The 70,580-nt window shown below is 31.8% G+C and overlaps 9 protein-coding genes across 19 annotated transcripts in view; 6 read left to right on the forward strand and 3 right to left on the reverse strand.

The window, feature by feature from the left end:
• The first annotated feature begins 10,977 nt into the window (after window positions 1-10,977).
• LOC101211093 (probable indole-3-acetic acid-amido synthetase GH3.1) lies at window positions 10,978-13,424 on the forward strand. The gene is made up of 3 exons (XM_004141845.3): window positions 10,978-11,371; window positions 11,470-11,571; window positions 11,670-13,424. The coding sequence occupies exons 1-3, from the start codon at window positions 11,046-11,048 to the stop codon at window positions 13,063-13,065; spliced, it is 1,824 nt and encodes a 607-aa protein (XP_004141893.1). The 5' UTR covers window positions 10,978-11,045; the 3' UTR covers window positions 13,066-13,424.
• Window positions 13,425-20,389: 6,965 nt separating this feature from the next.
• Window positions 20,390-23,730, forward strand: LOC101214725 (U-box domain-containing protein 4). 2 transcript variants are annotated; one of them, XM_004141945.3, is made up of 4 exons: window positions 20,390-20,809; window positions 21,197-21,282; window positions 21,454-23,161; window positions 23,242-23,730. In XM_004141945.3, exons 3-4 carry the CDS (start codon window positions 21,605-21,607, stop codon window positions 23,299-23,301), a joined length of 1,617 nt encoding a protein of 538 aa, XP_004141993.1. In that variant the 5' UTR covers window positions 20,390-20,809; window positions 21,197-21,282; window positions 21,454-21,604; the 3' UTR covers window positions 23,302-23,730. The 2 variants fall into 2 exon arrangements, with proteins under 2 accessions (XP_004141993.1, XP_031743633.1); XM_031887773.1 differs by lacking the exons at window positions 20,390-20,809; window positions 21,197-21,282 and having other exon boundaries at window positions 21,294-23,161.
• A 2,242-nt stretch (window positions 23,731-25,972) lies between these two features.
• LOC101210843 (U-box domain-containing protein 4) lies at window positions 25,973-29,916 on the forward strand. 7 transcript variants are annotated; one of them, XR_004217321.1, is made up of 6 exons: window positions 25,973-26,266; window positions 27,153-28,236; window positions 28,319-28,402; window positions 28,587-28,668; window positions 29,137-29,333; window positions 29,408-29,916. XR_004217321.1 is itself a non-coding variant. In XM_031886926.1 (4 exons), the coding sequence occupies exons 2-3, from the start codon at window positions 27,325-27,327 to the stop codon at window positions 28,370-28,372; spliced, it is 966 nt and encodes a 321-aa protein (XP_031742786.1). In that variant the 5' UTR covers window positions 25,973-26,266; window positions 27,153-27,324; the 3' UTR covers window positions 28,373-28,402; window positions 29,408-29,916. The 7 variants fall into 7 exon arrangements, 1 of the variants encoding a protein (XP_031742786.1); XR_004217320.1 differs by lacking the exon at window positions 29,137-29,333; XR_004217322.1 differs by lacking the exon at window positions 28,587-28,668.
• Window positions 28,911-29,522, reverse strand: LOC116404472 (peamaclein-like). 2 transcript variants are annotated; one of them, XM_031886928.1, is made up of 2 exons: window positions 29,397-29,522; window positions 28,911-29,248 (listed from the first exon to the last, which is right to left on the reverse strand). In XM_031886928.1, exons 1-2 carry the CDS (start codon window positions 29,494-29,496, stop codon window positions 29,064-29,066), a joined length of 285 nt encoding a protein of 94 aa, XP_031742788.1. In that variant the 5' UTR covers window positions 29,497-29,522; the 3' UTR covers window positions 28,911-29,063. The 2 variants fall into 2 exon arrangements, with proteins under 2 accessions (XP_031742788.1, XP_031742787.1); XM_031886927.1 differs by having other exon boundaries at window positions 28,911-29,251.
• Window positions 29,917-33,105: 3,189 nt separating the features above from the next.
• LOC101210435 (arabinogalactan protein) lies at window positions 33,106-34,561 on the reverse strand. The gene is made up of 2 exons (NM_001280683.1): window positions 33,891-34,561; window positions 33,106-33,342 (listed from the first exon to the last, which is right to left on the reverse strand). Exons 1-2 carry the CDS (start codon window positions 34,539-34,541, stop codon window positions 33,262-33,264), a joined length of 732 nt encoding a protein of 243 aa, NP_001267612.1. The 5' UTR covers window positions 34,542-34,561; the 3' UTR covers window positions 33,106-33,261.
• An 8,871-nt stretch (window positions 34,562-43,432) lies between these two features.
• Window positions 43,433-45,676, forward strand: LOC101214245 (hypothetical protein). Its single transcript, XM_004141943.3, has one exon. The coding sequence runs from the start codon at window positions 43,598-43,600 to the stop codon at window positions 45,383-45,385; it is 1,788 nt and encodes a 595-aa protein (XP_004141991.2). The 5' UTR covers window positions 43,433-43,597; the 3' UTR covers window positions 45,386-45,676.
• Window positions 45,677-47,391: 1,715 nt separating this feature from the next.
• LOC101214002 (suppressor of RPS4-RLD 1) lies at window positions 47,392-65,103 on the reverse strand. The gene is made up of 24 exons (XM_004141942.3): window positions 64,768-65,103; window positions 64,538-64,647; window positions 63,184-63,848; window positions 63,051-63,095; window positions 62,805-62,906; window positions 62,650-62,730; window positions 60,893-60,959; window positions 60,690-60,790; window positions 60,473-60,580; window positions 59,524-59,594; window positions 59,324-59,380; window positions 57,151-57,259; window positions 56,987-57,067; window positions 56,374-56,460; window positions 54,096-54,302; window positions 53,021-53,352; window positions 52,764-52,850; window positions 52,596-52,695; window positions 51,512-51,603; window positions 51,354-51,392; window positions 51,169-51,259; window positions 48,895-48,992; window positions 48,508-48,818; window positions 47,392-47,745 (listed from the first exon to the last, which is right to left on the reverse strand). The coding sequence occupies exons 1-23, from the start codon at window positions 64,887-64,889 to the stop codon at window positions 48,530-48,532; spliced, it is 3,141 nt and encodes a 1,046-aa protein (XP_004141990.1). The 5' UTR covers window positions 64,890-65,103; the 3' UTR covers window positions 47,392-47,745; window positions 48,508-48,529.
• A 1,476-nt stretch (window positions 65,104-66,579) lies between these two features.
• LOC101210185 (probable esterase D14L) lies at window positions 66,580-68,568 on the forward strand. The gene is made up of 2 exons (XM_004141841.3): window positions 66,580-66,978; window positions 67,795-68,568. The coding sequence occupies exons 1-2, from the start codon at window positions 66,611-66,613 to the stop codon at window positions 68,237-68,239; spliced, it is 813 nt and encodes a 270-aa protein (XP_004141889.1). The 5' UTR covers window positions 66,580-66,610; the 3' UTR covers window positions 68,240-68,568.
• A 1,956-nt stretch (window positions 68,569-70,524) lies between these two features.
• LOC101209935 overlaps window positions 70,525-70,580 on the forward strand; it is a 2,303-nt gene continuing 2,247 nt past the window's right edge. For all 3 annotated transcript variants that reach the window (XR_004217752.1, XM_031888050.1, XM_031888049.1), the window contains exon 1: window positions 70,525-70,580. This exon is cut by the window's right edge and continues 412 nt beyond it. The gene's annotated coding sequence lies outside the window, so the exon portion shown is untranslated.

The following is a 70,580-nucleotide window of genomic DNA, read 5'->3' on the forward strand; positions in this document are numbered from 1 at the left end:
CAATGGTTCAAAAAAAGGAAAATTGAAACACAAAGGGATAAAGATTAGAATCCAAAGAGAGTGGGTTTCTTTTGATAGGATGATTAAACTTTGATTTCACATTGAAAATTAATCTCAACTAGTTTTTTCTCCATCGATATCCTTTCCCTAACATATATTTATATTTGGATTGACAATTATGGATGTTGGTCTGATTCAATGCATGGTCCTAAAAGTTTTGGAACTTGCCTCATTTTAGCCAAGCAAAAATGCTATCCACAATCCAATCTATTTCTCCAAATTCTTTTGTGGTGGGTGAGCACTTTATCATTTTTTTTGAAGTATGATTTATTTTAATCAATCCTTTGATCCCTTTACCTAATTGGATGAGTCAATAAAATCCTAACAAAATAATTGATACCAAAAAACACATAAATACATCCTAAACATGTGTCCAACACAATTACAAAAACTAAACGTTTGTATAAAGAGTCTCCCTCAATCTAAAAGTTGTTTGTGCCTAGCCACAAATCTCCAAAAGATATAATCATTGTGGTACAACACTATAGAATATGTCATTCCATATCAAATTTAAGCATAGTAATTTAGTTAGATAAGACTAGAGATGTTTCACCCGTGAAATGGAGCTGGAGATGACTTTTGCGTTCTTGTCCATGTCCTTGTTTCGTTCTCCATCTTCTTGAGATTTTTTAATTAATTTTCGTTGATTTAGTGCTCAACCCAAAATTCAATTTATATATACTAGGATTAACCTTTTTCAATAATATAGTTAATTTTTGTGGAAAAATTATTTAAATGAGATTAATTCCATATGAAAAATTTTTAAATTAAAGAGACATTAATTAAATTTTTGTAGTATAATAACAACCATAGTTATAATAATAAATTACAAAATTATAGAAGGCAAACAAACCTATGATGTCTAATTCAATGGGAATCTCCACTCAATTAATTAAAGCCAAATTTTTACAATTTCTATCCTTGATCAACTAGTTAATGGTAAAAAGTTAAAAATTCAATTTAACTCAATCCAACTTAATTTTAGCCACAAACAATCATTTGTCGTACAATTACTTCTTCCATATTAAAAGTTAAATCCTACATCTTTACTAAAAATAAAATGAAATATTGTTTTTTTAGGGTAGGGGAGTATTAATTAATAATTATAAATGAATATATATAATTTGATTTTGGACCCACCGATTGACAAAGTGTTCCACATCCACGATTACGAGAGAGATCATCGCATTAATATCAAATCCCAAGCTAAGAAAGGCACGTGAAAAGGTATTTTTATTAATTAGTTCAAATATTTTCATAATAATTAAGCTAAGCTCACGAGTGTTCGATTTATCTTTCATTTAATTTATCAAAACATTATTTTTTTTATTATTTCAATTTATAGTAATGTTTGCCTAAAGAAGGGTACTTTGTTTTATTTTTGTGCCGACTCACACATGCGTGAACTTAAAAGTGCGTTCTTTAAAATCATAACATTTACATTAATTAACTTTATACTATTACTGTTGTTGTTGTTATTATATATACGTTCTTGGTTGCAAAAATGAATAGAGAGATGGGAAAATATGAGGTATTATAATAACAACACCAAATAAAATTTTACATGAAAATTAACGGAAGACTGTCATTTCTTTTTAATTAAAAATTTTTATCCAACTGTGAGATGACAAGTATAGTCAATCTAACTATTTAGGTAGTTCAAAATATATATATATATATATATATATATATATATATATATGTCATAATTATTATTCCTTATTTTTGTAGTTGAAAATTTAATTTTGCACTTTTAATTTGTAATTAATGGTCACTTTGAAAATAAAATCACCTAAACAAGGGTAAGATAAAACCTATAGGTACAAAACCCTATACATGCTACCAATACCAACCACATGCCCAAAAGTGAATAAAATTAGACTTATTATTGCTTCAATCAACCCTAATAGAGAGGTAGCTAGTATATAATACATATTTATACTTTAGACAAAAAAAAAAAAAAAGAATCTTTCAAAATTTGTGGATGTGTGTGACATGTAAGAGTAAATGTTAGTTCGACGAGATTGTATAGTTTATCGTCATATATGACTTTACAATGCTATAGATTACAACCTAACCAATGAACAAACATACGTAGGGAATTTTTTCACACAAAGGCATGGAAAGCACCATCTAAGGAAGAAAAGTTGTGCAAGTCATATCATATAAGATTCTTAGATGAGAAAAACAATATATATATTATATGATGGTGTAATGAATGAATATAACATGGGTGCCTTACTTTTGTAGGGCAAAAGGAAAAGAAAACAAAATATCTTTCTCAAATATATGGTCATTTTCAGAATATATACATATAACAAGTTTAAAAGAGTTTGTAGTTTTGTGAGGTAAGAGTTAAATACAAGTGCATGCATATGTCTTGTCTGGTTTTATTTTGATTATTGCTTGTCCCAATTGTCACTCTAAAATATATTGTTGTCGTTGACTCAATTAAAATCCTAAGCTTCAAACATCATTTTCTATCCACTCCACAGCCAGCTCTCTTCTACCTCTTTTTTCATCCCATCTTCTTCCTCGTATACGTGTGTTTCTTTCCCACTTATATTATCAACACGTGTGTGTCTGTGCTCCCAACCCATGCATCTAAATTCAACTCAACCTTTTTGCAACTTTAAAGTCCCAAAATACATATAATACATAGAGATATTTATAATAAATTCTAATATTTAGTTGGAGGTTTCCATGCATCTTCTAATCGATCTTTTTTAGTATATTTCTCAAATAATTGTTTCCAATCCAACAATTTGTTTCCAATTCTCTTTTTAAAATTTCATTATCTTCTCATTAATCCATGGTTAATTGTATGATATACTCCGTTCAAATAATTTTTAGAAAAATCTTCGACCGACTCGCATTTGAGAGATTGTTATAAGCACGATATGTTTAAGATTTTTGTAATTATATAAAACTTCTTTAATTTCTTGGACATTTGTTTAGCCTGTCCACTGTTTTCATTAATGATAGTCTGAAGTATCGTTAAAAAAAAAAAAAAGTGTGTGGGAGAAACATATGGAAAAGCTACAGGAGAGTGTAGCAAAATCTAGGGCTATAGAAGAAGGGCTGTAATTTGTAAAAAGTTGGTAGTGAATATCTTTGACTGATTTAGATGGTACACCAAACTAAGTTCGTAACCTAAATTGTAGAATTTACCCCAAATGTCTCTCAAATCAAATAATTAATACAGTATTGTACTAACAATTTTTTTAATTTAACAAATTATACAGAAGACATCAAACCATCCATCTTTAAAATAAAAATTGAAGTCTTTATTTACTAAATTATGTTTGAATTGACCTTAATTAATATTAATACTCAAAACATACTTTTTGCCCAAATAGTTTGGGAAAGGTCAATTTGTAAATTCAACTTATTTGTTTTTATTTTTGTAGTTTAGTAGTACGTCCTACCCTTATCATGCGTGATTGAAGGATTTTTTTAATTTAATTGTTAAAAAAGAAAAGAAAACTATATCTCTCACTGATTAATTTCTCTATCTCTTTTGAGGTCCAAAAGGGTTGCTTTCTGAACGCCATATTCGTATCAAAACAAAAATTTCTTTACCCCTTACCTAATTTTATCAACTAATTCGGTAGAAACTGAGACTTGAACCTAAGTTTAGAAAGATTTAAGAAACTAATTTATCTTTAAGATCAATTAATAATTTAATATAAAATTAATTTATATATATATAACGAATTCAAAGTTGAGGGAGTTCGGATGGTAATAACTTTATTATAAATATAATATATATGTTATGAACACAATCCTTCCCTTATCACAAGATTTGTTTTTCTTTTCTTTTTATAAATTGACCTGAGTATGATTGTGAGAATGACCATACCCTTTGAACAATATAATGTACAAATATAGGTATTAGTATAGTACACGTAATGTATTCTCTATGTTTTATTATTTTTATATTAATTAAAATAGGGACAGTTTTGGTGTTTATTGAGGGCAGTAGGGAAGGAGGATCTAGTTTAGGAGATTTTATGTTTGCATGTGAACCTCAACAGTGTTACTAACTTGTTATTCTTACATTTATGAATTTGAATAAGTACAAGTAATTTCTCTTTAACTTTTAATTCAATGTTTTGACTTTATGTAGCGTAAAATTCTTATTTATTTCAAAATTTTCTATAAAAATAAAATACTTATGCTCAATTTCGAAATAAACCCGTACGTTTACCAAGAGAAATTCACTTAAAATAGAAGTGTTCTTGAGGAATAGTTTAGCAAAAAAAAAAAAAAAAAATTATATTTCTAAAAAATATGTTGGCTTTCAGATTGATGAGTGATTTTAAGGTAGCCTCAAAATTGATTGTTCAGTGTTTAAATCTATACAATATCATTCTTGCATTGATATTTATTTTTCACATAGTAAGTATTCAACAAATTTTTATGTCATACAAATCAGGAAGAAAACATCATGATATAATTAAATTTTACCATTATCTATCAATTTGATTATTATTATTAAAAAAGAAACGCTTTTGAGTTTATTAATATGAGTTAACAAGAAAGAGATAGGGTTGGTTAGATATATACTGTGGTTCAAAATTACTTTTAAAATTAATTATTATGTAGTAGCTATAAACAAACATAAAACTAAAATATGGTTAAAAGTTATGTACGGTTCGTTTCATGCTTCATGTTCTTATCTATTCCATTTCAAATTCATTTTTTAAAATATTTTATTCCATCTCTGTTCTTTCATTTATGGATCATAATATAATCTTCATTATACACTTCATATTTTTCTATGAATGATTTTTGTGATTTTAATTTAAAGTGCACCTTCATAAGTATATTAATACTATAACCATCAATTAGGTTGCCGTTGGTTTTTCAATTTTTTGTCAAATTGTTTAATCTCAGTTTTGTCAAGAATCTTTTCCAGTCTTTAAAAAAAATTTAGCCAGGCTCAATAAAAGAAAAGAAAAACAGTTTCTTCTATCCAAACACAATGAATTTTGAATGCAGTGATTAGTGTCAAAATATGGGGTAGAAATGAAATTTTAAAAATAAAATGTCTAATTTAAATTCAAAAACTAAATATAAATTAAATTTTAGTGACTAACAAGAGTTTAACTTAACTAGATAAAGAGATTCGAGTTAAAGTATAAAGGATGTACTTCATCCATGTATATTGGAAAACATAAAATTGAGTAAATTAGTGGATAGAACGTGTGGACAAGTTTTTGACAAACTCCTTCCAACCTAACTGTGTGTTCTGAATGTAATAATATGAGAAAATTTGGTAAGAATAAAGAACCATAATTTGTCTCAATGTTTGACCATTTTTTTGCATTCTTTACAATTTAAAAAACCCAGCTTCCTTCAAAACCATATTATTCTAATGGCACTTCCTTCCTCACATTACATAAAACTATGTTATTTTCTCCAAATCATTCCCATCAAAGAAGATCTTGGTCTCCAAATCATTTTTATTCTTTTTATTTCTTTCCTCCCCCAAAAAATGATCATAATAATGCCATTTAATTAGGTTATTTTAGTACTTCTATTAATTATCTATACATTGTTACAAATAAATCATTCAGTAAATAAGAGAAACAATTTAGGAGAAAAGAAAAAGGCAAAGAGGCAGAAAGTTATATATATAAAAAAAAAAGTGGAGGAAATTAAGAATAATAATTGATCTCAACAATAATAATAATGCATGTGTATGGTTCTGACTTTGAATACCGGATTACTCGCACGCTTCATAACTCATTAATTAATGAAGTTTGTGAAAGTCATGATATGAGAGGTTTTAAATATGAAGCAAACGTGTGTGTTTCTTTTTTCTCTTAAAAAGTTTTTAAAAAGGAAAAAATCAAAGTCAATGGCGACACACAAACATAATTTGCTCTTACTACAAAACTTTGATTTTTCAAACCCTAATTCCTTTGACCATCCGAATGTTTTATGGTAACTTAACAAGAAACCCCCTATAATCCTAATCACTTTAATTTTCCCAATTTTCAAAGCTAAATTCATACATTTTCACTAATTCTTCTTTTAAAATATAAAAATCTTCTTAACTCTTTGTTCCTTTGTTGCTAGACAAACAGGTCGGCCCACTGGATTCTTTGACTCGGAATCATCTAATTATAATTTTCAACGCCCATATATCTCTCTTTCTTTTAAACGTTTTTCTTACGCAAACAACCCCTAATATTTTTTCTTATACTTTACATTTAATCCTCACCTATCTCTCTCTCTCTCTTATTGCTTCTGTTTTCAAAGATGGAAATAAAAAAAATATATCTAAGCTTTTAATAAAATATTGATGATCTTGACCTTCCAAACGTTTTTTTTTCTCTCTTATATGTTGTTCATAATGTTACATTTCATATGAGTACAAAGGAGGATTCAAATTTGTTAACTGTTGAAAGAAATGAGGATATATCTTAGTTATTGACTTGGTTTTTGTCGTTGGGTTTTTTTTCTTTTCCATCCATCGTTTCTCTAGAAACTCCATATTAATGTAGGATAACTTAACTAATATTTGTAATGTACTTTTACAAAAGTTTTAAGAAATTTTTACTGTGTAAATGTATAATCATAACAAATACTTTTATTAATATTCAAGTTTTTTTCTAAAAAAAGAGAGATGAATTGACTCATTAACTAGTAATCGTGAAAACTATATATATATTTTTTTAAAACAAGTCACTCAAGAGAAAAGAGATCATAAGAAGTATGGTAATTAAAAAAGACTATGTAGATTTAATTAGTCTTTAGCTTAGTTAATAAATTGTTTTATCACTTTTAAAAGTTATTATGTTATATGCCGTTTGGATTGAAAAATTACTAGAAATCATCATGAATGGCATCAAAATAAATTTGTTTATAAAATATAGTAAAAATTGGATGAATTTTACAAAATAATAAATGTCCAAATCATACCAAATAGAAGTTTTATCAATTAATAACTAAATAATGATGGAAATTAAAGAATTAAATCCTATATCTACTATGGTTGTATTATAAAAGATTTTTTTTTCGAAGAATAATGGAGGAGATTAAATGTTAGCTAAGTAACCTTTTACATGTCAATATGTCCAATAGGAAGATCAAAACTTGTCATTTGTGGGTCATTATATTGATTAAATTGATTGCTGTATTGGAGATGTGTCACTGTTTTTAGTTTATTGTAATTTGATATATGATTTTTACTTTCCCAATTTACGTCTTTAAATTCTATGGTAAATAATCTTATTTTTAGAAGAACTAGGGAGATAACTGAGAACACACCACCATCTCATAAAATCTTGAATTATTATTCTTTCAATTATTATCACTTTTTTTTTTTTTTACAATTTTCTTACTTTAGTTTAGAAAATCATCAACTACTAAATTGTGATGGGAAACAAAAATAATAGAAGAAAAAGTAGTTAGGGTTTGGCAATAAATGTTTGATTTTCTAAGTAGAAGCAAACACAATCAAACCTATTAATAAAACTTAAAGCTTTTTCTTGCAAAGAGGTACAAAGGTTGTCTTAGCCAAATTTTGAATGGTCATAACATTTTTCATTAACAACAAATAAGAATTGTATTTAACCCTAAAATCTTCTTTTCCTTTAAATAGAAAATTGAGGCAATAACAATAGTTCAAAGCTGAAAATGAACCAACAAACTAAATCATTTTTTCTACTTTGTTTTCCTATTTTTGAAGCCATTGATTCAATTGCATAGTAAAAATGCTCAAATTTTATTAAAATTTTAATTTTCTCTCACACAATAAGAGAAAGTTTAGTATGATTATCATTGAAGTTAAATTTTGTATTTATATACCATTAAGTACCCAACTATAGTCATTTTTTTTAAAAAAAATACTTTTCTCCAAGGAGGCATAATATTACAAAACTTTACTAATAATAATAACAATAATAGTAATATTTCAAAACTAGGGAATGTATAATCAACCTCTATAATATTTAATTTAATTGCAAAATCATTATAAATATAGACAAACTGAGTAAAAAGTACTTAACTATTTAAACCAATATAGGACATTGAATAAATTAACATAATTAATCAATGGTTTTATCACATTTATATTTATATAGCTTGGAAATATACTCTATATATAACAAGAGATAAACCATAAGAAAAGTTTTGTTTTGTCTCTACAATATATTTTTAGTAGAACAGATGAACAGTATATATTCCAGTGTCCAAAAAAACCCAAACAAATTAAAAGGTAAATTAGATCTAAACAGTTTTTTAGATACCATGAAGATCAAAGCATATTTGATAATTCTTACTTCTTGAGACATGCAGATTGGGAGATTTAAATTCCTCTTCTCTTCACCTTTTTTAACAATGATGGTTTTCTATGCTTTTTCTTTCTAAACCTTATTGTTATTATTATTATTATTCATTATTCATTATTATTATTTTGCTTATATAATTAACTTGGGTATAAGATAAGGGTTGCCAGTTTTTCAATTAATTTATTTTATTAATATTATTTGGCAGCTTATATCATTGCTGGTGGCCTCTCTCTGCAACTTAGATATTTAGCAATATACATGAACTTTTATATTAATATACACCATATATTAAACTTTCCCTAAACTCATAACATAAAGAAATTATGCTAATAGTAAATTTGCTGTAACTATCTAATTTTCTTTAAATATTTTTGTTGCCAAAATCAACTTTTTCTATATACTTTGGAAATTTAATGATTTAAAGTGACTTTAACATAGATAATTGACTAAATGACTTGAGATGATAAAAGAATGTGTATAAAGATATTTATTTTATTTGTATTAATTTAAATTTACTTTTGTGAAATAAATAATCTAAAAATGATTTATTTGAATTAATGTTAAAAAAATTTAATATAGAGGAAATCCGACACCACACCAAAATTGATATTAAATACAATCGTAAGAGAAAAACATTTTTATTAAAAATGGTTTTCTAAAAAATGTTTAATGCACAAGGTATTCAAAACAAGTTCTTATTTAAATGTCAAATGAAAAAATAATTTTCTTTTGTGAAACATATATTAGCAATTTTATATGTTTATAGAATAACATATTGTTAATTATAAGACAAAAATCGAATGCAATATAATGGTTTTTTTTTTTCTTTCATTTGATTTTTTAAAATGTAGTGTTTTGATTATCTTTTTTTTCTTTTGAGAAATTTCAATCTAAAAAGTCAAAGTTTTGCAACAAGTGAGATATGGTAAAAGAAGAAAAGAAAACTAGAATTAAGATATTTAAACACTTTAAATTAACTAATCAATTAAAATTAATAGTCAAAATTAATGGTCAAAATTTAGATATTATACACTTAAAATTTTTGGTGCATGGTTCGCACTTATAATTTTTTATAAGATATAATATTTTCTTAATTATTTGTTAGTGGACAAGCTGACTGAGTGTTCAAAAAAAAAAAAAAAAAAACCAACCAAGGGAAAACTCTACCTCACGTAATCAACTGGGCTTTGAAAAATATAATAAACTAGTTCCTTAAATTGTATTTTAAACGAAAAAGTAATTAAAGTAAAAGTTTTGAAAGTTTAGAGTAAAGTTATATATTATATAAGTTTAGCATTAATTATATTAATTATTGAAGGAAAAGGAAACACATTAAGTTGGCGAAGAAAACTATGTAGAATTGCAATGCAACTGTCATAAGTTTAATTTAAAAATAAACAAAAACAAAAACAAAGTGAATTTTACCTACCCTCTTCATTTTTAAATGCCGAGACAGCTTCAAAAACTAAAATCCTAATCAACTGGAAAAGGAAAAAATAAAATTAATAATCAACGTCATGTTCACGTGATACAGCACCAAATAATAATTCAATAATTCCCACAATGATCTTATCCTCAATTAATCTATTGCCCTTCTATTCTAAATCATAATCTCATTACCTTTCTTTTTTCTCTTTAAATTAAATCTCATTGTTTTCTGTATAATTTAAATAATATCATGATTAATTAAATATTTTCATGTCTCCGACCAATTTCTATTAAAAGGAAAGTTTTTTTTTTTATCGAATATTTTGTTTAACCTCTTCTTTCCATCTTTCATTACCCTATGCTTTCCATATTTGCTTATACAGTGCCTGAATCAAAATATGTGTGTTAACAAAATATCATATGAGTTAACTCGTTTGAACATAGTTTAAATTCATAGAAATTTGAAAATGAAGAACAATTATTTTTTAACAACCATTGTAATTTTTGAAACTTGGTTTAATTTTTGAGTAAATAATGAAACATATAAATTAATGTCTAACGAAAAAAACCATTGGTAAAATCCAGACTTCATATTTGTTGGATAATATCCTTAAAAACCATAATGATAATTTAATTAATTAAGATACCATTCATGGTGATCAACCTCCAGCTCATAATTGATACAGTTATAAAGTTAAAATCTAAGAATATAAAAGGTAAATTTGGAAATGGTTTGATTGGAAAATGATTAAATTAATGAGCGTAAAATGATTAGGATGGGATTTAGTCGTTAAGATGAAGATACTGAAATTAAAAAGGAAAATATGAAGGAAGGAGAAAAGAAAAGAAAAACATAACCACAGTTTTGGCCGCCTTCCTCCCGTTCCGTTCCCTTCAGAAATTGGCTGCTTCCGCCGGCAGCCGTCGTTATCTCCAATAAACACGGTCCTCACTCCAAGACAAACCCTTATTTGACCTGGCACAACATGTGGGCCTCACCTTGTCTTCCCCTTCTTCAGCACACCTATGTGTCTTGGCCCCACATGTTCCTTCTCCCCCACACCACTTTCCCTCTCCCAAATTTTCCTTTCTTTCCTTTCTTTACATGACGTGGATATTGACGTGTCATCCACACCATGCATTTCCATTTCCCTATATAAATCCCACACTCACAACTTCTCTACTCATCTCTTTTCTTCCTCTCATTCCTTCTCTCCTCGCATCCTTTCAAACTCGTTTTAATTTTATCAAATAATGGCCGTTGTTGATAATTCTGAATTTTCAACTCCTCTTGGACCGCCTGCCTGCGAGAAAGATGCCAAAGCCCTTCGTTTTATAGAAGAAACCACTACTAATACTGACTCGGTTCAGCAAAGGGTTTTGGCTGAGATTCTCACCCAAAACGCTCACACTGAATATGTCAACCGGTTCCGGCTCAATGGAGCTACCGACCGGGATACCTTTAAATCCAAATTTCCTGTTGTCACTTATGAAGATCTCCAACCTGATATTCAACGTATTGCTAATGGCGATCGCTCTCCTATTTTTTCATCCCATCCCATTTCTGAATTCCTCACCAGGTTTCATTTCGTAATTCCCCCTTTTTTTTGCTATTATTATTTATTAATTAAACTAAATTAACTTAGGGTTAATTATATATGTTTAATAATTTATCCAGTTCTGGGACATCGGCTGGAGAGAGAAAATTGATGCCGACAATTAAAGAAGAAATGGAACGGCGTCAATTACTATACAGCCTTCTCATGCCCATCATGAATCTGTAGGTTTTCTTCTTTTTTTAAATTAAAAAAAAATAATTTGGTGAAAATTATATATAAAAAAAATTTGACAATGAAAAAAAATATATATAATTTTCAGGTATGTGCCGGGATTGGACAAAGGAAAAGGACTCTACTTTTTATTCGTGAAGGCGGAGACTAAGACTCCTGGAGGTTTGGTGGCTCGTCCAGTACTGACTAGTTATTACAAGAGCGATATCTTCAAGACTCGGCATTATGACCCTTTCAATGACTACACTAGCCCTAACGAGGCGGTTTTATGCGCTGATTCTTTTCAAAGCATGTACACTCAAATGTTATGTGGCTTGTTGATGCGTGACCAAGTCCTCCGCGTTGGTGCGGTTTTTGCCTCCGGTCTCCTCCGTGCCATTCGCTTTCTCCAGCTTAACTGGAAACAGCTGGCACACGACATCTCCACCGGAACCCTAAACCCTAAAATCACGGACACTTGTCTTCGTGAATGTATAACCTCCAAATATCTAACAAACCCGAAGCCGGAGCTGGCGGAATTCATCTCAAGTGAATGCTGCACGGAGGAATGGGAAGGGATTATCACGAGAATTTGGCCGAATACTAAATATTTGGATGTGATTGTGACTGGAGCCATGGCTCAGTATATTCCCACCCTCGAGTTTTACAGCGGTGGTTTACCCATGGCTTGCACTATGTATGCTTCTTCCGAGTGCTATTTTGGGGTAAATTTAAACCCAATGTGTAAACCCTCGGATGTGACCTATACCATCATGCCAAACATGGGTTACTTTGAATTTCTCCCCCATGACTCGTCGTCGCGAGCTCCCGCTCTTTCACGTGACTCCCCACCCCGACTTGTTGACCTTGCCGATGTCGAAGTTGGGAAAGAGTACGAGCTTGTTATAACTACTTATGCTGGATTGGTTCGATACCGGGTTGGTGATGTCCTCGAAGTCACTGGTTTCCATAACGCCGCTCCGCAGTTCCGATTTGTGAGGCGGAAGAATGTTCTTTTGAGTATTGACTCTGACAAGACCGATGAGGCCGAGCTCCAGAAAGCGGTCGAGAACGCGTCGTCTCTTCTACGAGAGTTCAACACCACTGTGGTGGAATACACAAGTTATGCAGATACCAAAACAATCCCTGGACATTACGTTATATACTGGGAGCTTCTTGTGAAAGATAATGAAACAATGAATTCTCATCCAACGGATGAGATTTTAAACCAGTGTTGCTTGGCTATTGAAGAAAGTTTGAACTCGGTTTACCGACAAGGCCGAGTTGCGGATAACTCAATTGGACCATTGGAGATTAGGGTGGTGAAAAACGGGACATTTGAAGAGTTAATGGACTATGCGATCTCGAGAGGCGCGTCGATCAACCAATACAAAGCACCACGGTGCGTAAACTTCACACCGATTGTCGAGCTTCTTGACTCTAGGGTAACTTCGTTTCACTTCAGCCCATCAAAGCCGCACTGGACACCAGAACGACGTCGTTGAGGTTGACAACAAAAATAAAAATTTCACATTAAAAAAAAAATTGAAAGCGACCCATATGTATAAAAAGATTATTATGATGATGATGTAGAAGCCAAAGTAGAAGAGGATAGAGTTTGAGTTTGTTGGATTATGCATATGGCTTTTAGAAGTGTCTTTTGATTATTATTATTATTATTGTAGAGTTTTGTGTTTTTTTTTTTTTATTTCTTAGTGAAAATTAATTTCTAAGTTCATGTGTCATGTCTGTGCAATAAGGTTCAAGTAATTAATGTCTAAAATATGGGCTTCATGATGTAATTGTTCTTTTACAAAATATGTCTGTTGGTCTATTATATATTGAATCTTTTTGTCTTTGGCTTTCTTCTTTATTTTTCTTGCTTTTTAGAGTAAAGAAAGAGTGAAAAGGGGAAAAAAAAGGCAAAGAAAAAGGTTTTGTTGAAAGTGAAAATAATTGCTTTTTATGAAATACATATTTGTTTTTGTTGTTGCTAGCTAGCTGCTAGCTGCTGCTTCCATAAAGCAACCAAACACTGCATATTTTCTTGCTATCACAGAGACTTGTCCACTCAATTCATTAGATGCATTGCATGTATCTATAGTTGTATTTATTGATCATAATTAGTTGAATAAAGTTCTTCATTGATCTTCAGTAATTTAGATGTTTTTTCATCATCATTCTGTACATTGTAGCTATAAAGGAAGTTTGTATTGTTTAACAGTTAAAAAGTTAAAATTTTGTTTTTCTTTAATCTTTTAAATCAAATTTACCACTATACTTAGTTTAGTAACTAACTTAAGCAACTTTAACAACTTTCAATTTAACACCTAAATTAATTAATTCTAAATTTGAATATACACATGGTAAAAAAATAAAACCAATGTTTTCAAAAATGTTAAATGACATAATCTTCTTTCCTAGAAAGTCTGGGATTTAATCCGCCATCATAAAATTTCTGTGTTAAAAAAAAATTACTATGGTCCTCATTTAGTTGTTTTTTAAGGTAAAAATGGTAGGGGTACCCTTGTGTCCATAAACAAGCTAGAAAATAGTAAACCCTAAATCATAAATTTGGTTGAAAGCTTAATAAGAAAAAGGATAATATTTACAAATATAATTTATAATTTGGCTAGGAATTAAAGAATATTTTTAAAAGGTAAAGTAGATTACATATAAAGGAAACTAGCTTTAAAGGAACTTTGTGTGTGTATATATATATGTATAAAGAAAGTACTTTTACTTTTTTAATTAAAAGAAAGGGAAAGATATAGAAAACAAGAAATACAGAGAACGTGTCAGGAATTTGAGAGTTGTTTTTCAGAAACAATTCCATAAAAGGCTGAATGCTACTTTTAAAAGACGTTTAAGACATGTTCAGTGTTTTCAGATTTTATCGTCTTTCACTTTCTACAATTCACTTTTATTTATTAATATTAAATACCATTTTAACCCATTAATATATATAACAGTTTCATGAAATGCTTAAGCAGTACTATTTAACATTTGATTTGGTAGAAATTGTATGAATTCTTTTTATATCTTTATAAATTAAATTTTTTTCTCATAATCAATAAATTAATTATGAATAATCAAGGCTTTATATAATTTCTTTCAATAGACTTAATTAATTAATTTACACCATCAGAAACCCCCAAATTAACTTAATTTACTTGAAACTAACTCATCATATAATCTTTAAATAATACCAAATCATACATCACCAAACATTAAAAGAATTAACGTGAAGAAGAATTATTAGACAGAAACCTAAAAGATAATTTTACCTTTTTTTAAGAAATATATTAGAAAATCCTTTAAAGTCTCTTGAATATACACAGAAAAAAACCTAAAATGTACATGATTAAATTACAATAATTATAAATACATCACTTGATGATAGACTTCATCGGTGATAGCCCAAGTGTTAGATTCTAAATTTTACTATATTTACTAATATACGTTGGACTCAATTGATTATTATATATCCAATTTTGGTCTCATTAATTATATAATTAAAAAAAATAAAAGAATAAGAAATGTGAGAATGGGAGTTATGGCACGTGGGAAGATATTCGTTGCGGGTCTGAAATAGGATATGTGTTTGAATAATTTAGGGTTTGTGTTGTGTGTGTGTGGGAAAGAAGAGGCATTTTTGAGGCATCAATTTTGGTTTTGGCCTCTTATGGTTTGGAGCCACTCCTCTTGCTCTCTTCTCCAAGCCCTTTCCTCTCTTTCTCTTGTCTCTTTCTCCTTTCTCCTCTCTCCTCCCCACTTTTAGGGTTTTCATCTTTCATACACACATATTCTACATTATTTAACAACTTGTTTTGACTCCATTCTTTCTTTCTTGGAATCTATGTACTCACAACAAGGCGTTTTTAAATTTTCAGTTTAGATCAACAAATTCCCTCACCAACACATCTTCGATTAAAGATATCACGTGTTCAAATTCTACATACGTAAAAAAAGCTTGATGGTTTTTCACCGAAATCGCAAATATTTCAAATATTTAAAAAATTGAATTATTTATCAAATACTTAAAATAACTTTTAAATACTTTCAATATTTATCTTAAACAACTTTTATTGGAAAAGTTTAAAAGAAAATAACTTATTTTGGTTGGGATGAGTCGATTAAGATTCACGCAACTAGCTAGAACATAAGGGAGTCTAAGATTTAATAAACGTATTTAATTCCCGACTAATCAAAATCAACTTGAAAATTAAACTTACAAGTTTTAGGAAAAGGGGCATACGAGTGGGAGATGATAAATCAGTTGAGAATCTCTGGCAATGCTAGATATTATAACTTATTATTTACAATTTAATCAATTTTAGTTTGATAGTAATTTATTTAATTTCAATAAAGGGGGTATATGATATATGGATCAAGGGGAGTTATTTATAGGCATTAGCCAATAGAGATTGAATGCGTAAATTGACTAAAAGGATGGGCAAAGCATTAGGTCTAATAAATAATTGTGTCTTTTTCTGATAATCAATTAAAATAATTAAGATTAACTTTTGGTGAGATTAGTTGAGTTTGTTACGTCAAGTTTGATTCTTAGCTAGGTGCATGTGTTTGTTGTCTCTAAATTAAATGTTGGGAAGATAAACCAAACTCATGTTATAGCCACTCATTACTCGATATTTATTAATTACTTAATTAAACCTAATCTAAATGCTCTTAATTTTATTTAATTATGCTAGGGTTTGGTGACAACATATCCCATAATATTTTATTATTTACAAAAATTACACTAGTTCGATAACTAAACCCACGTATGTTTCACATACCACCAATCAAATCATAACAACTTAGGAAAATAAATATGTGATTAACAGAGCTTTTAGTTTAAAAATAACAATTATGTCACTTTTGCAGTTTAAAATTTGGATATATTTTAGTTTTAATTTTTTTTAATTAACAGGTTCTAGTGACATTTTGAATGGATAAGGTACTTTTATTTTCTACAAAAGCATCCTATTTTAGGTGGGATAAAATATTACAATTTAATCTTATGATCATGTGGGATGGCATGTTGAATTTATTTAACTAATGTATATGGAGTAATTTTAGCTAAATTAAAAAATATATATATTTCAATATCACAAAATCATTTTTTTTAATAATGTTTCTCAAAATGATTGATTAGTATCAAGATAAAATTAAAACTAATAGATCATTAAAATGGTATTTATATATAGACTTAGTTGTCAATAACAAAAATTAAGTGGTTAACAAATGAAACTTTAATTTAGTTAATTAGGACTAAGTTTTTTCTTACTAATAATAATTTCACTTAAAAGTAGATCACTAGAAACCATTAAACAACAATTGACACCCTAGTTAGATAGGTGTGAACTAATAAACTTTGGACAAATGAAATAAATATAATAAGTGGAACTTACTTCACAAAAAGGCAAATTCAAATGCCAATCAGTGACAAAGCCAAGAGGGTCGGTGATTAAAATGACCTAAAAGGTATTACCACCTTGTCGCTCAAAGTGATTTAAACTATGTTAAAGGAAAGAAAGCTTTTTAAGTGTTGGGTTGTCTCAAACCCAGAATTCAACTTCAAATTTAACCCTTATTAAATCTTAACAAATGATCCTTTTCACATTGGTTAATCTTTTTCTTTACTCTAATTTGATATGAAATCTAAACAAATATATTTTCAATTTTTCACTTAAGACCTAAAACTAAGAATATATATATACTCGCATTTACTTCATCCACACACTTGTAACTAGTTTTGGGTGCACTCTTGATAACAAAGTAAAAGATATAGAATGGTAAAAGAACAGACAATGTTGAATTCAAATTAAAGTATGCTTATATTATCTTTATTTATTTATTTTTCAAACGGAATTCAACCAAAGTATAATGTCTAATCAAAATGAAAGGTTCTTTATTTAAGGATAAATATCAAACGTTAATTGATGTTGGAGTATTTTTAAATATTAGTTAAAAATCAAAATACTTTTAAAATAAAAAATTATTATAAAAATTAATAAACTTCTATTAATATTTATTAATGATATTGATAAACAATTTTCTTAATGTTTATTATTGATATAATCTAAAATTGTTAGATTTTCTTAAAATATCTGTCTTTTATAGTAATTATATTCCTCATTAATCTATTTTATTTTTCTTATAAGAAAATTTGAAATTGAAATAATATTGATTTAAAAATATTTTTATCTCCAAAATTTTCATAGAAACAACTTTGGTTTATAAAAATTTTAGGAATAAATATTTTTAAATTTGTAACAAGAACTTTAAATAAACAATATCTTATTTAATATATTTAATTGGTATGAAATATTTCTTTGAAGTTCTTTAAAATTTGTTAAAAAAAAAGAATATAGACTAGATTATAATGACTTATTTAGTTTAGTTTATATATGCATTAAATTATTACAAAAAAATTAATTAATTAATTAAGGTGGAAGACATGTTTGAATTAGTCAAGGAAAAATGTTTTAAAAAGTACTTATTGCTCCTGGTTGTGAAAACAAATTGTTTATAAAATTAAGCAGTTGTAAATTTTTTTATAAAAAAGATGGTGAATCGATAGAAATTAATGAAGAAAAAGTAAATTTAAACGTGAAAGGTTTATAAGAGGGAAGAAGGAGCATACAGAACAGTGATGGAAGGCTTTGTTCCCTCGAAGTTAGACATTCTTTAAGGAGAAAGAAAATGGAAGCAACACTTAGAATCGACAGAACAAAAACAGCAATTACTGTTTTTGTAAAAAGCCAAAGTATATTTTGTCCTCTCTCTTCTTTCTTCTTTTATGTTATTTACTCTTTACCACACACACTGTCTACCCTTTCTGATTTACCTTTTTGTATTTTCACTTTGTCACTCCTTTTATTTACTGCTCCACTGCCGACTGAATAAAGAAACAGACATCTTTATTACAAGAATTTTTATATATCCATTTCATAGAAAATATAATACATACCTTCTTCTGATATACTCATGATGTTGATTTTTGAATCATTTTCAAACCAAATACGTTTGAAGTGAAAAGGGGATGTTGCCTCTAGAATTGTGTTGATTTTAATCAAGTTTTAATCAAAATTTCAGAGGAAAAGGAATTTGTGGAACCCATTCAAATGAAGTACTAGAAAGTGATCATTTTTACATTGATCATTAAGTTAAGGAATTGGTTAATGATAAATGTATTAATTAATGGTTTACTGACAATAAATATATATAAATAGTTTATGAACAGTCGACATGAAAATGATGTATCGTGCATGCATGGTACATTGATAATAGATATAAAAACTCCGGTGAAAAGAGTAAAAAAAATAACATATTTTAATAACACCGAGATTGTTTGAGATTAGAATATTCACCTCTAGCTACAATAATTATTATTTAAAAATTTCAATTAGCTTTTGTAAACACTAAATTAAAATCTATGTTTTTGTTACAATATTCACTATTTACTTCGACTTTCGTTATTTAACATTCATTGTAATTTAATATTTTCTTTTCATACTAAAATAATCTACACCACAAAAATACACTATTACAATCTAAACTAAAATAATAATCTACCTGTTAACCACGAACTATTATAACTATAATAATTTAGGAATATAATAACACATCATTTACCCCAAACACTACCATGATGTATTGTATTAGGACGTTTTTTTAGATGCATTTGATATTATAAATATAATACAAAGTTCAACTTAACTCAGGTAAAGTGACTGTTTATTATTGGTACAGAGTCGTACATCATGTGTTGTCTAAAGAAAACCATGAAAAGAAAAGGAAAACGACGAGGGAAGGACAATCATCCATTCAATTTTAGATCAAACTGGGCCCAGCCATTATCGATTTGAGGCTTGGGCCCAATTTATGATTGAAACGGGCCTCTTGAAATTATGGCGAATGGCCCTTTCTGGCAGACCATATTCGATTTGATTACGTGAACTGTCCGTTCGTACTTCGTAGGCCCTTTCCTTACCAATAACGAGGGGATATACCCATGAAAAGATTTAACATCAATCCTTCTATCTCTAATCTACATCCACCCTCACACTCATTCGATATAACCATTTCCCCACAAAATTACACAAGTTTTTCTATTGCAATCGGATATTGAGATAAAATCTCATAATGATACATTATGTATCTACCACATTTTTTTTTATTATCAATTTTATCGTTTTTAGTAGGTTCAAGAGTTTATTAAAAATATATATATACATTAGTACATTTGGATGATCATAAAAAATATATATATATAAAAAAAAAAAACTTTTAGGATTCAACACTTTAACCATTAATGTACATTTGAAATTTTAAAATGAATAAAACAAAAGAATAATATTGGCGGCTGGCGAACAAATATACCGATCTTTTGGATCAAGCTAGGCCCAAGCATCATACCATCTGAGCTTTGAAGTTGGGCCCAAGTCATGACTATAATGGGCCTCATGGTCAGAATATTTGTTGGGATTGATATTACTTAGTTACCCTCCTTCGCTTTCTGGAATAGTTGGAATTTTGTACTTTATTGGTTGAATTTTTTTGAAGCATATGTCACTCCCACCGCCATGTGACGAACAGATGTGAGAATGAATCTTGTAAGTTTAACTATAGAGCTCAATCCTAATAGACTAGTTGGGTGAGTATGGTTGTAATAACCAAATTATCTCATCAATGTTATTATAGGTGAGGTTAGGAAGATCTTGGCATTTTTAGTTAAAATAGTTAGAAGAATTAGAGCTATAACTGTAATGGTTAGTTGTATAGGTTGAGTCGAAATGGATGCTATTAATATAGTTTGAGGAGTTAATCCTAGGAAGGGCATGGGGGATATGGTGACATGTGAGGGGGAGTTGTTGAGTGTTTTGACTGGGTGTAGACCTAACAAAGCCAAAGCGTATAGGATTCAGTCCAACAACTGCTCTCTCTCTCACCTCACGCACGAGCCGTCGTTTTGGCAAAGTATGAACGCGTTGACCCTACCGTTAATCCTCTTCCTGCCGGAGCAACCGTCGCGGCATAATCAAATTTCTCCACTACTACTAAAGCAACTTCATTTCAAATTCATCAAAACCTTACCCAAATTTCCTTACGGTTTTCCCCATTCCTTATACACCTTCTCTTCCCTTTCCGGAATAAAACCCATCCAACCAATCCCAGGGAAAAGGATAGAGCTGAATTCATACGCTTAATGCTCAAACTCGGTGACTGCGACTACTAGACGCGGTTAGATTTCCCATCACTTTCCATGAAATTTTCTCTTACTTGTCTCGGAGAGATTTAAATTGTGGTTTTTTGTTTTTTCCATTAAATTTAGGGTTTTCGTTTATTTCTTTGGTATTGATTCGTTCCATCTTACTTGTCTCATCCTCGAGCTTCCGATCAATTTTATTTTTCTTTCCAACGATGCTTTTGATTGAAAGTTACAACGAATTTTCCGTAATGGACTGTTCACAATTGTTTCTTGTAAATTTCTATGTTGTAATAGATGAACCCTAGCCCTTGTAAAGAGGGAGAAAGAAGATCTGTGACATGAATTGCAATTGAAACAGATTACTAAAGTTTTAGTTAGCGGTGATTGCTTATAATCATTCCTGTTTTACATTTGTCTAGGTTCTGCAAAGAGAATTATTAAATTCGAGATCTATAGATCAAACAGGGACTTGTTCCTGCGGCTAGTTGGCTCAAGATATCCCGAGGTAGTGATGAATTTCATTATGTTAACTCTTATTTTGTAATTACTAATTGAGTTTGGCGAACGATTTCTCTTGTTCATTCCTACGTATTTTTAAAATCTTCTTATGAAGTCTGGAAATGCCGAACTGCTTTATGCATATTTAAATTGAGTTTCTCACTTGAATGGGTTGCAGTAATTTGTCCATGGGAGGCTCATAGATGAGAAACTTATTCACCATAATTAAATGTGTGTTGAAGTATCAGTTGGAGTGTGCTGGACCAAATATAGATTGTTGGTGAAAAATTTCAGACAAACTAAGCTCGAGGTCAGACTAGCAGATTCTGATGGAGATTCTGGCTCATAATAAGTTGAAAGAGAATGCCGAACAAGTCCAAACCACAGGAGAAGCTGAACATGTTGATCGTATCATAACTCAAAGGCATGAGCACATAATTAGACTAGAGAAATCCCGAAGTTGTGGCTCAGTTCCAATAGTAGACACTAATATAATACCAAATTACATTAGAAAGGCACAGATGTCAAGTTTGTCCACGATAAGCAGCAACAAGAATTTTATTAACTCTATGAAGTTAGAGAATGTGAAACTAGTCGTTACTCCTGAAAAGTTGAATTCAGATGATAGAAACCATCTCCCCACCAGTTCTCATTCTACATTTGTCAAATCCTCCGATGGTGTATCTCAAAATGGGGACGAGTTGGATTTTGGAGGGTTGCCAGTCACTAGCTCAGAAAATCGTCCCAATGTCACCTTAGATGAAAAATCTCAAGTTCATGATATTGTTCTTTCTGACACTAATGCTAAGCCTACTTTTTCACTAGTTAGATCTAGGGATGCAGAAGACACCACTTCAACATTATCATCAATTGAATCAGCAGGTCGTACCAGGGATGCTTCTGAAATAGTAAAATTAGAATCACCAGCTTCTGCGACTCCAGCCTTCTTGCAAGTTGAACCAGAACTCCCGCCCAGATTGTTGGTGGAAAGAAAAAGTGATATAATTGAGCAACAAGCACACAAACTTCCTGAAATTGTTTCTTCTTCTGTGGCTGACCACAAATCTGAACTTGGAAGTGTTGAATCTGGAATTCAGAAGTTGGTTGAGGACTTGAATAGCAATTCACTTGAAACTATTAGAGCTGCAATAGCTGAACTCCGAAGTCTTGCCAGGCATAATACTGAAAACCGGATTTTGATTGCCAAACATGGAGCAATCACCTTTTTGGTCAAATTGATGTATTCTACAGATGCAATAACCCAAGAGCATGCTGTTACAACACTTCTCAATCTATCAATCCAAAGTGACCACAAAGTCGCTATTACTGAGGCCAATGTAATTGAGCCTTTGATTCACGTCCTTGTTACAGGAAGCCCTGAGGCAAGGGAGAACTCAGCTGCCACTTTCTTTAGCCTAGCTATGGTCGTGGAAAACAGGGTAAAGATTGGGAAGTCTGGGGCCATTGGGCCTCTGGTTGAACTACTAGGTAATGGGACTCCTAGGGGAAGGAAGGACGCAACAACTGCATTGTTTTATCTGTCTATGCTTCCAGAGAACAAGGTCAAGATTGTGCAAGCTGGAGCTGTTAAGCATCTTGTGGAGTTGATGGATCCATCAGTTGGAATGGTTGACAAGACAGTTGCTGTTCTAGCAAACCTTGCTACTATTCAGGAGGGAAAGGTTGAAATTGGTAGGATGGGTGGGATCCCTGTGTTGGTTGAGGCTATTGAATTGGGTTCTGCCAGAGGAAAAGAGAATGCAGCAGCTGCACTATTGCGGGTTTGCTCAACCTCTAATAGATTTTGCATAATGGCTCTCCAAGAAGGAGTTATTCCGCCCTTGGTGGCATTGTCACAATCTGGAACTCGGAGGGCCAAGGATAAGGTATTCACTGCAATAAATTATGTGCTACAATTTGAATTTTGAAAAAGATTATTAATGCGAAAATAAAATTGTTATTTCAGGCTCAGGAACTGCTTAACCTCCTCAGAAAGCATGTGCGTAGTAATGTTGAAAAATACTAATTTTGAGGTCCAGGATCTCCTTAACGTCTTCAGAAAGCATGTGAATAGTAATGTTGAAAGCCACTAATCTTAAAGTATGCCTGACAATTTTTTACATTAACCTTGGATGTTGCTGCTGTTGAAGGGGGACATGCAAAATTTTTCGTGCTCCCATAATATTACATCAGGTGTCTGCGTAGAACATTCTTCTGATTTGTAAATTCTGATGGAAATGCAGTAAAATTCATTCAGAAAAATGAAAAGAGTAGAAATGCAGGAGTAATTTCCAATTAATGTCTCGATTTGATTTGACTGTTTCATATTGGCTAACCCCCCCCCTATCAGATTTTTAGTGCCAAACGATTGGTGTTAATTAGTATCGCTTGTGAAGGATTTATATTATACCATATCAATATTTTTAAGAAATTTTGTTGTGGGAGCTTTTAGCCTTATAGCTGTTAATTTTGTTGATTGTCTACAACGTTGTATGCATTATGCCTTCCTCTTCATCCTGCTGCCTCATGTGTGAGATCATTTTGAGTCCCCTGCTAATCTGATATTTTGCTTCTCGTTTAAGCTTTGGCATGTTCTAGTAGTACCATCCTGCTGCCTCATGTGGTATCCTTAGACAGTTCGATTGGTTAATTTGCTAGCTTTCTTTTGGACTTGACAAGAGCGCGATAGTCTTTTTTCATTTTCCTGATAAATTCTTGGATTTTGGTTCTTTCTACAGCTTTGTGTTGGTACAAAACTAATTCCCAAAAGAAAAAAAAAAAAAAACTTTTTTGTAATCATCATAAGTTCTTGTAAAAAAAAAAATCCATTCGTTCTTGTGAAAAAAAAAAACTATTAATTAACAGATAACATTAATCAATTACTTCGTTTGTAATTTTCCGTAACTTATACTGTGTGTCACTAATTATATTTCTTCATCAATAAAGAATCAAGTGGATAGATAAATTGATGATATATTGTTTTAGGTGGTAGCTGAAGGTTGCTGTGGCTTTAATATGAAAAACTAAGATGAGCAACCAAAGCCGATCCCTCAGCATCCACAAACAGTAACAGATCCTCCATTATTTAATGACGACCATATGGTATCATTCAATATAAACTCAGTAAGACAAGAATTATAGTTGCTTCCTAGTTGGGTGCTTCATCAAGAGTGAACACTTTATCCATTAGGCTTGTAATTTCTGGTGTAGCAATTTCTGATTTGATTGAATCCTTTTAATCTGAGGGACGTATTTGTATCTAAATCAAAGCATATTATTTAGAATAGGAGGATGAAGCTAAAGTTGATTAATTAAAGATAAGATAGATAGAGTTTGTTTGTGTTTAGTTAAATTCATATGAAAGATCATTTACGTTACAAACCCCGCGTTTCTTTCAATGAATCTCGTTGAATTGACCAAATAAATTTCTTATTGGGTGTTTTCGTATGTACGACAAAATGTGAACAGTTAAGTCTACGAGTCTTTATTTCAAATTTTTATTATTATTATTATTATTATTGTTATTGTTATTATTATTGTTATTATTATTATTGTTATTATATATAATTTTACAACAAATACTAAATATCAAATATTGATATTGGTAGAAGTATTGAGGTTTCGATATGGAGATATTATATTAACGAAAATTTTAAAAAGTTTTATAAAAGTTGATGAAAATTGTTACATTTAATTGATGAAACATTGATTTTGGCATAATTATATGGTGAATTTTTAAAAATAGTCAAATAAATTAAAATATTTACAAACTATAACAAAATATCAATTAGTGGCTACCATTCTGATATTATTGATAGAAGCTGAAAATTTTGTCATAAGTTGTAAATATTTGTCAAATTTACTACTTTTTACGATTATTCTCATTAAATTATAATGACGGTTTTCAATCATATTTCTACGAAGTAAGGCAACATTTGGATGTATATTATAAATATGTGTGAAAATATCAAGAGAGGATAAATTAAAATTGAAAAAATAAATAATGACAAAATAATATCTAATATTGGTAATTAATTATAAAATCAAAATGTGATTAACTGTTTATAAATTATTTTCCATTTCCATAAAGTTTCTTGAAATTTATGTGGTGTGTACATATTAATATGGTTAGAGAAAGTATACATTTGTACACCTAATCTTTAAAGATGGTGTTAATTCAAACATGAGACTAATAATTAATTGTATCAATTAAAACTTTAATTTCTTTTTACATGTATCATTTTACAAACTCCACGATATTTTGTTACTTCAAGCAAAATTTACAATCATACCAATGTCTCTCTAAACTTTTCTAAGTTAATCAATTTAAATCTTTAAACAAGGAGTTCTTTAAAAATAGTCCATGTGTTTACTTGAACTATCGGTCTTGTGAAAATAATATTTGAAGAAGTTTACACATTTGTAAATATTTGTAAATTAATGCATAGATGATTTTAGAGATTCAAATTAATTGACATATAAAATATTAGAAGTTAAATAGTTTAATTGTAAATTTTAGGCATATTGATCTAATAATTTAGAGAAAAGTGACCCTTATCAAAATTCAAATTTAAAACTCCAATTGATACTTTAAAATTATTATTTAGAGGTCAAAGTGGATATCACAAAAGTTGTTCACACTAAAAATAAAATAAGTCTTGATGAAAGAACTATAGAAAAATCCTATTAAAATTGATGAAGTATAGCTCGTTTTGAAATAAGAAATAGAGAAATTGAAGATGATGACAAAAGCTTTAGAGAGTCATCATCTACAGACCACATCTAAGAAAAATCAGTGTGGTGTATGGTGGGGGTTGTTGGGTTCCTTGGAGACGCTCCGAGTAATGGCGGCAGTTTACCTTTTTTTGTTAATAATCAACGAACACACCCACTTGTAATTTTCAACAAAATTTGAAGCTGCTACGAAAAGAAATTTCACAAGAAAGCCAACACGAATTTCAGGAACTTAGCACCACTTTGTTTTGATTTGGGTAATTCTTATTCTTCTCTAATTTTATCTCCTTTATTAATTTTTTTTTAAAGTTGTTCTCTCTTCGAAGTACTGTTTCCATATCTCAAATTCTTCTTTGTGATGCTGTAATCGAGTCGTCCAACGCTTTCTTTTTTCTGGCTAACTTTTGCAACGTTAGAAATTTGTTCAAGAACTTCTGCTACTATCATCTGTTTCCTCTCCAGCTCGAATTAAGAACAAAAATACTGTTACATGTGAGCAAATGTTCTGTTTATGGGCTTTTCTTAGATTCTGGTAATATGGGTTTTGGAATACTTGGTGTTTAAGTAAGTTGGAGTTGTCAATAGCTGCACTTATTCGCTAGCACTTCTGATGATTTCCATGTTATTGTGGATAAGTACTTGGTATCTTTTATGCTTCATGTTTTTCCTCCATATGTGAATTATATATGATATTCTGGCTTCAAAGTGAGAATTTTTTGGTTATCCTCTCTTTCTGGTTTAAGTCTTACTATTTTAAAATTATGAGAGATTAAGATTGATTTAAGTCTTTAATTTTCAGAACAAAGCATAATAAAAATGCTGAAATGATGACAAAAGTGATCAAGGAATGGCTTCTAATATTCTCAACTTTATACTTTCTTGAATGGACTATCGTTTGATGATTTATGGGTACTTTTAGAAAAGAACTCTTCTGAAACATTATTAAAAGTTGAAGAACATGTACATATATTTTAAGCTCATACTTGAGAAAGTTTTTAATTGCAGTATATGGTCTCCTTTCCTGAAAAAATTGGCAGCAACTTCCTATAGTGAACTGTAGTTTGTAAGTTATGAGTTCATAATATTTTCTTGAATGGTTTGTTCGTGCAATCACTTACTTCCATTTCCTTGTGGATTCCTCAGACACTGCTTGGATGTTGGACCTGCCTCTGATCAAGTTATTACAGAATTTAGGCCCACCAGGTGTCAGTGGACTAATAGCTTGCACTAAGGAACTATTGGGAGGTAAAGTCGGAGCCATCAACTTACTTGACTTTGATCATACTGCTGACAGAAATCAAAATACCCGTCTCGAATGCTGATTGCAAAGAGTCAAATACCATGCCAACAGCCGTATGAAAGGATGGTCCATGAAATAGTTTCTTCTCCTGTACTGGAGGCTATATCTGACCACACTGGCATTAAAGCCAAAGTTCAAAAGCTGGTTGAGAACTTGACGAGTGATTCGCCCGAAACTCTAAGAACTAGTACAGCTGAACTACGGTTGCTCACCAAGATTGATGCGAATAATCGGACACTGATTGCAGACTATGGGGCAATTAGCCTTTTGGTCAATTTGTTAAATTCTACGGACACTAAGATTCAAGAGAATGCTGTTACAGCACTTGTGAACTTATCAATCGACAATAATTGCAAAAGTATCATTGTTCAAGCCAATGCAATTGAGCCTTTGATTCATGTTCTTCAAACTGGTAGCCCGGAGGCAAAAGAAAACTCAGCTGCTACGCTTGGTAGTCTTTCCGTGGTTGATGATAACCAGGTCAATATTGGGAGGTCTCGAGCAATAGGGCCTCTGGTTGACTTGTTGAAGGATGGTACTCCTCGGGGAAAGAGAGATGCAGCTACCGCACTGTTTAATTTGTCATTACTTTCCGAAAACAAGCCAAAAATTGTGGAGGCTGGATCAATCAAGCATCTTGTGAAGTTGATGGACCCAGCTACAGGAATGGTCGAGAAGGCAGTAACCGTCCTGGCAAATCTTGCATCAACAGATGAAGGAAGGATCGAAATTGTACGTGAGGGTGGTATTCCTCTGTTGGTTGACACTATTGAGTTAGGTTCTGCCAGGGCAAAAGAGTATGCAGCTGCAGCATTATTGTGGCTTTGTGGAATCACGAGTAGATATTGCATCATGGCAATCCAAGAGGGAGCTATTCCACCATTAGTGGCACTTTCACAATCAGGCACAGCACGGGCCAAGGAAAAGGTACATGACTGCACCGACTTGTGTTTTCCTAAGATTCCAAATTCGCAATAAATTTTAAAAAGGAAAATTTGGCTACTTGCAGGCTCGGGCACTACTCAGCTGCTTCAGTAGAAATAAGCTCACATCACATTGCTAGGGGATCGGAAGTGACTAATTCATAGACATGGTTTGGCTCTTACAGCTTTGTTCATGGTGTATTTGCATTCAGATGGTACATATATTGGGATGTTGTTAGATAATTATAGTTGCAGAAAGGATTAAAAAGGGAAAGAAAACCAAAGACTGACAGGGGTTGGATAATTTTCTATTGATTCATGCTGAATAACCGACTTTGTTATGCTGGTCTTCAGAAAACTGATCGATGAAATCATTGAAATGTTCTTGTTTCTAATGAAAGAAAAGGATAGGAGAGCATTCGTGATATTTTTTTGGGTATGTGCGTTCGTTTTTTCTTCCCCATGTTCCATGAAAAATGTTTATATGAAATGAACACGAGCTGATTTTATAGTGCGTCTTGATCCTTGTTACAGATCTTTCAGTGCTGATGACAATGAAACATCAGAAATGAAAAGCATTTATTTTTACTTGCATTTTGAGAGAGAATAATTCACCTAGTTTTTAGGAACTTTTTTCTATTTAATTTTATGCCTCTGTATGTGGGCAGAGTGCTTGAATGATTGGAATGACTTAAAATGTCTATTGATTCAATGAATTTATTTGGTCGTCACAAAAACCCACTTACATTTAAGAAACTGCAGGGAGGAAAGGAAATTAAATTCGAGTGATTTAAGTGAAAATATGATAAATTTCAAGGATGGAAAATGAAATCAAGGGCATTTAGATTTTCCCTTGGAGTTCAACTTGTCTCTATAACAAGGGCATTCTGATTTGTTTCCATAGGTTCCAGAGGGCACACACTTGCACTGTTGGCAGCAGAGTCCACAATACTTCAAACACCTGTCCTTCACCCCTGCATTCAAGCATCTTACCCCACATTTTGAATCACAAACACCTTCTAAAAGAAGAAAACAAAAAGAAGGAAAAAGGTCAAAACAATAAACCAGTTAATCACTTGAACAAGGAGGAATGAATGAAAGGTTGTATATTCATTGCCAATGGTATTTAATATTTATATATGTATAGTAAATCATTTATCTTACTTGGAGCATAGGTTGTAGAGGAATCAGCAGTGGCATATTGGAGGAAGAATGAGCTCAGAATCAATGAAAGAAGAACCAAAGTGACGGAAACAGATTTCATCTTCTCCTTCTGCTTTAAGGTTAGTGTTCTACTGATATTTCAATAGTTTCTATCTGATATTTATTGACTTGGTTTGAGAAGGGGGGGGGGAATGAGAGAATTAGAAAAGGTGTTTAAAGAATGTTTTGTTAATTGAAAAGTGGGGTATGAATCAATAGGATGACCCATGAGGGAAAGGCATGGCAAAATGCTTATAAGAATGGTTTACAGCCCCAACTAGAGTGTAAAGATGTATGGTTTAGGTATGTTTGGAGACATGAGCTGTCTGCACTTCTTAATTTTTCTTTTGTTAATATTTCTTTGGAAGGACACCAACAACTTCTTTGTGTCCCTATGCATGGTATTGTATATTGTTCTGAACTTGGATTAGTTAGGGAGCTTCTCGTTATAATTAAGGTGGCTTTTGATAATTATTTGGTTTTTCATTTCTTGATTTTTGAAAATTGTATTTGATTCCTATTTTCATCTTTTCAATTGAAACATTCAATTTCATAGTTAAATTTCCAAAAGACAACAAGTTCTTAATTTTCTTTTTCAAAACAAAGGATGTAGTGTTTATATGTATTTAATTTACATTGTGAAAACATTCTCTTGAACTGTGAAAATGCTCTTAGGTGTTGGATAAAACAAAGGTGGATGGAGTGTTTATATATTTAATTTATAAAGAAAATAAATACTATCTAACGAGGTTTTGAGTTAAAAAGTGGGCAATGGTTAGCATGTTGTTAATTTTAATGGGTCTATTTTCAACCTTAGCAACTCATTTAGGGTTGGGATGGTTGTGTTAAGATTATGTGGAGTGGGTAGGTCTTTTTAAAAAAAATATTTATTTAGGAATCTTCGTTACAAAATAAAAAATTTAGTTTATGAATTGGAATTTGTGACTATTTAGTTCTAAACTTTTGGTGCTACTATTAAAATATTTATTTAGGCTATAAACTTTTAGAGTTTTAAAAATTCAAGAACATACTAGACACAAACTACAAAAAATTAGGATTTCGTTAGACGTAAAATTCAATTATATATTTAATAGATTAAAAAATTATAACCTATTAGGAACTCATTTATGTTCTTCATTTCTATTGAGTGGGGAAGGATGTGAATGAAACTATGTTCATCAACATATAAGATTCTGTTATATCATCAATCTAAAATTAAATTGATTGGGATGATCTATGAAGATTATTAGAAAAGAGCTATATAACTAACTGGGATGGTAGATTAGATGGGAGGGGTGTACTTTTTTTGTACTATATATATATATTCTGAACAACTATTTAATCTAAGTTTAAGATCCCATCTTTATTTGTGAGTTTAATTTAATTGGCTAAGATACTAGCAACTTCTTTTAAAAGTATTATTTCCAATTTTTACTTGTCGTATATCTGAAATTAAAAAAGAAGTGGGGTTGAGATTAATTTTGATAGTTAGTGTTTTTTGGTGGGGAATTTTTTAAAAATGATTTTAGAAGAATTTCAATGGAAGTGTTTATTCTACTATGCACTTCAAGCCATCTAAAATGCTCTAAGGTATATTTTCTTCCCGAAAGAAATTTAAAACTTTCGAACTATATAGATAAACTCACCATGTGTGTACTTATTTTAACAATAATTTTAGTGAACCAATTTTTTCTTTTTACTCTTAGAAGAACTCATTTCATTATTTAGTTATTTTTCGAAGAACTCATTTCATTACTTAATTGTGTTTCGAAGTAGGTCGTTCATGCAATAAGTAAGAAATATTTTTATCATCAATATTTTTATTGGCACCAAATATTTTGGGTAAACCCAAAAACAAAGAGATGAGAGATTACGCCCAAAATGAAAAATATGACATCGTCTGGAAGGTTGTTGTCTTTAACAAAAGGTACTAGTGTCGGTTGAATATTTAGGTGCCAAACCAAGAGGTTGTGGGCCTTATAACATATTCTTGTGGAGATTATGTGGTTGAACTTTACTAAACTAAGGAGTACTCTTAAAAAAGCAAAGTTTGCCTAAATAAGTTTATGGAATTCTAGAACCTATATCAATCTAGCGATACACTCTAGAATGAGGAGAGTTAATTTGGATAGGATCAAAGCTCAAGAGGCTAATAAAGGACAAAATTGATGAAGGACATGTGTTACAATTGGCATCAAACCACAATGGCTTATCTCATAATGAACATATATAGTGTCACGGTAGACATATAAAGAGTTTGTTATTCTTAACAAGACAAATTAAACAATATAAGAATCTCTCCGGTATATTTCAAATCAAAGTTAATGTGAACAATTTTAGCTTGTTGGTCATTCGAAACAACTTCAACTTTTTACAAGGGAGGATTATATTGAAGTTGAAGGTTAGAGGGCAATTAGATTCTTTCCTTAGTAGGCAAGTTGGAAACCTCTTTTATTACATCATATCTTTTGTTTGTGTTGCCTTGCTTTGGTTCTAGGAATATCTTATTCTTAACTCATGGAAAAAGGTTAGAACACCATGGCCCAAAGACCACTCCCAATTTTCTTTTTTCTTTAAAAGTTAAAGTTGCAGATGGATTTGTCACCTACAATTTACATATTATTTAATTTCTAATGCTAAATTATACGTCCATTTCTAATACTGAATTATGACAACGAAATTGTTAAAATCGTAGTATCTTGATTTTTGAGACGATCACAATTTCTTTCATTAGTTTTTTCTCTAATGGTAACTTCACTGGTTATGATCGATCAAATAAGCAGCAACGAGTACTCGTCAATTGTGGCGGTAATGTAATTCTTGTATTAAATGAGATTTTTAGTATAAATTGAGGGTTCAATTTATGAAGAGTAAATGTGAAGGATGCCGAAGCAAGCACATAAGTAATTCATGTAACAAATCAAATTAATAAAGCCTAAATATAAGACGACACGCATGTTCAAAATTATAAATGAAGATAGGAATGCAAATAATGTTAGCTACCGCCACAACTGCTACCACCGACATGAATTTTATTTTTTTGGTATTCCAAATCAACAAATATACATTTCAAGATTCGACCCACCAAACATCGTATCCTTCAATCCCCATATACCAAAATTAAACAGTCCCTCTCTCTCTCACTCTTAGATCTTACAAATATAATAAATAATAAAAATCTCATTTCACTCATCCTGTCGGTGGACTATTATTATTACAATGATTTCATTTATAAAAAAAATAGCCATATTTTAATCATATTTTTTCATCAAATGTCTTCAATCAAAGAATATGGCTTAAAATTGAAAAGTAACCCACGTGATTTTCGCTAAATTTTGTTTTCTAGACCTAACGCTAGATCTCCGTACATGTTGAAAAGAATTGGAGTGTTGTAATTATTGATAAAATAATTATCGTAATCTCAAATTTAGAAACTTAATGTAATGATTAAGTAGGACACGGTATTATATGATAGAAGTAAAAAGTAAATTGACAAAAATGTAGTGGAACAGAAATGAAAGAGAATTAATAATTACATAACACAAAAGGATCCAAATGTAATAAAAGATTTTTCCCCACTCTCAAGTCCTCCACAGAAAGAATTACAACAAATCATATACTCCGATCCAAAATGTTCATCATCAAAGCAAATAGCCAACAAAGTGCTCAAATTTCTAAAACAAATTTCATAAAATCAATTCAATCGATAAAGCACCTCTTATGATATGGAGTACACAGTGGGGGAAAATTTTTAACCAAAAATAAATAAAAGAGATTAAATATAAATAAATGAAGCACGATCAAATCTCTCTCTCTCTCTCTCTCTCTAAAAGATGATGCTGACGGCGACGGCAGCCCATCCCAAAGCCAAACTTCCGGCAACCTTCATTAATGCTTCAGCTCCACTCTGCAAATTTTACAATAAATTAGACTTCGATGAATTCATATTATTAAAAAAAAAAAAAAAAAACCCTAAAGCTGTAGTCAAATAAATTTGTTAACGTGTTTTCCTCAATGTGATCTGAGAAAAACTAGACTGACAATCATTAATCTCGAGCGTTGTGTGATCTGACGATCTGACAAATTGATTCCTTTTTATTTCTTTTTGGGGCGTTTTGATCTTTTTCTTTTTTCCCTTTTAACTTGGGTTAGATCTTTAGACTCAACTATGGTAATTATCTCAACAACTTCGAGCCTTGACGCGTTAGATCCACACGTGTCGGTGGCGCGTGTCATTACACTCATGCACTCTGCTGCCAAGTAAGTGCAAATGCAGCCAACACAAAACCCTACTGGCGCTAGTCATTAACCAATTCTATCAAAATTATGATGAGATCTTAGCTATTGAAATGTATTGTGACAGTTGGATGATGTCATATTGCAGATCTTAGGCAGAATGACAATGCAGGTAAATTTAAGATGGTAATGGTAGAGATTAGGGATTTGAAGAATTACCTTGTCCTCCAGTGAAGGGCTGGGCGCAGGACCTTCCTCGCTTCCTGCAGGAGCTTCAGAAGGAGGCGCAGGTGGACCAAGCAACGCTGGAGAAGGAGCTGGTGCTCTGTGCTTCTTTGACTTCTTCTTGCTAGGTGCCGGGGCAGGAACCTCAACAGGAGGCGACGCGACTGGGGCAGGAGGAGAACTTTCGGGAGCGGGAGGAGATTCCGTTGGAGTTGGTACTGGAGGAGAGCTCACCGGTACTGAAACTGGTGGAGAACTAACCGGAACTGGAACAGGCGGAGAGCTAGCCGGAACGGTAGCAGCTGGTGGAGAGCTAGGTGGAACGGAAGCAGCCGGAGGAGAGCTGGCAGGAACGGAAGCAGTCGGAGGAGTGCTGGCTGGTGGAGAAGCTACTGGAGCGACTGCTGGTGGCGCCGATGCAGGCGGCGTGGAGACCGGTGCTGGAGTTGCCGGCTTTTGAGGAGCGGCGGCGGGAGATGGATTTGTCGGTGTAGATACGGGAGATGCAGCTGGAGGGGGATACGTCGCTGCTACTGGGGGAGTAGCGGCGGGAGTAGTAGTGGGAGCAGCAGCCGGGGACTGGCCACCGACACCAGCGACGACGGCGCAGATGAGAACGAGTGCGATCACGGATTGTCTACCCATTTCAACCGAGTGAGTGTGTGTAGTAGATGAAGAAGTGAATGTTTCGGAGCCCGAGGCGTCATAGTGTATATATAGACCAGTAAATAACGCCTCGAAGGAGTTATTTTATTTTAATAAAAATAATGAAAATGGGCCCACTATTAATGGGCCTGTACTAGCCGTTGGGAGAGAGAAAAGGGCCCACGAACGGAATCGTAGAAAAGAACGGTATAATATTGGAGATTTAAACAGACTGGCCAAACAAAGCCCATTGATTTTTTTTTCTCTTGTCTACATCTCTCAGGCTGAAAATCTGATTAATCAAACAAGTAGTTGAATTTATGTGTAAATGAATGCGTTAAATTAAGGTAATTGGAAAGAAGGTGGTGTGGAAAGAGGAAAAGAGAGAGGTAAATGGGGGGATTAATGACGCGGTTTAGGATCCAATAATTTGGAGTGAATTTTGGTGGATACAGCTGGATGATTGAGAGTGGGGCCCACGCCAATTTCGACAATCCAATAACAGTTGTCCACGTGAACTGTCGAGGCAATTATTGCGGGGAAATTTACCAACAAGACTTAGCAGTCCGTTTGGATTTCTTTTGTCCCACTACCACCGCCTTTGAAAGTCGTGCCTAAACAATTATAAACCCCACATATATATTTCCTTCCAAAATTCAATCTAAAATCACGCTCCACCCAACATCAACTCGCCTATATGTACATCAGAACCACCTCTTGGCTTCCTATTTCCACCCTTAAGTTCTTTTACTATATTTATGCTACCTACAATTTTTATCTGCAAACAAATTTTCTTCACTGCCTCAAATTCCATATATTATGTGATTCATAGACGTGTTTTTTTCTCCTCTTCCAATTTTTTTATTTATTGTAAAAATATTTATCTACACAAATTTCTATTTATACTATTTATACATGTGTTCTACTTGTTTTATTTTTTAGTTTATTTTAAATTTGTTGTGGGTGTTAATACCAATTTATAGGTTTTATTTTATTTTTATGTTTATTTCACTCGCGTTAGTTCTTTTTATTTGCTTCAAGAATGTAAATTGAACATAAGTAGATATAACAACTTTGAGTTTTAGCAAAAAAAATAATAATAATAAAGAGAAAAAAACAAAATTAGTTTTTAATTCTAGCTTATTTAATTATTTTCTTTGTTGGCATACAAAATATATAAAATAAATTAGCAAATATTTCTTTTAATTATGAATTTAATTAATAATCATCAAAATATATAAATCACAATCACCATTACATATAAAATTTAACAAAATTGTAACCTAAGAGTAAGAGGTCAAAGTAAGTTCTTTTATTAGAAGTTGGAGACTAAAACACAAAAATAGACTAAGTTACCAAATTTAGATACCAAAATAGAATTTAAAGTAAAGAAGTATATGTATTTTTATTATTTGGTGGGTGACAAGAAGATTTTTTCTTTCCTAATATTTTTTTATTTTGAAATTGATATATGATATTTAAAAAAAGTGTGGAGTATAATAAAGGATTTGGGAAGATAAACGTTGAACCTTTGACGCATCTCATTTCTTTTGTAATTGTACACTATCTATGAAATGATTATGATGTATGGTGGCATAATAAGAGAAATCAGTTCTTTTTTCTTCAAAAAAAGAAATATATGAATAAAAGGAAAAAGAAAAAGAAAAAACCTACCAAAAGCATGTATCAACTTAGCAAGCAAGTTCACCTAGTGTGGCCAAATTTTTTTTGAAGATCTGTCTTATTCCACGATATTAATGAACAAATTCATTATGTGATATATACAAAAGTTTTAAGTATAAATTTTCTTTCACGATGGTTTCAACATTGGACCCCACCAACATAGATCGATAAGTTAATCGTTATATCATTTTTAACTCAACTAACAAAGTTTATTTTTGCTACTTTCACTTTCAGTTTCGATCTTATCCTGTTTGTGACACAATCATTTTTCCAAATTAACTTTTAATAATCGTGGTCTAAACTGACCTCGTTTCTATCTATAATACAAGTTGCATCGACACTAAAATTTCAAACAACTTTGCCACAAAGGAGACCGTATATTTAAAACTTCATTTGTGCTTACACTTGTAGATTTTGATAACATTGTTGAATGATCAAATCTTATATATATATGTGTGTGTAACATCCAATCTTTCCAATTAACTTAAGTAACAAAACAATTTGTTTAAATAACTATGATCCTTCCAAATTGCCCATCATGTCATAGAAAACTAATAGAATTTGGATTCTCCCAAATCTTCCAAAACCATAGCAGTACATCTAAGATCAGCTACTCCAACATAATCGGCTGGTTCAATGTTTGAATGAAGTGACCAAATATTTGAAGCTCCTTAAGAAAAGTTAAATATTATTGTTTTATCTATGACTTATGCACTAATAATAACATTGAGAACTATTTTGATATTACTTTACTATTTGTGGGAAATGATTTTGTTATGTGTTTTTCATTATAACATCTTAATTTTACGAGAAATTCTAAATTTCATAGTATTCTCCAACTGTTTGAAGGATAAAATAAGAGAAAAAAGTTTGATAATGATTGAATTGATAAAGGTTCTAATTAACGTTTTAAGTTAACAGTAGTGTACATACATAGATAACAATTGAATCATAAATCTTGTTAGATTAAATAAATTCATGAATCAATTATAAACACTTCAAAATATAAATACATTTTAAAAAGTGGTTATAAAAAATGTCTAATCCTCATTTGGTATTTTATAATCTAAATAGATATCAATCTTAATTTACTTCATCCATCAAAATCTAATTTTACAAAAAGAAAAAAGTGGTTCTACATACATTTAATTCAAGACTTTGTTATTTCATAAAACAAACAAACCTACAGAATAAAATATTGAAAATGTCAACTAAAAAATGGTCACAACAATCAATATAGATTACAACGTGTTTCATATTATATATATTTATAATTTATGTTTAAAATTGACAAGTAGCTATAAATTAAATTATAAATATAATTTATTTTTACAAAATTAGTTAAATTGTAATTTTAATCAATATTTAATGAAAATTAGAGTTTACATATAGTTGGATAAAATCTAATAAATATTCTTTATGGTTTGACAATCTTTATAATAGTCCATACAAGCCAGATTATTTGATGAAGTTTTATCAAACCAAATGGATTTAAGTTATAGTTATAAAGCATAGAGACTAAATGCTATCAATTTAAAATCATATAAACTAAATCTGTAATTTATCCTACAAAATCTATATAGTTGTTATTTTTTATTATTATATAATTTATAATACGTTACATAATATATGTTATATTTAAAAAAAATGTAAAAAATGAATTGAGTTTATAAATATATTGTAGTTTTAGATGTTTTTGCATAAATTTTATTTAATTATACTCTTCTTAGAATGTAAAATTCAAATTCTTCGTACAATAAAAAAAATTTGATTTCATGAATTTGAACCATTTAAATCACACTATTTGAAAACAATTTTCAAAAACAGAATATGGATTGTATGTCAAACGAAAATTCATTAAACTCAGTGAATCTAAAAATATAAACTAAAATTCGAATTCTCTATCAAACATGCCCTTAAAAATCTAGTTCATGTAGTTACTAAGGTATGTACTATTTAAAATTATCATTTTCTTCATCCATAACAAAATTATATTTTATCAAACGTAAAAGATTAAATTTTAATTTTTAGTATTGTAGGACTAAATTCTAACTTTGCAACTTTATAATTTAAACTAAAAATTACTTTTTTATACCCTTATTTATTTCTTAACCATAATTAAAGAGAAATAGTTAAATTACATAATTTGAAATGGGACCTAAAATTTGTGATGGTTGCTCTTAAAAGATACCAAACTGAAACTGAAATTTTAAAGATGCTTACCAAACCAAACCACTAAAAAACATAATTTCATCCACATTGATATCATAAAAGCCTCACTTCTTGGTTTGGTGAATGTTCTTTCACTGCCTATACTGCTTTTTTGGACCCTTTTTCAAGCCTCCCTCTCTCTCTCTTTTAATATCTTTTCTTCCTTTACACTTTTGTAATAACTAAATATTAATGTATTAATAACTGAATCCTTGTCCAATTCATCTTCTTTGCTTGTTCAAGAGAAAGAGAGGAAGATAAAGCTGTCATTTTATTACAAGTAAAACTATTATATTATTCTAAAAGCTACATAATGTGTCTTTGGGTTTTTCTTTTGCATCAAGTGATTCTTTTTTTTTCCATCATTTTTCTTTCATTTTCGCATCTTTTGATGTTGCTTTTGACACTAGTTTTTATTTTATATTTTGTCAATTCCTATATAGTCCTGTTATTTCATAATAAACACCTAACAAAAAGCACTCAATAATTGTCAATAATTATTACAACATACTTATAATATATATATTTTCGTAATTGTATAGTAAAATTAATAATTGTTTAGGAAATTATTGAATCATACTATTGAAGGTGGGGAGCTAATAATACTACAAGCTAATTAAAATATATTTGGTTCTACTTTTTTGTGTTCGTGTGATTCTTAACTTAATAAAGATGATTGGGTGAATAATTTTGTACGATTTACTTGTGAAATCAAATGTTTAATTCTTATTCTAATTGACATGACAATATTTTTCAATATTTATTGGATGGAGATTTCAATAATTATTTTATCAATTTTAAGAAGTTTTTGCTGTTCACTTCAATTTTGTGTTATTTAAAATTTACATTAAATGGTAAAAAAACAATACTTGTTTAATTTTAAACTAATCCCACGTTTTTAACCTATTTTTACCTTTTTCTATCCATCTTTATTTATGAGAAATTTAATAGCAAAGAGTTGTGCATTCATGGAAAGATCTCTAATAAAAACATCACTCGAATATCATTATGTTGATTTGACATGGTTTAATGAACTACAAATTTATATATGTAGTTCAATCTTTTACTTCTATATTCTACTTAATTGTTTGAGCTCAAAAATAATTATTGTTATTATATTTTTGTATATTGTATTCAATTAATTAATTTTTTTTATTTACTCTATTATTGTCGATGACCAACGGAACGCCAAGACTTGGAGCTTTTTCTAAACTCATACTAAATATACTATTCGAAATGTTTTTTATGGATTTATTTTAGAAATTGACATTTTCTAACAAAAATATAAAATTAGAGCTTGTTAAAATATTTTTTATTTTTTATTATTTATTTTTAAAATTAAACATCGTCGTATAACTATATATATAAACTATTTCATCAGTATTGATAGGGACACTAATTAAAAACATATACTTGCAAAATAAACTGTAACAACCTTTTAAAACAAATCAAATTTCAATGAGACCATTTTTTAGTTTTTAAACTTGGAAATCAGTGAAAACTGTTTCCTGTATCTCTGCTACCAATTTTAAATACCGTTTGGTTATCATGATATTGAAATTGTGACTTTAGGATCAAAGTAGCATTATAAAGTTTGTGTCTTTTAATAGTATAACGGAATTTCACATAGATGTTAGAAAGAGTAACTCATAGTTACATTGTCAATATGCAAGGCACGTACGTCACGCAACAACGTTTTTTAATAAATATGATATTTAACTTGGTTAAGAAACTTGATAAATAAGTTGGAGTTCAAATAGAGGATCCAGTAAAAAAAATTCTAACAAATCAGCCACTGCCTTAACAAAAAAATTGTATTTCATAGGAGAAACAAGTATATCAATTATGACAATTGGGATTGCATGCAACAAAAATAAAACTCAAACATAGGGCAAACATTTTCACAAAACATCTTTTAAGTTGGAGAGTTTCATCCAAATGTAAGGTTTAGTTGTCTTTGTTTCAACTCCGTGGAAGAAGTTGCAAACAGAACTCCTCCGTAAAGTTACGAACTCTCATCTTCTTTAGATCAGAACATCTTTAAATGTTTCTAGTCAGCTTCATATTTAATTTGGAGCATCAAGAACAACTAAGAACTAAATTACAGTCTTAGTAATATGTGTGAAATTAGTTGGAGAAGAGTTCCAATAATGAAAACTGCCCACGTTCGTTACAACAACATAATGGGCTTTAATTGAATTTGGGCCTTAACTGGGCTGGATCAGTTGATCTCATTCAATAATAGTCCAAAAGGGCAATATAATACCCACCCTATTTTTAAACTTACCTACGGTCGGGTGCACCACTTCCCAAATGTGACACATTCCTCTGCGGCCACATGGCAATCCAAATTTTTATTTTTTGTTCTTTATTTACATCTTCCCATTTTTAAGGTTTCTTTCTTTACTATAAATGTCTACAAATATCATTGATATTTGTAGAGAATTATATAGAAAAAAGATAAATAAATACCTATACTTTTAAAACAAGTTAACATGTATAGTATTTTTTTTCTTTTGATATATAAATTACAAAATATAAATATAAATGTAAAGATAGAAATGTTGATATGGTGGTGACATGTTATTAGTATACTTTACATGAATATAGTTTTCTTTAAAAAGAGTAAAAGAAAAAGTAGTTTTATGAATATAGTTACTTATAGATGCATGCAGCCGCATTTTCTTGAGACCCAACCCCGTTGTACTTTTTTCTCTCTTTTTGTGATACATATTAGGGATTGCTTTACCATTCTTACCTTTTCAATTTGTTAGAGCTTAGATCTGAAATTTTTACTTTTTCATCTCCTTTCACTTTTACTTCTCCAATCCAGATACCATGTATTTGGCTCCATTCATGTTATCACTTTTAAAGATAAGGGTTAAATGCGATAGTTAATTGTAGATATAACAAAATTTGTTGTGTCTGTAAATTTTTCTTTGTGTTATTTTTGTAAATACATTAGACTTTATTGTTACCTTGGCTATATTTTGCTATTTTATAGTACTTATTTGATTTTAGTTTGTCACTAAAATTTTAATAAATGTCCAAGTTAGTTACTGTGGTTAATGTTAAATTAATTTTGATCAAAATTATGTAAACTAATAATGAATATATTGTATATATGTTTTCAAAATTTATTGCAAAAAGACTAGTAGATACGTTAATCAAAAGTTAACTATATTAATAGTAGAGGTAGCTTTAAAATTTGGTAAAAATATCATGATTAAATTAGATTTTGACATGTGAATTTAAAGTACAGGTACTTTGGACTAAAATTAAACAAATCACAAGTTGCTAATTGATTTAACCTTTCTTTTTAATTACCTTTATTGACTATATGTTATCATTGCTAATGGTTTGATCAAGTGACTTTTATCTTCCAAAAAGTTACATCAAACTCATTTTTAATTTCAGTTCATTGGTTATTGCAACGTAGAAAATGGGATTCATCATCACAAAAAATCTCATTTCTTCCCCGATCTTCTCGTGTTCTTAATTAATTATCTCCTACTTTTTAAAATGCCTATAGTTTATAAAACCATACACAAAAACCAAGTTGCAATATATATATATATATGTGTGTGTGTTTTTGTTGATCTCATGATTGCATGGATTCTCTCCCAGAGTTTCTGCATATTTGCATGGTTGGGTACATGGAACCAATGTAAAACCACGTTTTAGATTTTGTGCAATAGGTATTGCTACTGCTAAGCATGTGGAAAAGGAGGCTATTAGAATTAGATTACCCAAAATTTGTTTCAAGTTTGAACTCAATGAAAAAGTTTATAGTACAGCTTTTAAACAATCTAAGCTTTTTATTAAATATGTACACACCACATAACATATATATAAAAGAAATAATAAAGTAATGAATGAATGAATGTGGGTGGTATGGTAGTATATCTTTTCTATACATAAAAAAAAAAAAAAGGAAAATATTTCATTGAACAGAACAAAAGTTTATGTACAATCAACACTCCCATAAATTTAAGAAGAGAAGCAAAGGGAGAAAAGAAAGAACCAAAAGAAATGAGCTTCTTCAAGAAATGAAGAATGCACCCATAAAAAAAAAAAAAAAGATGAAAAGACGTGTTGTCTTAGCAAGGGAAAGAACACCACACAACAATTATAACTACTATTTTAAATTCTATATAATTATACCAAATTCATAACTTATTTGTTTTTTCAAAAATAAAAAATATTAAAATTAACAAAATTCATAAGTGTATAAATTATAAACAAGAGAAAAAATAAATAAATAGTATTTAAACTTAAATAAATTAATTATAAACAAGGATGGATTATCATAACCCTTTTCCAACCCTTTCCTCCTAACCCTTTCCCTCCCTCCAAACACCACCACTCTATGATATCACACTTAAGCCAAGAGCTAAAGGAGCTTGTCAAAATGTTCAAACTTTATTTAGGTACTTAATTAATAGACATTTTGGGAGAGCTAAGATTATCACTAAGAAAATATAATTTTTTTAGAATCACAACTTTCTTAATATAATTCATATATTAATGGAGTCTTTTCATCATCACTACTTAAATTGTTCTTCCAAGAAGCTTAATTTGAACATTATGAACAATCATAGGTCAAATCTATATCTAAAATTAAATTGCTCTTTAAATCCTGGTAGGTATCTGATAACAAACATGCACTAATATGCACTAAGGTGAATAAGGTGAATAAGGAAGGGGCTAGTTTGGGTGGGTTTTAAATAATATGATAGAATAGATAAAAGGTAAATATTTTTGTAATTTACATTTTCTTATATTTTGTTTTAAATTCGAATTAATGCAATGGCCACTCAACTGAAGTTAATTTTTGTAGTTTAGTGGGCTAAGGAAATTGACACAATCCAAATGTGTATGTCAACCATTGAAATAAAATAATGTAAGACGAAATTGAATGAACAGTAAATTTAAACCAAACTCAAAAACTCAAAATATTGATTGAAATTATTGTTCTTAATAAGACGAAGCAAAATGTTAAGTAGGGGAATTTGGGGGTTCACAAAAAGGAAGAATGTTCCAACTTTTTCGAATATTATTAAACCTTATTTCTCAATTCTCTCTATTTCTCTCTTTAAAACCATCCCATTTTTAGTTTCTTTTTCAAACCAAAGCTTCTTCAATCCTTCGTCTCTTCCGCCATGAAAGCCCTTCGCCACAAGAAAATGGCGGAAAAGCATAAGAAATATCATCACACCAAAGCGCTTAATTGCGCCCTTCCTTTCTGTTTCTTTTGCACCATGAACGAACCTGACCCATTTCTCAGAACCTTCAAAATCACTGAATGTTTCAAGGAAATACCACTGAGAGATGATCCAGAGTCTGTTCTTGCACTGAGTGGACTATGGAACATCGCCATGACTCGACCCGATAACCCGGAATTTCCAGAGCTTGGGATATTTGAGTGTATGGCAAAGCTTATTAGCAGAGGAATTAGTGATAGGAAATGGCTGTTTAGAGATCAGAACGTTTATATTCCTTATTATGCTGCTCATATTATTGGGTCTTACGCCATGAACAGAGCTGAATTTGCAGAAATTGCTGTTGAATCTGGAGTGATTCCGCCATTGATGGAGCTTTTGAGAGGAAAAATCAGCTGGGTCGAGCAGAGAGTGGCCATTCGAGCTCTTGGTCATTTGGCAAGCCATGAAAGAACGTTCGAATCAGTTGCTCAAATTGGAGGGGAAACAGTGGAATTAGCAATGGAAATTGCTTCAAATTTTGTCGAAAATGTTTATACTCAATTCTTCTGTCTCAAAAAGAGATTAAAGTATCAACGAAATTTGCTCACGAGAGGTCTTGGAGGGGTCGAAATAGAGAATAGAAAAGCAGAGGAATGGGCAATTCAAACGCAGTGTTGGTCTCTTTATCTCATCAATAGTTTCGCTCGCAAAGAGAAGCATCTAAATTTTATCTGTAAAACGAATTTCTTGAAGAATTTGTGCGGAATTTGGGGTGGACTGATAAACCCAGAAGCCCCTGGTGGAATTGGGCTTTTGAGAACTCTCTGTAAAACAGAGACTGGAAGAAAAGCTGTGGCGGATGTGGAAGAAGTCCTGAAATCCCTATGCGTTCTTGCAAGAACCTCAGATGAATGGCAGATCATGGCAATTGAATGTCTTTTGAATCTGATCAAAGACCCAGAAACAAGATATAGAGTTCTCGAAACCTCTGTTTTTTCTCTTGTTGATTTGGTAGAGCTTGAAACTGGAATTGATAGAAAGAAACAAAAATTGGGAGACATTTTAACACGAGCATTGTTGCAAGATTATCACAAAATCAAATACGGAAATCAAAAGCTTTACAGTGAAAGAGCAACGAGAGCATTAGGGGAACTTTGGGATTTGAAAGTTGAGAAGAAGAGAAAAGAGAAATTAATGTCAGAGAAAGAGATGAAAAAGAGGAAACTCTTAGTGGGTATTCTCAAAAAACAGGGGAATCACAAATTTAGAATTGGAGAAATTGAAAAGGCTGCGATGAAATACACAGAAGCTTTGAATATAAGCTTACCGAAAATGAGAAAACAGAGGCTAGTACTCCATAGCAACAGAGCTCAATGTTTTCTTTTGGTGAGGGACCCAGAAGCCGCCATTAGCGACACGACTCGAGCTCTGTGTTTGTCGAAACAGGGGAGTCCTCACATGAGAAGCCTATGGAGAAGATCGCAGGCTTACGATATGATGAGATTGAGCAAAGAAAGCTTAATGGATTGTTTGGTTTTTGTTAGCTGCAGAATTAAGTTGAAGCACAAGATTCCGTTTTATGCGGCTCGAATGATCAACAAGCAGATGAATGCGACGTGGGTATTTGGTTCTGTGAAATTAAGAACCTTGAATAGTGATGAAGATCTTGTTCGAGAATCGGTAATGGGGGAATGTGGAGATGGGAGGATGTTGATGATGAAGATGAAGCAGAGAAAGAATGGTTAGATGAGCATTGAGTTTAATCAATGTGAAGGATGTAAGGAGGTGGTAGTGGTAGTGGTAGTGGTACATATTAATTAATGGAGGGAAAAATTGAAGGGAGGATGTGATGATCTTTGTGATGCTTTGAAATCCATGTAATTAATCTCATTTAGAGTACCTTTGATTCAATATTTCTGTTGGTTTTCACATATTTGATGTTAGTTTAAATGGCATGAATTTGTATTATCAAAAATTGTTGGAAGTTGGATTTTCTCTACAAAATATATATACATATATATATTGAGTACTAGATCTCTTGCCAATCCCATGCCCAATTGAATTCTGTGAAGGTAGATAAATAGACATGTAATTGAAGTTTTTAGTATTTTCAACGTGCATTTTCATAATTGATCTAAGGTAAAATGTTCAAAATGGTAATATGTTTATGAATAATAAAAGTCATCTTTTTTCTTCTCTTTTTCGAGTTCAATCAAGATAGAATGAATTCAAACCTCCAACATAACTGAAAAGAGTAAGTATCAAGTATAGATAAATTATCGTCACTTTAACAATGAAGAAAAAACGAGTTATGCATACGAAACAAATATCTCGTTGAATTCATAATAATTATTATACAATATATTATGTTATCCATGTTTTGATTTTAATAAAAGTGAAATGAGTCTTTAACAGGAGGCTTTTTTTAAAAAAAAAAAAGTTAATTATCCCTCATAAAATGTAAAGATAGATAGAATGATAAAATAAAGAAGCTATTTTGATTATAGAATCTAGAACTCAATTTCACCACAGACAAAATTTTATTTGAGTCATAAGGTACAGAATTTTGTTTTTTCATTTTCCTCTAGCCACTCTTGATAACCAATTGAGTTGTGTGAATAGGTTTGAAAAAAAAATTAATCTATCGTTAGTCGTTAGGGATTGTAACATTAAAAAATGTATAAAATCAATTGACCAACTGCACCTATATTTTCAATAATTTCATAGCGATTCTCCATATATATATATATGTATATATTAATTTTGAAATTCTTTTAGTGATATTGAAATTGGAACAATTGGGGGGTTACACTTGTGATATGTTGTAAAATGCATAAGTTGGTTAAAGATGCAATAATCTTATTTTATTTGCAAATTGGAGAGACCCTGAATGAAGACGAAACTAACCAAAATCTTTAGTCACCATAATCAAATTTCAAATCCTACCTAACTCATCAAAAACACAAGCTATTTAGGTCATATCCAACAAAACCAATATTAAATTACCATAATTAATCTAATCAGTGAATTACAGCATCGTCAAATATGGACTCGAGGGGCTATAGACTTTTTAGCCAACTCCAATAATAGAAATTATAATATTGACATAAGTGGTTAGTTGCCCCTTTTTTTGGTTTATATGTTGAACAAGGAGAAAAGAACAGAGTATGAGCAATATCTCATTTGCAAATCTGAAGGTCTTGTCCATTGTGTTTGAACATTAAAAAAAAATCGATGGCCCCTCTCTTAGTCTTGCCTCATTCTTTTACAAACCTCTCTATGCAAAGCTCATCCACCCATCATCTACGTATTTTCTCATCAATTTATTGCATCAAAGATAATTTATGATATAGAGAGATCATTGATATGACACTGCCTCGCAATTTCAAAGATGTTCTCTCTTTTTCAATAGCATTTAAGATCCATTTGATGTTAGGAATTTGCGTATTGAAAAACAGAAAAGTCAAACGAAATCCATAGTATGATATACATACAGACATGAACTCAGATCAAAACCTGTTGTAATATTCCACTTGAAATTGAATTGAAGGGTGCTCTTTAAGAAACGAGTTCGATCACACAAGGAAATATGTCTTCTTAATTTAACGAAAGGGTTGGTTAAAAAGTCTTATAACCCCAATAAAATCTTAATTACATATTTCCCAAAACCAAGATTTCAACAATTTTGTGAAATATTGAAGAAAAAAAAAACTCGACGAGATTACTAGAACGATGAAGATCTAAACAGGATCTATACATGAATAAAGATACAGCTGCAAATTTTATTATCAAGAGTTAACTGTACTGTAAGTAAATATAATGAATTTTTACACTGGAAATGAAGGGAAACTCAGAAAGGGGCAGAAGAGAGAAGAGAGAAGAGAGAGAGAGAGAGAGAGAGAGAGAGAGAGAGAGAGAGAGAGAGAGAGAGAGAGAGAGAGAGAGTCTAGAATGTTATACTCCTGTAGGGGTTAACGACCAAATTTGTGTGTATGCTTTCAGTTTCTAGCTACAGATGTTGAGCCATGTGTCCACTTGATTGACAAAGAACACACGGTTGATTTCAAGAAACGAGTCTGAATAACAAAATCACATCAGCGTTCCTCCTGCACTAGAGTCGAATTTAGTCAGGAATCTTACAATTTGGAGTACTCGTTGGAAGAAGGTTGCAATTCTTCTTAGTTGAAACATTTAAAACAAACATTATCATAAGACATGCTTACAGATACCGTCAGCAGAAGACAAACAAAAGGGGCTGATATAAGAACGTGTATTGGAAAAAATTAGTGCAAACTGTCACGCAAGTTATTAGTTAAATTAGTTTTCTCTTCGATTTACGTTCTGTAGCTTTTATTTAAGGCAGTGCCTCCTAAATTGGAGGATAGTGGCATGATGGTTTAGTGGATTGATTAGGAAGATTTTCTAGGTTAGTGGTAAAAATGTAAGGATAATGCATTAGGGGGTAGTTTCTTATACAAAAACTTGTTTTCAAGTCAATGAATGTAAAATTGAAACGCATGATCCTCGCTTTTTTTTTTCCTCTTGTTTCCAGCTTTTGTTCTATTGGTTATAGTTTTTACTATAGTTTCACCTCAAGAAAACAAGGAAGGGATGGAAGAAAAAAAACAACAGAGGAGAACTTAAGGGATGGGTGGATTCCTAACTAAATTGGGGTACCACTGTTGTACTTGCTGTACATGTTGACACAGTGTGAACTACCATAAAGTCCAATGCAAGTAAATCTTTAACATGCAACAAACTGCCATTGGAAAATAAAAAGGACCGCTACCAGTATTTTACATTTTTTTTAAGCTAAAAAAATGAGCATTTTCAATTTTCATGAAAGAAAAAAAAAACGGACTACTTACCATAAGACAACCTTTGAGGAGCTCAATCATCATATGAACTCAAAGCAGCAACAACCGACCCTGTTGTTTTAAGAGTTGATGCCACATCCGGATATTCTTTCCACGATGTTGTCATCTTTAGAGATGGATATAACCAACTCTTCACAGAATCAACAAAAGAATTTGGATCGAAGTTCAACATAGCTTCCCAATCCACTTGCAGTCCTCGAGGAATGTTCCCACAGAACTCCATGTTTGCTGCAAGAAGCAATCCAAGCAAAACAACAAATCCAACAGCCGCAGAACCCCTTGATAGTGGCATAAAATTGTACCTAAAATGCAGTTGAGTTTTTAAAACCCTGCGAAATTGACAATCGAAATAGTAACACAACAGTAGAAATACTCTACCAGTAATAGATCATCCTTAGAATTGAATCCCTCACAGTTTCCAGAGTACTAAAATCCATAGATCCATAGTTTTCTCCGCAATAAGCATTGCATATGCTCTGAAAAATCAAGTGGTGAGAATAGTACACTTGAATAAATAATATTATATAAATATTGGCTTTCGCCATGCAGTGTTTATACTAGTCTAGCTAGTTCGAAATCAGAGTTAAGAAATTGGGAGCCCGGATTACATCACTGAATCAATCCAATGCTCTGATATGTAAAGTATTCCCTCCCAAATCACAATGTTTTACTCGAGATTATGTGGTTAAATGTCATGTCAGACTAGGAAGGTGGAACCATGTTGGTCACCAATACGTGTTCATGTGCTTATCCCATTGAAGTCATTGCATGTAGGAACACAAATATTCTGATTATCTACTTGAAAAGTTTTTTTTTCAAAAAAAAAAACATACTCTCTTCTCATACACCGATCACTTACATACTGCATGAACATGTCAGAGAAGTGGGGCCCTAATTGTTAGTTAGCATATGAGCCTTACTAGTAACTAATGTAATGGCGTAGGCAGATGGCAAACATCGTGAAGAGTAAAATAGTATCAGCTTAATGGGGTTGACAAGAGAGGATATGTAGTTGGTCAGCACCGTCTTGTATTTTGGAAAAGGTAAGGAAGCTCTCAAGTTATCCTTCGCTTATATCCATTGTATCCAATGTTAAGATTAGATAACATGAAATTTCACCTCAAAATCAATTGAAAATAAGAGTGACCCATTCATGTTATAAAGAGTGTGAGATCCCTTGATTTTTCCAAGGTGGATTCCTTAATATCTCCATCTCAAGATAATGGCTTTTTTGGTTTCATCATTCTTTAATTAGATCCCAATAAATATATTGGACCGAGTACCCGTTTGAACTTTATATACTCTGATGCGATATTAGATAACATGAGTTTTCATCTCAAAATCAATTACTAATGTGAGGAGTATCTTATCTATCTTATAAAAATGGTAAGGTCCCTTGATTTTTCTAGCATGGGATCCTCAACTGTTCATAAATAGTATTATCTAGCTATATCATTCTCTTATGATTTTGCCAATGTGTGGGGACTGACAGGTTAAAACCATGACATGAGACCTTGGAAGGTAGAATTTGGATGATGTTCTCAACAAAAGGGTATCCTAATGGTTGAAGATCTTAAAAATTCAGAAAGGTATACCAAGCGCTGAAAACCGAACTTGCATATAGGGAAAAATATTTTCTACCCTCTTTCTCCACAAATGTAATAAATGTAAGAGGTTACATCCATATTTCTAGAGTGGCATATTCCGTGAATATCCTAAGCTATGTTTGCACAGTTACATTAAAGAAAAAAAAAGAAAAAAAAAAGAGAGGAAATGTCTATGCTCTAAAACGCTACATGCTAGGAAGGGTAAACAGATGTTAGTGGCAGTCTGTTAGAAGAGTAAAAATATATTTGTTGGACGGACTGTAGGCAATCTTTTGTTGGCTGCATTGTGGAACAGGTAAATGAAATTCTTTTCTCATATATTTTTATAGGATCATCGGATTCTAAAAACGCAGCATAGCATAGGAAGAAGGTGGCTTAAAAGGAAATGGATAGCAAGGGGATGGAATGGAGAAGGAATTGGTAAGTGTATGGAGCATCCAACTCACAATATGGCCTTTTCTTTTATTTTTTAAATATCTGTGAAAATTTGGGTCACCTTGACTAATGTCACAAGATAACCCATTTAGCTCTACAAAATGTGGCTTGTCTATTCGTTGCTCTCGATGATATGCATAAAACCAAGGCTATAATAATTAGTTACAAAACTTGGTTGAAGGGAAAATGATTTGATACTAAATGATATACAAAGCCCTCAGATATTGGTTCAGCAAGGAAACACGGTAGAAAAACCAAACTAGAGGAACAGAATGCTATTAGTGTTCCTAGGGGATTATGGGTAATAGAGAGGCTAGAATATCAGCAAGGCAGCACCAACTTGAAAGGTGGTTAGGTAAAGAGATAGACATGGCAGCGTCGATGCAATCCAATTGCCTTAAAGAAGCTTCTAGTATGTTTGGCAATTGATATAAAGAGGCCAACCCAAAAGATATTCACTCACACGTCTCCCACAAACTAAAATTACCAAGAATTATGCCCACTCTCCAATATTTTTAAGTTCAGAATCTCTCTGCAGTTGTTCAAGTTCATATCTTCAGGCAAATATCAATGGCAACAGGATCAAACAAAAGATCTACAAGTAACATACTTCCCATGCCATCGCCATCTCAGCATCAAATTCTTCCCATCTGGAAGGTGTACATGGAGTTCTAATTGCAAAATCAAATCCACGCTCTCCCCTAAAATGAAAATATTGGAGAGGGAAATGGTTAGAATAAAATAACATACATTATAAAAATTGCAAATAAAGCAATAAAGATGTGACTAATTTACGTCTTGACTAGTGTAATCCTTGTCCCTTCTAGTTGTTTCCTGAAACAATAATGAAATGACAGAAAATAGGCGTTAGAAGACATTCAGAGAGTTCAAGGCAATCATTTGCAGGAGGGAACATTTAAAGAGTTCAAAGCAATTATTTGCAGGTCTATTACCCCTCGAAAGCAGTACTGTTGCACCAGGTAGCCAACCAGAAGTCCTCACCAACCACTTTATAAAGATCAGAGCATGACTTTGCTTGCATAATCTGCAATAAATGAACATTACTAACACATGTTATCTTCTCCTTTTACTAGATAACTAACATGTGTTATCTAAAGGGGCAAAAAATTCAAACACAATGGAAATAAAGAAAGAAAATCCAATACATATTAACATAACAAAATTTTCTTCCTTTTGGAGCATTCTCCATAAAGAATTTTGTAATTGCAGATTTTTTTTGCCAATTGGAAACCTTTCTCTAACCCTCTGCTTTTTGGGTATATCTAATTTCCCATCTTTTACATATGCCTTTCTAGTTTCTATCTAATACAATTCTTAGTTGCTTATCAAAGAATAAAAAATAGATGATGTGAGAATGTACTAATGGTTATAAAAAAAACAGGAAACATTTTGTAATTCTTGCACGCTATCAAGGGGCTTGATAAAAGGACAGTATATTCATTCGACATTTGTTCTCACGTTCCAAAACTGGCTGAAGGTTTCTAATCCACAAATATCTTATTAAAATTCTTAATATTTTTGTTAATTGTATATGTACGTATAAAATATGAGAAACTTCCAAAATGGTGACAGAGTTTGATATACCAATCATTTCTAAACTGCAAATTAATATCTTGAGTCATCCAGGAACACCCTTGGGATGCACGGCCATACAGAAGGATACCAAGTTATGCAAACTTCTCAACATATTTTGCTTGGTTACATTCTAGACCTCGAAAGTTATATTTGTTACAACCCACTAACCAAGAATACTATGGTCTCTTCTCATGTTCTTTTCCACGAAGAAAATGTCCTACCTTTCAGTGACCCTATAGTCCACTCTAAGCCACACCTACTCCCACCTCTTCGTCTGACCCCATCTCCTTACATATGAAAATATTGCATTTTATAAATGAAGAATACAAAAATAATCACTGGATTCTGCTAAACATTCAGGAAAGGAAACTGCGAGATAATCAGAAATCACGTTGAACAATTTGGTAATTTTTCAAAACAAATGAAGATAAAAAAACTCACATTTTGTAATTTTCCATCTTCTCTCAGATCCACCATCAAGTCTGACTTGTTGTACACAAAGGGTTTGTGTTTAATAACCGCTTTTGCAACTTCTAATGTCCTGCCGACCCAACAATTGTTAATACAGTCCACCAATACTTGCATGAAGAACCACTATATTCTTTTTACCTCTCAAAATTTGGATAGTACCGAACCACTTTTGCTTGGCCAAGAATCATCGGCGTATGGGATCCAAATCCAGAATTGAACTCTTCACTAAAATAATGTAATGTCCAAAATTTAGACACTGCTATAACAGTGAATTGGTGTTCCATATTCAAATGACAAGACATGAATAAAAAAATTCTTTCAATAATAGGATATTGCTAGTTAAGTGTAAACAAATTCATGGGCGGCCAAATAAAACTTCATTTATTGAGGAATACCTTAGTTTGTTAATCCATACAACAGGATCACAAGGTTCAGAAATTTGTCTCCACTTGACAGCAAAAGAGAAGACATCTTGCCATGAAATAAAATTATGACCAGATAATCTATCTTCCAGATGGCTACTTGAAGATGGTTCTGAAAAGCCACTGGTACTACAACCTGCACCACCTCTGTTCTGGCTGGCTATACTGGGCCTTTCTCTTCTCCGAGCTCTTTTACCATGCTTGGTGTTACTTTTATTGGAACATTTCCATTCTGCTAGCATTGCACGCCAAGTTCTCGAAACCTTTTGAGCAACATCAATGACAGCTAATCCTGCCATGCGATGCTGGTAAACAGAAAGATCAGATTCAATAATTCTTTGGAACAAGTGATTCCTTTTTAATAATCCAGAGAAATGACATGCAAAAACAAGAGAAGACGTTGGAACTTGGAAGTAGCAAGAGTGGAGAATGCAAAATACAGAAATATCAAATGAATGCAACTATTTTCTTGTAATCCAAATTTGATTTCAAATTTTTTTGCATACAGTTATTTGATGGTTGAGAAATCAACTCCAGCACATCCATGTATAAACAACAGCCAAACAATATTTCGACCACTGAAGATGAGAATTAGCAACATATTTTTTACTTTTGTACCTTAAAAGTTGATTAATGCCATCTTATTTCAAAAACCAATCAATTTAAGTAATGATTGTCGCACACATTTGGGTTACAATAAAATCAGAGATAGTAGTAGCAAAAGGCACATTAAGTCATATCTTTCTAATTATGGTGAGTGAAAGTGATATGATGATAACATACAAAATATAGCTCTTCTTATATTCGATGTTCAGAACTTCCAAGAAACAATAAAAATAAATAGATAGATAGATAGATAGATAAAAAATAATAATAAAATATATATTAAAAAAACAGAAAAGAGAAAGAAAGAAAGAAAACTGTACATTTTTTAAGAGAAAATTAGCAATCAGTACAGCATAAATGTTTAACGGAATAAGTTGGAATATCAGACATGCTGCAGGAGATTTTGATATAATTTTCAAATTTATTTTTCACACTGAATCACCTGACGCCGGTTTGACAAGAACCCAGGGCAATCATACTGGATTTTTCTCCCAGTAGTATCGGCAGCCAATAGAAGAGATATCTTCTGCTTTGTCATGCCATGTTCTTGCTTTCTAAGTCTACCTTTCTTTAAAGACTCACGTATTGGAGGTTGTCTGAAAACCTTTTCACAAACATCCTTTGGGTGCAATCGTTTACACCAATACTCCTAATATGCAAAAGTATGATATGAGTGATATGACCGCCACATGAGTTAAGAAATTGTGTCAAAACTTGAAATCACAGCACAGATGCCTAGAATCTGAAAAACAGCTTTGCACGTTTGAACCATTTCCTATTAAGAGAACTATACTAAGTAAAAGTTACAAACTGATAGGAGATGCAACAATTTACATCACTTCATGAATGCATCATATACTACGTCATGATACAGATATATTATATAAGGATATACTAGAACGCTAAAAGATAATTAAACTGCAAATTAATAGGAAGAGGTACTGCAAGAATATAAAATTTACTATTAAATATCCAATAGATGAAAATTATTTGCTACAGTTCTGTTATTATTTATTCTTAAAATGTATCGTTTCAAAATCATTGTGCACAGGAACAAGAACAATCTTCAGTGTCTCAAGTCTGCAGAGAACTAAGTGCAAGCCAGCAGTTCAGAGAACTTTGTCAGACAACTGTTGAAGCCTCGCTCTACGCTAACATAAAGAGAAGACCATGAAGCAAGTTGGACGTTCATTTTGTACAGTAATTTGGTAATGCATATTTTTGCAGGTTCCTCTTGCACTCCATAATGCAAAAACTATTTCACAATATTTTATCTGGTTGATTTTAATTAACAAACTGCAAGGGAAACCAGAAGCAAGCCAATAATACTTATCTTTAACACAACCCCTCTACAAAATTATTACTATAGTCACGACTAACAATGTACTTTTGATCGTTTGGTTTGGTTAATTGTACCCTATACACTGTTAAATCTTACCATTTCATTTCCATTCTTGTCCCTATCACACCCTCGACTTTAGAGAGTTAAGGCAGGTTTGAGGACTACCTTAACAGGATTGAGAAGTTCTTGCCAGAAAAATTGTCGTTAATTTTTTTTATTATCTTATAAATTAAAAAATAATTAAACATCACTAATTATATATAGAAGTATATATTTGTATAGAAATATGGTTATAATAAAAATTCTTCGTGTCTGAATCAGGTAATAAATGTGTTTTTGGTCCATATCCCAAATCAAAGTAGAAAAAAATATTGAAATAAAACTATCGATCGTGACCTCAGTCCCAACTGAAACAACAATTTTCCTCCATGCTTAGAGGCAGCCTGCTAGGTAGGATTACTATTTGAGATGATTAGCAGGGTAAACAAGTGTGATTCAGATCAACAAGAACTAGACTTTGACTAGTGGTTTTTGGAAAATTTAGAAAGCAAAAGCATGAGAGCAAAATATCTTCCCCCGTTCCTCAAGTTTATTGATTTTGACGGAAAAACGATCAGATATAACTGCAGCAGTTATTTGTATTGCAATAACTACTCTTTTATATAATTATTTTTTCAAAGGAACAACATTAATGAAATAAGAAATTCCAAGGGTATCTTCATTTTACTACAGACAGAAAATCTTATAAATTAACTGAGTAGAAAGTCCAAAAATCGTGAACTTGAACTAAAAGCTTTACTTGGCAGCGACTATTACACCAGCACCAAATAAAAACTCACAAGAAGAATTAAAAATAAGAGTGAAAAATAAAAATAAAATAATAACAAATGAACCAAATACTTATTGGGGCCAGCACCAACTGTACTTCAGTGAGATGATAATTAATAGTTCCTGAACATATTTTCTAGTGAAAAGGAAAATATTTAACTAGAAAATAAACAGGTTTAACAGTAGAGATCGTATTTCAACCCTTTTCTAATGTTTAAGAATATAATAGATCAAACTAAAAGTTTAAGGACAGCTGCACAGTAACTTCAGAGTGGATTTTGCAAATAACTCTCAACACTAACTTCCATTAACATGCTTATCAGAAAAAAATTGTATTAGGTTACTTTAAATCATAGCTATACATCTGCATTTAAAAGTGAGTAAGACGGCATAATGCAGGGAAACATGCAAGCCGATGAAAACTTAATTAAATCTTCAATGACTGAAATTGGTAAGGAGGAGATGGTTATAGGCATGACAAGAAGGTAAAGAAATGATTCAGTACAACAAAAAAGAAAAAAAGACGAATATAATTAAGAAGAAAGTGCACCTTGAAGAGTGGATCAATATCCCCATCAATATCAAACCAACAAAAGTCACTACTGCTTTTAGATGCCGTGTACAAAGCAATTTCCTTCTGCAATTCGTGAAAACAAAGAAATATTATGCACTTCAAATTATTAAAATTGTCAAAGGTGCTTCAGAAAAATCAATTTTATTTTAAAAGCATTTCTTCCCAAGTTATTCCAAACACACTTAAAGTGAACAGACCAATTAGTATACAATTTTATTTTAAAAGCATTTGGTTCTTGGGTAGTTGGTTTGGTTGTTACTTGCTTTCAATATATTGGGAGCCTTATTTGGAAACAGGGAGTTTTTCCTTCAACAAATAATTTTTCCAGCTAGCTTATTGCATTACTCTGGCTGACCATACTTTGTGAAGCTAGAGACGTGGTTCTAAGGAAATGACAGAATCAATGCCCGTTTCAACCTTGTTTACCCATATCCTAAGTGAGGATAAAAGGCAACCAAACTTGTCAAACCAAAAACTCTCTCAATCTTTTTCCTATTCAGTAGGTAGAAAACAAGAAACCACCTCCTAAATACGTGATCATGCAAATTCTGGGCAGAATTGTCATCCCTAGATTCATCTAGAAACCAACCTGATAGAATGCTAGGCATTGAAGCACAAACTTCTCCATGGAATCTAGATCCAAATCCAAGGTAGCATCATAGTCCTTAACCTGCCAAAAATAGGACACCAAGTAAGACAAAATTGCAAGATCCTTTGAAAATGAAAATCAAATAAAGCAATTGATTATTGTACCGCTAATCCATATTCTCCGATAGCGTGGTAGCAGGAAGCTCGCAAATACAAACACTCAATGTTGGCATTCTCAATTTTCAACCCAATAGATAAATCCTTGATAGCCTTTCTGCAAGTGCCGACTAGGTTATAAATTAGAAAAGATGCAAGTAACAAGATGACTAAACAATTGTACATGTCACATTTGTTTTCAGTACCCAGAAAATTCAGGCTATTACATATGTTGTTAAAAAATGAAAGATGAGATAAACAGGTTAAGAGAGACGATGTTAATATTTTCTGCTTCAGCAAAAACTTTGGAAAATAGGTAAACTGTGTCCATTCCACCAGGTACGTTTTATATTTTCCAGTATACATTCTTCGTTGGTTATGTTTCATTATTGGGATTAAATCTACTTAGCACTCAAGGAGCGGTAGACTGTTATATTGCATCATACAGACACTTAGTGAACTCTAAAAATTTGAAATGTAGTATCATTAACTCGAGCACTCAAATATATTAGGACTAAATTGCATATTATTGAAAACCATCTGATATGAGCAACGTTTAACTTCATAAAGCTTTAAACCTAAGCATAGAAGGAATTGTATTCCAAATTGAAAGTCTAATTAGAAATTACCTCAAATTCAAAAATTGCAATCCCTTATGTTTTCAGGGGTTTGAATCTCACTTGGAGCAAGTTTACATTTCCGCTGGCTTGAAGGTATGGTATAGCTAGCAGTGGTGGAAGTCTTATTCATAGTTTCAGCATTCGGCTGCAAGCTCTCAAGTTTTTTTTTTTAATGTTTATTTATTTTGATCGCTAATCTCTACATGGTTATATTTTAATTATTTCTATCTTTGTTTTTTCTCTTTTCACTCCCTTTGAGAGTTTGTGTAACATCCAAGTTCAAAGGGGTACATGAATGAACAACAATCACCTTCAAATGAGAGAGATCCTAAGGATATGAAAGTATGGCTAAGAAAAGCTTAAAAGTTACATCCAAACCAAAAGGTGTGCCTTTCTTTTTGGTGGCTCAATCACATAAACTCCAAAGTTAAGTGTGCTTAGCTTGGAACAATCCTATGCTAGATGTCTTCCTAACAAATTTCCTAAAAAGCACGTGAATAAGAACAAAGCATGCTGAAACGACCCAAATCCTTTCACTGTTGGACAGTTTAAGAAAAGTTGATAGTGTGGCCATGTCATAGAGGATGCAAGAGAATGTCAGGATCACAAATCCTAATCCAAATCCAAATCCTAGGTCTAGGACGTTATAGTTTGCTTCCTCGAACATTAATTCCTTTCAATTATTTCTTGTTCAAAGAAACAAAACAACCCCTTGTATACAACTTTTACTGTAACTTTACAAACTCCCATTCAAGTCATATCTCCCACAAATTGTAAGTTCCTTTTTAGAAAGTTGTCCCTTATCTTCCCTTCAATTTTTACTCTTAATTTCTTTTTTCAAGAGAAGTCTTTAAGTGAAGAATCAAGGCTCTTTGGAGGAATATCATCAAGGATGGCACTTGTCATTTTGAAAGAAAAAAAATCATCCAACAATGGGGCAACCAGCATAAACATCAAAGCATTATTTACAACAACACTCTTAGTAAAGTTGGTAATGGCTCCTCCATGACTTTTTGGTCTGATTTATGATCTTTGGTTTTGACCCCTCAAGCATTGCTTCCCTCATCTCTTTGCCAATGCCAAGTCCAAAGTTGCCACAATTGAAGAGGTTGCTCTCGGTCCTTCAACTACCCAAGACACCTCAAAAAAGATGGCATCAATTAATGGCAGTTTTACACACCTCGCCGCATCAACAAAAAATTTACACACCTTGTCGCACCAACAAATAGACCCTAAAGGTATAGGGAGAGGGGTGTTAGGTACCTAAGTTCCTGAACACAGAAAATACACAAAGACACCCAATAAAACACACAAACACCACCAAAACAGGGTGTTACAGCCTCCAGTGTGACACTATTATTTATCAACAGATATCCCAAGAGTTTGAGGATAATTTCTTTGCTTTGGCCCATGTTTTTGGTTGATCCTTTTGTACTCTTTGATTATTCTTGATGAAAGTGGTTTTCTCATTAAAGAAATAATAAAAAAATAAAATAAAGGAAAAGGAAAAAATAACAATCCAACATGAACTCCAAAAAAGATTGATGAGGCAAAGCATATACCTGTGTTCTCCCATCCCATGGTACAATAGCCCACGCAAATGATATGCTTTTCCAAACCTATCAATCAGACATTATGACTTTTTAGATGGATTCCCCTTTAGCAATCAATACTCTGAAAAGGTTATTAATGAAAATAAACAAGCAAAATATTGAAGAATTGTCAGAAGCGTGGTTAAAAAGGAACGAGGAGCAAAACTAACGTGCTGTCTATCTGTAGAACTTGATGAAGACACTCCAAAGCCTTTGTTGAATTTGCCAAATCTTGATAGAACTGTATAATTTAGTATCATAATTAACCACACTTTATATCTTAGAAAAAGCAGGGCAGGGGGAAGCAAAAAATAAAAAATAGTCCAACTTGCAATCCAAAAAGGAACTGCTTGCTCTTACAATTTCTACTGGAATCTGAACATCACACACTGATCATAGTGTTTGTATCAAGAATAAAACAAAATTAGATAATTTGCTCTGGAGACTAATAGATGTGTCCCTGAAGTAGCTAGCCTGCATGGTTTTCGCTTTTTAATTTTTAACCAAGAGGAATTACAGTAATATTAACCCTTAGCAGCAATAGGAGGAATATAATTTAGGCTAGGAAGGCCTCCCAAACTCAGAGATCACAAGAAAACATCTTTAATATTCACTATTCACATGCTACCCATTTAAGAAGGCTTCAACTATAAACAAAAAGAATAGGCATTAGCATTACAACTGGAGAACCATGTGAAATTTTTTTAACTTTCTTGGCTTCATATGGGGGCTCATTGATAGCTAGCTTATGAGTGTATATTGCTGCGAAGTTAAAGAACTTCATGGAATTCACATTATTAAAGGAATTTCTGTCTGTAAAGAAAACTGATCAATGGTTAGTTTAAATATCTTCCGAACTGACAGGTCATGAATTGGTAGATAAGTATAGAAAATTTTCCATCAATTGACCTATATGTAGAAGGTTCTAACTTCAAAGATTACTACTAGTGGTAAAAGAGAAACTCACAAGCCTGATTGAAGGAAGATAATTCAAAATTGATCACGGTAACCATGCATTAGCTAATTAACTGAATGCCTGGAATACCATTTTAACCTCGTGTAAGCATGATCAAATCTATTCACCAATGTAAAACAGGAAAGTTGATCATCAGTACGTACCTGAGTTAGATGGCCCCATGCCTCAAGAAAATTTCTATCTAATTGAATCGATTTCAAATGCGCCTCCTCAGCCCTTTTGTAATCACCAATTGAAGACAATGCCAAGCCCTGGAAACCATAGTTACTGCTTATAGTCCAGACTGTAAGGATTTCTCCCAGAAGAAGGCCAATAATTATATGCTAGACTCCAATATGATCAGGCAAGTATGAGACTCACCAAGTATGTGTATGCAGATGTATTGCACCCATCAAGTTTGAGGCATTCAGACAAATCCTCCACGGCAGCATAGAAGTCCTTGAATTTGAAATTAACAATTCCTACATTCAAGTGATAAAAACTCTGAAGAACAGGGAATAAACTTTTTGGCTACAACTAAAAAGGCAAAATGATGTAATAAGAGCAAGTATCAGATAGATTACCCCTTTCATGTAAAATATCTGCAGAATTTGGCTCAAGCTCTAAGGCCTTAGTTAAATCTTCAATTGCCTAAATCAAGAAGGAATTAATTACAAATGTATTTATGTCAAGAATATAGCAACACAGAAGATGTTAGCAATTGTAGAACAATTCTTGGGAACACAATCTAACAAAACCTAAATTCCTAAATCCTAATGCTCAATCATAAAATTTTGTAATAAATACAGAGGAAAAGAATAGATTTTCCTTGAACTTAGCAAGTGCATCAATTTCCACTCTGAATTTTCAATTTCATCCAATTAAACCCTAAGCGGGACAAGTGTAGCAATTTTTACCTTCAGTTCATTTTCCACTGTATTCATTGACTAATTTTTACAAAAAGTACAGTATAGTTTTTACACTAGCTAATTTCCATAACAATCAACGGGCACAAAAAGAGGTCTAATCAATGAACCAGATTGACCATTGAATCAATCTCCCAAAACCCACCAAAAAAAATCAACAAAAGTTCGGCTCTAGATCATATATCTATCTAAGACCCAACCTGAGTAATGTTTTTCAATCCCAATTAACTTCCTACTAGTCATACATTTCCATAAATTTTAAACAGAAGTAAATTACAAGATAAAAATTGCAATACTTGTTTAAGTTTACAGTAGAAACTGAAGTGCATATCTAAGTTCAGGTTCGATACAAGCCAATTAAGTTGCAAAATATCAATGCACTTGGCAAATTTCAAGTTAATTTTCTTCACTAGAAAGTATATCATACATGCCTAGAACATGCATTAACTACAATATGATGTTGCTTCAATTAAAAGGTTGATTTTTTAAATACTGAAATAAAACAACCGAAGCTTAGCAAGAGTATATGGCCATGAATTTTCCACATAAAAATAATAGGACAGTTATGGATGAACAAGGAACATAATTCATTTGATGAAGCATCCTCTTGCTATGAATAGAGTAGTTGTGGCTACATGTTGGATCACTTTTTGAAGTTTCCGAACTAATAGAGATCTTAGAGGGCAAAAATTCATCGAAATACTTATTTTATAAGACACAGAGCTTCACTGAGAGAAATGAAAGCATATAAAAAAACATACCAAAAGAATGAGCCAAAAAATGAACAAACTACATAGAGGGCCCCCAATCCAAAAGAAAATAAAACCTATATGATAATTACAAAAGATCCCTAGTCATAGAATCCCAAACTGAGGCCTTCAGTCAACTGAAAGTGTCTCTATGATATTCAAGGAGGGAAAGGGGGTTTATGGGGATCAAAATACTGTTACCAAGAACTATATGCTTTTATCCAAATGGTAGTGGTGTTTTCTCTTAGAACCATGCGCATACTTGCAAGTGGTATCAAATTATTGTTAGCATATATAGGCTTCAACCAAATGGAATTGAATTTAATTGTGGTTTTCAATGGAGCCTTTGGAAATTCTTGGAAGGCTATGACCCAATGTGTTTCATTCAAACTTCTCAAATTCATAAATTACCCAGAGTGGCTCCTAATAGTCACACAACTTCCACAAATAATATCAAAAATCCAGAACTATATAGATATATAATTTCCTAAATTAGCATCCTAATCCCTGCTATGGCAAGCCAAATGATAAGAATCAAACAAGCTACTAGCTACAGCGAAAAGGTTCCATTAACCTTGAAATCATGGTCATGAGATCATTCTTAAACGATCAAAGAAGAGGATTGTTGACCAAGATATAAATTCAAACAGTTTATGCTGAACTTACCTCAGCAGATGCCCCTAATGCAGCCCGAGCCTGCCCTCTTCGTTTCCATGCCTCACCAGCAAATGGGTTTGATTCTAAAGCCTGATATTTGATTAGATTAACAGAACTTTAATCGAAAAATCACATTTCCCTTCCACGTCTTATCATTCACATACCTTCGTAAAATCACTAATAGCAGCATCTAGTTCTCTTTGAAATGCATAAGCTGTTCCTCTTCCAATTAATGCCTCAGGATAACTAGGATCTTCCTTCAATATCTGTGGAAAACTAAAATGGCCCTCAACATTCTCAAGATGTTGACAGTTTAGGCTAAGTTTCTTACCCATTTGTCATAAATATATTCACAAACAACGAATGGTGAAAGTAGAAGAGAGAACCGCTTGCTAAGAACCAGAAATTACCTGGTCAAAAATAGAAATAGCATTTGCATATTTCCCTTCATTGACCTGCCAAAGATTAGGATGTGAGTCTTCAGAATATTTATCTTCTAAGTTCTAGAATACATTATATGAACTAGAAATATAGTGTAGACACCTCAGCTATGCCTCTTGATAGTCGGAAGTCTACACTTATTGACTTGGTCTTTGAAATTTTAGCAACAGAGAATTTCTTGGTTCTCCTGGCTTCATCGCTTACATTACCTCGTACATCTGACGTTTTACTTGACTTACTTAAAATGTCAGTGGAATCACCTGATTTGCTATGAAAAGCAGTTAATTTAGATTTATTACAAAACTCAGGCATATCGCTTCTTAAATCATGCAATTTGGAAGCATCACTTAATCTATCGTCATTGTCAGTACACCCATTGCTTTCGCACTTAATATCTCTGTTTGGACCAACTTCTTCACATCCGCCTTCACATACTACAAGATTGTCACTTGAAATGCTGCAAACTTCAGATGAATCACTTGACTTCATGCAGAAATCAGGGTGTTCCATGAGTTTGCCAACATTATTATTTGTTTCCCTACAGTTTTTACTAGCAGATGTAACTCCTGATTCAGGACCAACGGTTGAAAATCCAGATTCCACCTCTCCATTTTCCACATTGTTTTTCTCTTGTTTTTCTCTTGTCATAAGCTCTTCCAGTTCTAGCAATTGCTTCAGGTCTGTAGTTTGGCACAAGGCATACTGGTAACCTCTCTCCCAAATAGAAAGAGCGTCTCCTCTCTTTCCCAAGGCAAAGTATGCCTGACCTAAACAACAAAAATTCCAGACTGATCTCAACAAATTTGTCCACAAATCTCAAAATATTTATATTTCAACAAGGAACAAAAACACATGTTAAAAAACAAAAAAAATCAGAATTAACCCCAGTGTAAGTTATAAAAAACGACAGCTGGTTTTGAAGATAAAACTCAAAATAACAATTTTAAAAAATACTTTAAAAATGCCCTCCATTTGGTTTCGTTGGTGAGCAGCAAATATATGTCACGTAGGCAATTCTGCTACATGGACGTTCTTATTGTTCGATAACATGTTCATTTCAAACCAACAGCACATGGTCCATAAGAAATTTATAGTGTCGCTGAACGTTGGGAACCCATACCTATGAAACGAACAACACCCCCCAAGACCACCAGTCCAACGTTCATATACCATTTTTTTTGTTACCGGATGCTGCAGTGCCCAATTCGGAAGACCCATGGTTCATGCCTCATTTAGTTGTTAATTTCTTCGAATTCCCTATTGCTCTCATTCACTCGTCATGAGTATTAAACAGAAGACATTAAAAACTAAAATCCAAAGCCCTCAAATCGACATGCCAGTGAGTTCCGAAAGTGTAAGAATTAAAGGCTACAGCCACAACTTTTTATCCCATCAATAATTGAATTATCAAAATCAGCTCAAAACTACAAGAGAAGAGAGCTAATTGAACAAGCACCTTTGAGCACATAAGCTTGAAGAATCGAGGGATCCAGTTGAAGCGCCCTATCGCAGTCCTTAATTACATGCTTGTGAAGCTCCAATTGGCTGTAACAGAATGCTCTATTGCTGCAAAACCGATATTCCGATAGTTAGACCTGAATCAACCCACCCGTCCTTTCAAAAAGATAGATGAAAATCGAAAAAGACAACGAGTCAAAGAGAAGTGAGCAAGAATGGAGAAAATACCATATGTCCTGAACGGTGCAGGACTTTGCTATGAGCGAGTCGAGGACTCTAATAGCTTTGGACCAGTCCTTAGAGCGGCAAAATTTGGCGAGCTCGACTCTCTCAGAGATGGCCGGAGCCATGAATTCAGCTGGACGGAAAAAGATACTTCCAAAAGATCAGCCGATGGCAAATTCTTTTATTGTGTGTGCAGTTCGTCTATGTCGACCAGTCCCTTATTGACTCTTCAAAGAGAAGTGTGGAATGAGATGATCGCAGCGCCCATAGTCGACCTGTATCGAGCTTGAAACGGAAAATGGGAAACGGGAAGAAACTGAGACTCTCGGAAACGGCGTTGATAATATATCGATTCGAGAACGGTGTGTAGTTGTGCACTCGCCGCTAATAAGCGTGCGTTTCACACGTGTTGTGAGATGCACTGCGTGATGTTGTTGGTTGAGTGCGGTGACGTTGTCACGATTCCTTGAAACCAACAACTCGCTCAAAACTTGGCTTTGTTGGGTTCAATTACTTCAAACTAATTAGCTCTTTTTTTCGTAAAATGTACATTTTTTAAGGAAAAAAAGTGCACCCTCTTCCTCATCTTTTTTAAATAAATTTAACTACAAATGTCAAAATTAATAATTTAGAAAAATAAATTATTAAAAATAATAAATTTGATCACAAATATTTATAAATTATAGCAAAATTTTATATTCTATTTTTGTAAATATTTTATTTTATTTTATTTTATTTAAAAATTATCAAAAAAAAAAGAATCACAAAATTTATTTACATTTGATGGAGATAGTTTTAAAACATTATAGATTTTTAAAGAGATTTGTTTTTTAAATTCAAAACTTTGACAATGTATTCTAAATACATTTAAATTCTGGACAGTTATATTTTAATATAAATTAAAGAAACATATCCTTAAAAATTGAATATTTATATTTTTCGTTTGAAAATGGTCAACTTATGAATGTAATGTCATATCTCAATTATCATGGTATAAAATTAACTCATAAGTCACAATCTTTTTTTAAAAAAAAAAAACTCTCATAGCCTACATAATTTTCCTCAAATTTCAATGAAAAATCATATTGAAATAATGTTGACGTGATAAATAATTTCTCCAAATATTTAGTTAAATTAATGACATCAACCCACTCACACAAGAAAGAGAGGGATTGGGAAAAACGCCTTATATATTAAATTTACCATCTTAGTTTTATTTTTTTACATCAACGTTAAATACAATAATAATAATTTTAAAAAATACCCTTATCATGACGAATGGATAAAAGGTCGGGATGATTTTTCAAGTCTATTTTATCAAATTGAAGTGACTAAAATTATTGATAAAAAAATGAAATTAGGTGTGATTTCTCCAAAGAAAAATTGTCATATTTTTTTTTAAATGCATTAAAAATTTATTATTTGCGTGTACAGAGAAAGGAGATTACGTACAAGCTATAGTTTCCTGTAAACCCCTAAATTACTCAAAAACTTAAAAACAAAAGTGAAAATTGTTGTTGTTAATTTTTTTTATCATAACCTTTTTTTAATTCAAAGTAGAAAAATAAAATTAAAGAGGGCAAATAAGTAAATTACCAAAAAAGAAATAAAAATCAGAGGGCAGGTGTCACCGTGCATGCAATTGCCGGCCCAAAGGGTCCCACTTTCACATTTCCAAGACCCTTTTCTACCTATAAACTTTACACACGTGTCATCTCAAAGAGCTCCCGCAACCGACTGTCGTACACTTCAAATCATAAACGGCTGCCGTTGGGTTAACTCTTAACAACAAAAACCACCAGCACCATTTTGGACTTGGTCGACGAGGTCCGGCGCAGATCAAAACATGAGTCCAGTAGAAGAAGCTCACAACGTGAACGTTCTTGGGTCAGGGCAACAAGTAGTTGTGCTAGGGCATGGGTTTGGAACTGACCAATCGGTTTGGAAGCACCTGGTCCCTCACCTAGTGGAAGATTATCGAATCGTTCTGTTCGATAACATCGGCGCTGGAACCACCAACGCTGACTACTTTGATTTCAACAGATACTCGACGGTCGAGGGGTGGGCTTATGATCTCCTAGCCATTTTAGAACATCTTCAAATTACTTCTTGTATTTATGTTGGTCACTCTCTCTCCGCCATGATTGGAGTCATCGCCTCCATTATTCGCCCTGACCTTTTCTTTAAGCTCATTTTGCTCTCCGCCTCACCGAGGTACTTTCTTTTACATTACTGAAGGCCAGCGTTTGTAACCCTTTAATGTTTGTTTTTGCTTTTTTATTTGTAATTTCTTAAAAATTGATGTGTTTGATAACTACTTTTTTTTTTAATTAGGTAGGAAAACTGAGAGATGAAAAGATGAAAAAGAAAAAAAAAAAAAAAAAAGCTAAATATTTTGAATTTTCAAACGAACAAAGAAATATGTTTGTAAAACTAAATTTTTAAAGGTGAACACCTAATTGATTGTTGGAAAAAGTAATAAATTTTCGTAATTTCATATGAGTTGGAAGAGATATCTTTTTAGTTCAAGTATCGAGCCACCTCATGGCTCGTATTTTGCTAGTTAGTTAAATAGCCTTAATTTTGACGAATTTTAATTCTTTTAGATTAATTAACAAGCAATAATATCTAAGTGAGTATTTTGTACATAAATCTTGAAACATAAATTAGAGAATTAAAATTCAAAATTAACTTAAATTTATGTATGATAGAATGTTGAATTTTGACGAAGAAGTAGAAACTAAACTACAAAATTTATAGGAAAAAGTGAACCTTTTACTTTGTTATCTACATTATACAAAATGGGTTATAGTCAACCTCCAACTTTTTGTTTCTGTTTTTCCTAATTAACCTTATATTTTAAAAAGTTACTAATTGTTGTTTATATTAATAATTGCAAACATAGCCATCAAAATCAAAATATTAACGTAAATAACAAAAAAAGAATTAATTGCAAGTATAGTCAAAATTATCATTTCTACGCAGGTATAAAATTAATATATCCATGACAGTTACCTTTATTATACGCAGGTATCTAAACGGTGTGGACTATTACGGAGGATTTGAGGAGGAAGACATAACCCAAATCCTAGAAGCGATGCAATCAAATTACAAAGCATGGTGTTCAGGGTTCGCGCCGCTGGCAGTGGGCGGGGACATGAAAACAGGTGCGGTTCAAGAGTTCAGCCGGACATGTTTTAACATGAGGCCAGACATAGCCCTGAGTATCATGCAGACCATTTTCGAGATTGATACTAGGCCAATGTTAGGGCTGGTCACCGTCCCTTGTCACATCCTACAGAGTGCCAAAGACATGGCAGTCCCTGTCGTCGTCTCCGAGTATCTGCACCAGAATATTGCGGGTCACTCCATCGTCGAGGTCATGGAAACGGAGGGTCATCTCCCTCAATTGAGCTCGCCTGATGTTTTCATCCCTGTGGTGCTTAGGCATATCCACCATGATATTGCCGTATGAGTTTTTTTTTTTTTTTTTTTTGTATTTTTTCAAAACTCACAAGGGCAACAAAATTATGCTATAATACTATCTGCTCTTTTTTTTTAATTTCTTTCTATTTTTCTCATCGAAAAGGAATAGCATCCACTGTTTTCTGTGTGAGGTTTTTGGGTTTGGGACTTTTAAGCTTTGATGAAGTAATTAATTGTTAAGGTATAGTAGATTGAATTTTTTTTTTTTTTTTTGTTGGTTTTAGGTTGAGAGCTGTGTTTTTACTTGTATATCTATGGGTCTCAACTAATATAAGAACCATATTTTTACCTGTATATTTATGAGTATTATATTATCTAGATTTTTGGTCGCATTTTTTCAACCGTTTCTCTTTTCTAGCTATCCCACCCTATTTACCAACCATATCAAATGTATTTTAATCCTGAATCAATAGTTATAATACATTCAAAAAAATTCAAGGTTGATTGAAATTTAATTATTTTAATAGTAAAAAAAATTAACTTTATATATAATATTAAAATGACATGATACAATTATACACACAGAAAGAAAAAAAACTTCTAATCTTATGTGAAACTATGCTGAGTTTGGAATTATCACCGACACATGTCTCTAGTCAACTAGCATCTTTAAAACTAACATAACTTAGAAGAATTTAGTGTTACGTTTTAAAATTAAAAAAAGTATATTATGACTTTTAAAATTTTAGGAAATAAAAAAAATGAAGATAAGAATGCATTTTTAAACTTTTAAAATTTGGGCGTGGAAGCTTGCATATGTCTAATCTAATTAAACCTTATGTTTTCACAGTTTTTAAAATATATAGTTGTTGTTAACTATGTTTTTCTTATTAAAAGATCAAATATGAAAGTTGAACAAGTTAGTCTTAGATGATTGGTATAGATATAACAACTACAGTTGACTTGACACTATTACAAAAATATTATCATAATTAAATAGGAGTTTTTTCAAAAGAAAAAAGAAAAAAATATATTTACCTTTCATAAAATCACTCAAACATAAAATTCATTACTTTTCTTTTTTTATATATATAATTTTTCTATTAAATAATTTATTTTAGTATAGACGATAATGACCATGTTCTTTTAATGTGATAATTCAATTGAGCTTAAGAAATGCAACATTTTCTAAAACCATTGGTATTTGTTGATTCTTTGTAAATGTTTGTTACCGTTTAATATACTTTTTGCCTGTGAACGTTATTCGTGCATAATTTTCATAATTCGATTGAAGATGGTGGTGTAAATAATCCACCAAGGAATCATTTGTTTGCTCCATCTACCTATAACAGTTTCTTTGGGATCATATTTTGACGACGGCAAATTGTTGGTCAAATAGAAATATGACCCAAAATCAATGAATTGCGAATATTTGTTTAAAATAAAGAAAGGGATAATTATTGTGTTGAAAACATTTTTAAAAAATGCATAACAAAAACAAAGCATAGCAAAATTGTTGGGACATCAACTTTGGCCATGCATCACACCAAACAGATTTGTCCAATCCAATACTTGGATGTATACGTGAATTTCGAAATACTTACATTCCTAATATAATCGTCTCTTCTATGAATGAACCCCTAGATTTCAAGCATATTATTAAATTATATGGGTAAAATAACTGTGTGAACAAATTTATTAACTTGTTTAACATTTAAAAGAACATAAGAAACAACCTACTATTTTGGTGTATCATAATATTTTAAACTAAGCTAAATTGAATCAAATCAACAAATTTATTTAAACCTAACTAAATAAAATAAATTTTCATATCAAAATTAAGGGTTCATTTTATCAAAACAACAACTAATGAAAATTGTACCTCTAACCACTGGAGATTGAGGTACTAATTTAATGACGTTCTTAACAAATATTAAAACAATCGGTATTGAAGATCGAACACATACATGGAAGAAATCAGGAAAAAAAAACATTAACATGAATATCCATCACAGCCATGTTGTTTTTTTTTTTTTAAGTTATTGAATATAGTCTTAATATTTTTTTAAAATTAGATACATATAACTCTTATAAAATATATTATTATTTATTTACAAAAAAAAAAAAACAATCGCCTAGGGTTTTTTTGGTATAACAATCTAAGAAATGAAATGTAGAATGTAACGTGACATTGATCAGTTTTACAAATTTTATTTTAATTTGATTCAGCCATCAACTTTTATATATTTAAATTATCACATAAGCACTGTTTTACTAGTCAAATCAATTAAATTAAATTCATACAATATTCAATAAAATTTAGTTGCTTCACATTAAACGCGCGTTTCACATAGAGTCGACGGAGAAAGATCGAGAGTCAGACCTAGAGA

This window comes from Cucumis sativus, chromosome 6, assembly GCF_000004075.3.
Source record: "Cucumis sativus cultivar 9930 chromosome 6, Cucumber_9930_V3, whole genome shotgun sequence".
NCBI classification, from domain to species: Eukaryota; Viridiplantae; Streptophyta; class Magnoliopsida; order Cucurbitales; family Cucurbitaceae; genus Cucumis; species Cucumis sativus.

Excerpts from the sequence above, each read along its gene's own strand:
- LOC101210435 (NM_001280683.1), bottom strand. The coding sequence starts at position 34,541 with ATGGGTAGACAATCCGTGATCGCACTCGTTCTCATCTGCGCCGTCGTC. Across the intron at positions 33,343-33,890 it reads GCCCTTCACTGGAGGACAAG|AGTGGAGCTGAAGCATTAAT; the intron begins GTAATTCTTCAA and ends TAAAATTTGCAG.
- LOC101211093 (XM_004141845.3), top strand. The coding sequence starts at position 11,046 with ATGGCCGTTGTTGATAATTCTGAATTTTCAACTCCTCTTGGACCGCCT. Across the intron at positions 11,372-11,469 it reads ATTTCTGAATTCCTCACCAG|TTCTGGGACATCGGCTGGAG; the intron begins GTTTCATTTCGT and ends TAATTTATCCAG. Across the intron at positions 11,572-11,669 it reads CTCATGCCCATCATGAATCT|GTATGTGCCGGGATTGGACA; the intron begins GTAGGTTTTCTT and ends TATAATTTTCAG.
- LOC101210185 (XM_004141841.3), top strand. The coding sequence starts at position 66,611 with ATGAGTCCAGTAGAAGAAGCTCACAACGTGAACGTTCTTGGGTCAGGG. Across the intron at positions 66,979-67,794 it reads TTGCTCTCCGCCTCACCGAG|GTATCTAAACGGTGTGGACT; the intron begins GTACTTTCTTTT and ends TATTATACGCAG.
- LOC101214245 (XM_004141943.3), top strand. The coding sequence starts at position 43,598 with ATGAAAGCCCTTCGCCACAAGAAAATGGCGGAAAAGCATAAGAAATAT.
- LOC101214002 (XM_004141942.3), bottom strand. The coding sequence starts at position 64,889 with ATGGCTCCGGCCATCTCTGAGAGAGTCGAGCTCGCCAAATTTTGCCGC. Across the intron at positions 56,461-56,986 it reads AATGCCTAGCATTCTATCAG|AAGGAAATTGCTTTGTACAC; the intron begins GTTGGTTTCTAG and ends CACGAATTGCAG. Across the intron at positions 52,851-53,020 it reads GTATGGATTAACAAACTAAG|TGAAGAGTTCAATTCTGGAT; the intron begins GTATTCCTCAAT and ends ACATTATTTTAG.
- LOC101210843 (XM_031886926.1), top strand. The coding sequence starts at position 27,325 with ATGCTGATTGCAAAGAGTCAAATACCATGCCAACAGCCGTATGAAAGG. Across the intron at positions 28,237-28,318 it reads CAGCACGGGCCAAGGAAAAG|GCTCGGGCACTACTCAGCTG; the intron begins GTACATGACTGC and ends GGCTACTTGCAG.
- LOC101214725 (XM_004141945.3), top strand. The coding sequence starts at position 21,605 with ATGGAGATTCTGGCTCATAATAAGTTGAAAGAGAATGCCGAACAAGTC. Across the intron at positions 23,162-23,241 it reads CTCGGAGGGCCAAGGATAAG|GCTCAGGAACTGCTTAACCT; the intron begins GTATTCACTGCA and ends TTGTTATTTCAG.
- LOC116404472 (XM_031886927.1), bottom strand. The coding sequence starts at position 29,496 with ATGAAATCTGTTTCCGTCACTTTGGTTCTTCTTTCATTGATTCTGAGC. Across the intron at positions 29,252-29,396 it reads CTCTACAACCTATGCTCCAA|AAGGTGTTTGTGATTCAAAA; the intron begins GTAAGATAAATG and ends TTCTTCTTTTAG.